This window comes from Lampris incognitus, chromosome 12 (assembly GCF_029633865.1).
Source record: "Lampris incognitus isolate fLamInc1 chromosome 12, fLamInc1.hap2, whole genome shotgun sequence".
Taxonomy (NCBI): domain Eukaryota; kingdom Metazoa; phylum Chordata; class Actinopteri; order Lampriformes; family Lampridae; genus Lampris; species Lampris incognitus.
The window spans coordinates 31,978,657-32,050,745 of NC_079222.1; the positions used below are offsets into that span (position 1 = coordinate 31,978,657).

General features: G+C 43.8%; 1 protein-coding gene across 1 annotated transcript; it reads right to left on the reverse strand.

Moving 5' to 3' along the window:
- Nucleotides 1-29,640: 29,640 nt before the first annotated feature.
- On the reverse strand, nt 29,641-52,646 carry LOC130121615 (bromodomain-containing protein 2-like). Its single transcript, XM_056290458.1, has 6 exons — nt 52,473-52,646; nt 44,783-45,280; nt 38,314-38,436; nt 31,787-32,008; nt 31,467-31,678; nt 29,641-29,956 (listed from the first exon to the last, which is right to left on the reverse strand). The coding sequence occupies exons 1-6, from the start codon at nt 52,644-52,646 to the stop codon at nt 29,641-29,643; spliced, it is 1,545 nt and encodes a 514-aa protein (XP_056146433.1).
- Between the last annotated feature and the right edge of the window lie 19,443 nt (nt 52,647-72,089).

Genomic DNA, 72,089 nt, shown 5'->3' on the forward strand with positions numbered 1-72,089 from the left:
AAATGCATTGGGAACACTGCACATTCTATTCCAAATCAAAACATGAACAAAACATTTATCAAATTTGTTATTCCTTTACAGAAAATTAAGAAAAAGGAATATTAGGTTGTTCAAAAAAAAAAATAGCAGTGTCTGCATTTTTCTTTATACACTCAAAACATTTACTGTATAAACTGAAAACTGCTTGAAGATTTAGCTTTCCTGTGAATCACTGAACTAATATTTAGTTGTATAACCACTGCTTTTGAGAACTGCTTCACATCTGTGTTGCATGGAGTCGACCAACTTCTGGCACCTGTGAACAGGTATTCCAGCCCAGGACGATTGGACTACATTCCACAATTCTTCTGCATTTCTTGGTTTTGCCTCAGAAACATTATTTTTGATGTCACCCCACAAGTTTTCTATTGGATTAAGGTCCGGGGATTGTGCTGGCCACTCCATAATGTTAATCTTGTTGGTCTGGAACCAAGATGCTGCTCGCTTACTGGTGTGTTTGGGGTCATTGTCTTGTCCTCTTCGGCATAAGGCAGCATGACTTCTTCAAGTATTTTGATGTATTTAAACTGATCCATGATCCCTGTTATGCGATAAATAGGCCCGACACCATAGTATGAGAAACATCCCCATATCACGATGCTTAAGCCACCATGCTTCACTGTCTTCACAGTGTACTGTGGCTTGAATTCAGTGTTTGGGGGTTGTCTGACAAACTGTCTGCGGCCTCTAGACCCACAAAGAACAATCTTGCTTTCATCAGTCCACAAAATGTTGCACCATTTCTCTTTAGGCCAGTCAATGTGTTCTTTGGCAAATTGTAACCTCTTCAGCACATGTTGTTTTTTCAACAATGGGACTTTACGGGGGCTTCTTGCCGAAAGCTTGGCTTCACATAGGCGTCTTCTAATTGTTACAGTACTCACAGGTAACTTTAGACTGTCTTTGATCTCCCTGGAGCTGATCATTGGCTGAGTCTTTGCCATTTTGGCTATTCTTCGATCCATTCGAATGGTAGTTTTCCGTTTTCTTCCACATCTTTCAGGTTTTGGTTGCCATTTTAAAGCATATAAGATCATTTTAGCTGAGCAGCCTATCATTTTCTGCACTTCTTTATATGTTTTCCCCTCTCCAATCAACTTTTTAATCAAAGTACGCTGTTCTTCTGAACAGTGTCTGGAACAACCCATTTTACTTAGATTTTCAGAGAGAAATGCACTAGAACCAGCATGTACAACATTTGCTGCCTTTGCCCTCAAATAAGGGCCACCCATTTGACATCTGTTTTTTCACAGCTGAATGAGCTCCCTGATTGAACTCCACACTGCTATTATTTTGAACACGCCCCTTTCAATTAATGATTCAATTACACTGAATCAGCAGCATGCATGTCATGACTGTTGGGTTTGTTGGTTTTCTATTACTCTACTACACCTACTAGTAAGTTATTTGCCATGTAGAAATATAATTTCTACCAAAAACAGTGATTGATCTGCTTAGTGATGCTGGACTGCTATTATTGTGAACACAGCTGTAAATGCCTGTAAATTTGGAATACAATGTTGGAAAATAGGTCAAACATACCCTACTAATGGACAGATCTCGGCAGTGTTTCCCTTCAGTAGATCGAGCTGACAGGGTTGCCCTTTGTCCCAGGACTCTGTCTTGACTTTTGAGCCCCTCTCTATAGCAATTAGACGGGATCCTGATATAAAGGGTTTCAAAGTAGAGCAAACAAATCATGAAATTTATCTCCTGGCAGATGATGTAATTTTATAGATAACAGATCCTGGTAACTCCCTCACCAAATTACAGACTCTATTAAACGCTAATGGTGTTATTTCAGGATATAAAGTGAACTAGGGAAAAAGTGAAATTATTCCACTAATGAATTTTGATTACACTGTGTATCAGCAAACATGTCCATTCAGTTGGCTTCCGAATGGTATAAATTGGTATCTTGGAATAACTGTAGATAATGACCTTAAACATTTGTAAAAACTCAATTACCTCCCATTGCTCATTAGAATTGATGATCTACATTGGTGGATGAGTTTGCCTCTTCCTGTAATTGGGAGAGTTAACTGTGTAAAAATGAATTTATTACTGAGGTTACAGTATCTTTTCCAGTCTTTGTCCCTTCCACTACCTAAAACTTTCTTCAAAACCCTCAACAAGCATGTTCGACAAATTATATGTAATTGTAAAGTGCTCAGGGTATCTATAGAAAAATTAAAATGGGATTATAGATTAGGGGGCCTTTGATTACGCAGTTTTAAAAAATATTATTTGGCAGCTCTAAAGCGATTCATTTCATCCTTTTTTGAGGGTGACAGTGTCCCCTCCTGGATACAAATTGGATTGCACTCCTTGAAAGAAAATGTATCCAGTGATTTTTATTTATAAGTGGAACTCCAAAATTATATCCAACAGGACAGACAATCCCATTTTAAAGCATTTTATTAAAATGTGGTGTGAGGCTCATGGAAGACTTGGACTGAAAATGGGACTGTTACCACAAACGCCTCTGAGATAAAATGAACTCATACTCTAAACAACAAGATTCTGAAGACTTGGCTTCATAAAGATTTCAAGGTTTAATTTATTGTCATTTTCGTTGTGTACCTGTGCACATGCCATTTCTCCCAGTCCACAACAAGAGTTGAAGGGGAGGTTTGGTTGTGAGACCAGCTATGTTATATGGTTTGGAGACAGTGGCACTGTTGAAAAGACAGGAGGTGGAGCTGGAAGTGGCAGAGTTGAAGATGCTAAGATTTTCAGTGGGAGTGATGAAGAATGATAGGATTAGGAATGATTATATTCGAGGGACTGCTCAAGTTGGATGGTTTGGAGACAAAGCAAGAGAGGCAAGATTGAGCTGGCTTGGACATGTGTGGAGGAGAGATGCTGGGTATATTGGGAGAAGGATGCTGAATATGGAGCTGCCAGGGAAGAGGAAAAGAGGAAGGCCAAAGAGGAGGTTTATGGATGTGGTGAGGGAAGACATGCAGGTGGCTGGTGTGGAAGATGCAGAAGACAAGAAGAAATGGAAATGGATGATCTGCTGTGGCGACCCCTAACGGGAGCAGCCAGAGGTAGTAGTAGTAGGTGATAAAGGACTTCCTTGCAAACAACCTCTAGGAAGAACATCACTAAATCAAAACTTCTGCAGTGAGCCCAGTACAAAGCAATCTAACCCATTTACAAAATGTATCCCCAAAGCTAAAGCAGCTAAGCACCTCAAACAGATAAAGCCATTCAACACGGTCAAAGGCTTTCTCTGCATCAAGTGAAAGTAAGACCGTGTCTGTCACCCCTCTCTGGCTGTGTAAAACAATGAGCACTCGTCTGACATTGTGAAAACCCTGTCTACCTTGAATAAATCCATTTTGGTCCCCTCCCACCACCCGAGGATGCAGGCCCTCCAATCTTCTTGCAAGAACTTTGCAATGTATTTTTGTATCTGAATTTAAGAGGCTAATTGGGCACATACTTTCACATTTTGTGTTTGGTTTTCCTGGTTTTGGAAGTAATATGACTAGGGCACCCCTCACTGAGTTGGGGAGAAGACCATTGCGGAAGGACTCCTGAAACATCTCTAAAAGGGGTGACATTTTTATTATAAATGACTATAGGGATGCCGTCTGGACTCGCTGCTTTTTCTGCCTGCATACAGCCGATTGCTTCTGCAATATCGAGTTGTGTTAATTCTCCATCTAATGCTGCACTTTCTTCTTCAGAAGTTCTAGTAATATTGAGAGGTTGTTTAGGAATTGTATCTGCATATCTGGGCGGGAAGAGCACTTGGAACTATACAATTTCCCATAGAAGACCCTGAAGGCCTCATTAATCTGTGTTGGGTCCACTATAGTTCTACCTTGTGAAGTTTCAATACAGTTAAAAGACCTTTCTATTTGTTGTTGTTTAATGTGCCGTGCTAAACGTTTCCCTGGCTTTTCTTCCTGGTCATGGTAGGACTATTTGAGTCTCATTAAATTGACAGCTGCTTTGTTAGCTGACAGTTCATTATACTGTGATCTGAGTAGGAGTAGTTATGCATGTGCATCTATAGAGATAGGCCTGTTTTGGTAGATAACTATTTCTAGTTTTTATTTTCTCATCTAATGTCTTCATTTCAAGTTGGGCACCTTTTTTTTTTACCTGGTAAAACAAGTTATCTGACCTCTAATAAATGCATTAAATGCCTTCCATCTCATACTGGCAGATGTTTTGAAAGTATTGCATTAAAAATACAAGTCAATTTGTTCATCTAAAAAAAAATCTTTGAATGTGGGGTCCACAAGCCAACCTGGTTGAAAGCGCCATTTTGGGGGATGACTCACAAGTTTAGTGTCTTTATAGCTGCATGGACGGATAGAACCAAATCGCTATAGTGACATTCATCAATTTTGGAAACAGTGATGAGACTAAAAGTAGTAAGTTTTATAAGTGCTAGAATAACAGGAATATTCTGCTGCATTTGATTTACCATGTCTCCAAATATCCAACAAATTCAATTCTTTCATAAAATGGTGTATTGTCTTCCTCGTTCTGGTTGTATCATCTAAACCAGATGATTTGTCTCTCAATAGGTCTAACATGTAGTTAGTTACCAGGTATTCTGTGTTACCCATTTATCAGATTTATATTTTCATAATTTAAGTTGTCCTGGACCATGATATATCTACCAGCAGGGTCCTTAATGATATTTTGGATCTGTAGTGGGACAGATTTATGAATTGGTATGATAACCCCTCTAGCATGAGTGGTATAGGGAGTAGTCGACACCTGGCCCTGCCATCTTCTTCTTGTTTTGGAGATATTGTGGAGGGTGAAAGAAAGGAGACGAGCACCACGTCTCCTTTTGACCACACAACCGCTGTGGGGTTGTTTATTCCCAAAACAAACTTCAAGTAAACGGACTTATCCTCTCAAACCACGCCCTCAAGTCTACCCACAATCCTCCACCTCTGCTAACCCCTGAACCCACTGTCTTAAAGGGACTGTCTCTTCCACATGTTGAATCTTTAATGTCAAAGTAGGTCACTATACATGCCACCCCCAGAATTCACCATGACGAAAGAGGAAAAAAAAAATAACTTGGTGGAGGACAAATAATGCGGCCAAAACAACTCCTCTTGAAGGGTGTAGGGGCAGGAGGGGGTGTCCACGCTGAGGAGGCTGGGCCAATTAAACCGGCCTGTCCAAGTCCAGGTGAGCTGACGCCAGCTTGAGGCGGTCCACCGAAACCCACTCCAGCTTACCGCCCACGTCCACCACAAAATCCTTAGTCCCCGCCGCCAGGATGCGGAAGGGGCCATCGCAGGGGGGTACAGTGGGCGTCATGCTGGATGAAGACGTACCCGGCTGACTGCAAGTCACTGGGGACGTAAGACTGGGGCAAAATTGGGGCTGGAGTGAAAACGCCGGCACCGTCCTGGAACACAGCCCGTTGGCGGGCAGCAGACCTGGGTGCAGCGCCATCCGGCAGAAATAACCCCTGGGACCCACAGTGGCTGGTCGTAAATCAGCTCAGCCGATGAGGATTGGAGGTCTTCCTTAGGGGCGGTCCACAGGCCAAGCATGACCCATGTGGAGCCATTCGACCCAGCTGCTGTCTGTGAGGCTGGCCCGAAGAGCGGCCTTCATCAAATGAGGAAACCGCTCACATAAACTGTTGCCCTGCGGGTTGTATGTCGTGGTGCGGTAGAGCTTCACCCCTAGGCTTTCTGCAGTCCAGAACTTGGATGTGGCATGCCAAACCTGGCCACCCAGGACCCGATGAACGCCCGAGCCACCTCAGCAGACGTGGTGGATGACAACGGAATAGCCTCCAGCCACCTAGTTGTCCTGTCCACCATAGTGAGGAGGTGAGTGAAACCACATTAAAATGCCTCCCACTCGCCAGGGGTACCTTTGTGTGGCAGTGAACCTTGGAGCGCTGACATGCCACGCAGGTGCCTGCCCAGTCCTTGACGTCCTTCCTGAGGCTATACCACACTAACTTGGCCCCCACCAACTTCATTGACGCCTTCATGGCTGGGTGTGAAAGACCATAGATGGTGTTGAAAACCCGCTGCGGCTAGCCAGTGGGCACCATGGGCCGGGGCTGACCCATGGGGATGTTGCAGAGAAACGTGGCCCCGGCGTTGTCGAACACACCATCCTTCAACTGCAGTGGGATGCACTTCCGTGTCAGCAGCCTGGTCTACAGCCACGGCAGTGTAGTCAGGTCCCAAGTGGACAGCCCCCACCACGGCCCAGGAGAGGCAGTCGGCGACGAAGTTGTTCTTGCCGGCAACGTGCTGGATATCTGGTGAATTCAGAGATGTAAGATAGTTGATTCTGCTGGTGCCCAGACCACGGCTCGGTGGCTTTGACCATGGCGAATGTCAGCTGCTTGTGGTCCACAAACACAGAACCAGTGGCCTTCTAGCAGGAGCCAGAAGTGGCGGATGGCCAGAAACAGGCAAATAATGTCCCAGGCGAAGGTGCTGTACTTGCTCTCACTGCTGCGCAATTGGTGGCTGAAAAAAGCCAGCGGCTGCTAGGCTCCGCCCACCTGCTGCTCATACACTGCCCCCACGGCATAATCTGAGGCATCTGTAGTGAGTGCTACTGGGGCAGTTGGTGATGGGTGCACCAACAAGGCAGCATCAGCCAGCGCATCCTTAGCGTCCTCAAACACCTGGTTTCTCTCTTCCGACCCGACCACTGGGCCATCGGGTTCCTTAACCTTTAGAGCTTTATACAAGGGGTGCATGAGATGAGCCACCCAGAGAATGAACTGGTTGTAGAAGTTCACCATGCACAGGAACTCCTGCAAGGACTTCACCGTGTTCGGGCGTGGGAATCTGGTGACAGCATCCACCTTGTCGGAGAGGGGGGTTACTCCGTCCTTTGTAACCCGGTGCCTGAGGAAGTCGATGGCTGGCAGGCCCAACTGGCACTTTGCCGAGTTGATGATGAGCCCGTGCTGGGTGAGCCGCTTGAACAGCTGCCGGAAGTGGACCAGATGCCCCACCGCGGACGTACTGGCCACGAGAATGTTGTCCAGGTAAACAAACAGGAATGGCACATCCCGCAGCACAGAGTCCATGAGCCACTGAAAGGTCTGCGCGGCCCTCTTGAGACCAAACGGCATCCTCAGGAACTTGAACAGGCCCAACAACATGATTACTACCGTCATTGGCACATCCTGCGGGCGGACCGGCACCTGGTGGTATTCGCACACGAGGTGCACCTTGGAGAAAATGACCGCCCCTGTCAAGTGCACGGAAAAATTCCTGGATGTGCTGGACGGGGTAGCAGTCTGGCGTTGTTGAGACGGTGGTAATCGCCACATGGACACCAGCCGCAATTAGCCTTCGTGACCATATATGCTGGGGGGGGAACACGGACTGTCGGAGTGACAAACAATGCCGAGGCGCTCTCTGTTGGCAAACTCCTCCCTAGCAATGGTGAGCTTGGCTGGGTCGGGGTGCTGTGCACGAGCATAGACTGGGGGGCCAGTGGCATTGATGCAGTGTTCCACTCCATGCTTGTTGACTGCTCATGAGAAGATGGACATTGTGAGGTCCGGAAACTGAGTGAACAGACGCTGAATCTCATCCCCTGTGGCAAGCATATTGGACAAACTAATGGGACCCGCCTCCCTCAGCGTACATGGGTAGGAGCAGAAAGAGACTGCATCAATCAAGCGGCGGTTTTTAACGCCCACCAACAGTCCATAAGCGTGCAGGAAATCTGCGTCAAGGAGGGGAATGGACACCTTCACCATCACAAAGTTGCAAGTTGCAGCCAAACCACCGAACTCCAAAAACCATCTCCACATACCTTATGCTATAGGTGCAGATGGGGGTGCCATTGGCAGCATCCATGGGGGGGGGGGGGCGAATCTGCTGGCCATCGCGTCCACTGTTGTTGCAAGCAGGATGCTGTGCTGTGCGCCTGAATCAACTAGAAACCGCCGACCGGAGATGGTGTCTTGAATAAACGGCAGCCTGCCTTCCTGGCCAACGCTTGGGGCTACTACTGAGCGCCGGCCCCAGCTTTTCCCGCCCCGCTGAAAGTGCATGGTGCACAGCATTGCTTGGCTTTGGCTCCAAACCTAGCATGGTAGAAGCACAGCTCCTCTCAGTCCTGCTGCCGATGAGAAACGTCTGCCGTGGCGACGCCCGCAGCCTCAACCGGCGGTGGTTGAAGAGCATGGACAGGCAGCAGAGTAGCCGCACACTGCTGTCAGCTGGCCAGAAAAATCCTGTCAGCCTCCGCAGCCAGCTCCCGGAAGCTGTTGGTGGTGGACAACTTGGAGCTAGCCAAGGCAGCACAGACGTGCGAGGGGATCTGATGGAGGAACGGCTGGATGAAAAGGAAGGCGGGGTCGCACGAACTCAGCAGAGCCAGCATTTTGTCCATTATCTCCGATGGCTTGCCGTCTCCCAAGCCTTGCAGCGAAAACAACCAGTCTGCCCACTCCACCTCTGCTAGCTCAAAAGCCTGCAGCAAGTGTCTTAATTGTAGCGTACTTATCCACGGGTGGCGGGGCACGCAGCAGGCCCAATATCCGTGATGCCGTAGATGTTCTGAGTGCCGCCACGACGTAGTAGTACTTGGTCTCATCCACGGTGATGTTCCTAATCTCGAACTGGGCTTCGATGTGAGCGAACCATACTGCTGCAGCCGTCTCCCAGAAGTCGGGCAGCTTGAGCGAGACGGCGTTAGCCACTGCTGCTGCACTGGTAGCTTTGTTCTCCATGGCTCACGTCGGGGTCACCAATGTGGAGGATGAAAGAAAGGAGACTTGACCACATAGCCGTGGGGTCGTTTATTCCCAAAACAAACTTAAAGTCAACAGACTTATCTTCTCAAACCACACCCTCGAGTCTACCCACAATCCCCCCTCAATCTTCAACGTCAAAGTAAGTCACTACAATATCCCCAGCAGGTGGGTTTCTTGCAAGAAAACCACTTTTGATTGCAACACTTTTACCCTGCTCATGAATTGTTTCACCTTTGTAATTTTTCTCAAACCCCTACAGTTCCATGAGGTAAATTTTAATTACCTAAAGGTCAACCCGAGAAGAAATCTACTTCAGCTAAGCCAACTAGTGTTTTCCAACGTCCCCATCTATACTGTAAAAAGAATCACTCACTGAACGTTGGCAACAAGATCATAGATCAGCCTTGGAAAGAGAATTTGGTTCTTGAAATCAACTTGTCTTTGTTTTGGGTTTCTTACAGCAGGTCACTGGTACAAAGACTGCAAGAAAGAGGTATCATGCCCATATTCCCTTAAGCACCCTGCTATCCTGTATGTGGTGAAGGAAGATGCGACTTCAGAAAAGAGCAGTGCAGGTGACCGCTCACAAGGCACAGGTGAAGTTACACAAGTGCTCTCGTGTCTGCAGGGTGTGGAAGAGGTGAGCACACTGGAGCTGGGAGCAGCGAATGTATACTCCCCATAGTACCTGTGCAGATAAAACACAAGCAAGGCACAAGGATTATCAAGACCTATGCATTCCTGGATCAAAGAAGCACAGCGACTTTATGCACTGAAGACTACTTAGCAAATAAGTTGAACATCCAAGGCAGAAAGAGAGAGTTCCTTCTTCGCGCTATGGCACAAGAGCGGAAAGTGAAGAGTTATGTTCTTTCAGATTTGGAGGTTTGCGGCTTAGACAAACAAAACTATATTAAGCTGCCAAATGTGTATACTCAACCAGACGTACCTGTAAAGAAAGTCAATAATACCACAGAGGAAAAATTTGGTGAAGTGGTCTTACCTGAATGGAGTCCATCTCCCACAACTAGAGTCAGACATTGGCCTGCTCATCGGTGCCAACACTTACAAAGCCATGGAGCTGTGGGAGATCATTAACAGCCAGGGAGACGGACCATATGCTATAAATACAGTTTTTGGTTGGGTTATTAATGGCCCAATTAGTAGAGGGGGAGAGAGGTGATCAGATGACACCGCAAGACAGAGCTTCTTGGTCAACCGCATCTCTGTGATGAAGATCGAAGAAATGTTGATTCAGCACTACAATGCTGATTTTCCACAGCACAGCTGTGATGATAGATGAGAACTATTTCAACAGGATAAGCAGTTCGTGCATGCTGTAACAACATCAGCACAGTTAATTGATTATCATTACTACCTTAAGCTGCCTCTGAAGGATGACAAGATGAAGATGCCATACAACCATGGTATAGATGAACAAAGGCTTAACACTTTGAAGAGAGGACGTTCATTAGGAATCCAGATTTCATTGAGTACAAAGGATTCATGAACAACTTATTGGAGAAAGGTTGTGCCATTAGAGTACCAGAAGAGCAACTGAGTCGCAGTGATGGTAGGGTATGGTTCATCCCACACCATGGAGTATACCACCAGAAAAAGAGAAAACTAAGAGTTGTTTTTGACTGTGCGGCGACTTACCAAGGAATTTCGTTGAATGAACAGTTGCTACAATGACCCGATCTTACGAAAACCCTTATTGGAGCATTGCTGAGATTTAGAGAACAGCCAATTGCGGTGAAGGCTGATACTGAGTCCATATTCTACCAGGTGCGGGTTCCAGACATGGATGCTGATCTGTTGTGCTTTCTTTGGTGGCCAGGTGGTCATCTGTTCGGAGCTACGTCATCCCCTAGTTATGCTTTGTATGCACTTAGAAGAGCAGCAGAAGATGCAGCAATAAAGACTACACAAGAATCCACTGAGACAGTCCTCCAAAACCTCGATGTAGACGACTGTTTGAAATCAGTAACTACAGAAGATTTAGCCGTTGATCTTGTGAGGGAACTGATGACTTTGTGTACCAGTGGGGGTTTCCATCTAACAAAATGGGTGAGCAGCAGTAGAGCCCTGCTGTACTCCACCCCCGAGAAGGAACCAGCAGCAGAAGCTAAAGATCTGGACTTGCAGTATAATGAATTACCTGTGGAGCGGACATTAGGCGTGCAGTGGTGCACAAGTTTTGACAGCTTCAGGTTCAAGATTCAACTGCCAGGTAAGCCATGTACAAGAAGAGGCATCCTGTATGTTGTCAGTTCTGTGTACAACCCGCTGGTTTTTTTTGGGTTTTTTGGCACCACTTCTTTTACCTGTTGAGCTCATTCTGAGAGATCTCTGCAAGGACAAAAAAGGGTCATATGAAGAAATTCCAGAGAAGCAAAGCCAGACATGGCAGAAGTGGTTAGCAGACCTTGTCAAGCTCTCAGAACTCAGTGTAAGCAGATGTATCAAATCCGCCTCATTTGGGCCTACAAAAGCAGCACAAAGTCATATTTTTTCAGACACCAGTCAAGATAGATATGGCATTGTGTCTTATCTATTTGTGATGAATGAGCAAGGTGAAAAACACGTTTCCCTTTTGATGGGAAAGTCAAGAGTGGCACCACTGAAACAAATTACTGTTCCCAGAATGGAGTTGACAGCGGCAGTGGCTGCAGTCAAGAAAGATCTTCAGGTTCCCCTGTTGGAATCGGTCTTCTGGACAGATGATATGATGGTGTTAAAGTACATTGAAAATGATGCCCTCCGTTTCAAAACGTTTGTGGCAAACCGAGTCTCATTTGTTAGAGAAGTTACCATACCTTCTCAATGGAAGTATGTCAACACCTCAGAGAACCCAGCTGATCAGGCCTCGAGAGGGTTAAAGATTGAGAACTTAATGAAGAGTAAGAGCTGTTACAAGGACCTAATTTCTTGTTGGAAGAGAGTGAGTGGCAAGAACGACCTCAACAGTCTAACCATTTCACAGAACGTGATGCTGAGGTTGAAGACATCAGCTGCAGTGTTATGCACAAATCCAGTAAGGAGCACAGACGTAAGTCAGCTTGAAGAGTATTACTCCAGTTGACATTGACTGAAGAAAGCAACTGCAGGGATTTTTATACCTGAGAGAGACCTTGCGGCACCTGAGTGAAAAGAAAAAAGGGTTTGAGCTGACCATAAAATAAACTGAAAATGATTCAGAAAAAAGTCAAATCAGTTGTCCTACAGCAAATGTTCATGTGCAAGAAGAAACTAAGAAAAATAATGCTCGCTGTTGAGGATTTATCAAAAGCTGGCTGCGTTTACATGCACAGTTGAGCTACGGTTATAGCTCGATTAGGCCATGTAATTGGACTACTGTCGTTGTCCCAGTATACAAGAACCGGGGGAGAATCGATTTATTGGCGGAAGTATGTCCAACCCCAGTACGGTAGGTGGTGATATGCCCCCTTTCAATTGGTTTCCATGGGACCTTCTTCCGGTTTACCTATTGCTTCACATACCAAATAAGCAACAAACTAGTTAGCAAGCGGGTTTCATGTTGAGCGGTGAAAACATGGACAACTTCACAGCGCTGTACATTTCATACATACTCGACGCTTTACTTTTGATACAAATGAGCTGCATGCTATCCCTGGTGCTTATGGTGATGTCCGAAGGCAAAAGACAACGCCGTATGCTCCTGGAGTGTTCCTACCACGCGACTTCTGCTATGCTCCACTTTGTGCCCGCTTTACTACCACAGGCTTCTCGTACATGTTAGATACGGATCAGAAGCAAAGACTGGTGGGAGAGGGTAGTTTTGAAAGAATTTTCCAATGGCGAGTGGAGGGAGACGTGTCGGATGACGCGCAGGTCTTCGATAAATTATACTTATTAATGGAGTGAGTTTTGAGCCCCTTAGGATGTGACTGCGAGCACCAATACCATTGCAGATGAGGGTAGCTATTGCTCTGTACAAACTTGTTGATACTGTTGATACTACGCTGTTCGACTTCCGGGTGAAAGACCGCCGCAGAAACTAGGGATCATGCGCAAAACGCCTAGGCCAGTTCAGCACCAATTGAGCGTATACATGCCAGAGTAAATCAATCCCCAACCGCATTATCTGGATGTGTTAGTTCGACTTCGAGAAATTCGATGTAGTACGATTTCAGACGGACTAACACGTTTACATATATTTTAAAAGTCCAGTTTTAGTCAGACTAACACAATAAATCGACTTTTTCTAACATCTTGTAAATGTAGTTGCTGAAAGGGAACTGATTAGACTGACAAGCATACGCAGAAGAAATTAAAACCTTGAAGCAAGGAAGCACTCGTGAGAAGGAACAGTTCTATTTGCAAACTGGATCCATACTTACAAGATGGTGTATTGAGGGTAGGGGGACGCATGAGTATCTACTGGTATAAGAGCCGTTACAGTTCAAAACTACCATCATCCCTGTTTTTGACAATAACTTCAGAGCTCAGTTTAACATGGCAGCCTATGGGAGTTTTGGTTAACACGCTCTGCTTGGAGGTGAGTTATTAAAAAACTGTTAGTCATGCCACAATACGAGTCACACTAAGTGGGAGAGGATAAGTGTCTCTACTGTTTGATATATAAATTGCCCTTGACGGTTGGAAATTGTGGGAATTAAGAGATTAAAAAAGTTTTTTTTTGGGAAAATGTTTAGGGATGGCAGAGAGGGTCGTGACACACTTAAGCACAGAAAATTACACCCAATACACACCCATTATAAACTCTGAAACGCTCTAAAAGAAGCATAAAAGTTAAACTGAGATTTCGCAAAAAACATACTAGATATCCAAATATCCATCCATTGTCCAAACCGCTTATCCTGCTTTCAGGGTCGTGGGGATGCTGGAGCCTATCCCAGCAGTCATTGGGCGGCAGGCGGGGAGACACCCTGGACAGGCCGCCAGGCCATCACAGATATCTAAATATCGATCTAGCTAAAGAAAAATGTCTGCGGTCTTGTGACCCATTTGAAGTTTCAACAATGTGTCTATGTTAAACTATGACAAAGTAATGTACCTCCAAAGAGAGATGGGTAACTTCCTATTTTTTTTATGGGCAAGTTTTCAGAGTTTTTATTTTGCTATTTTCATTGCCATGATTACTCGAATCGCGAAGAAAAGTCATAGCACACCATTTCCGATCGATCCACACATTTTGATGTATAATTTACAGGGATTTCCTTAAAGCTGTGGGACTAGTTCCACTCCAAAAGTACTGAAGAATAAATTTTGTCTGTTTTTCACAGCAGGCAAATAATAATAATAGTGGGGGGAAAAAGAATTCTGCTGTTCTCAATTTTTTCTTCAAGTGCTTAATCTTTAATATTTTGGTTTGGGTATTAAATTTGTCGGTTTTCTGTCTTTCACTCAAAATCTTCTTGTGTTCCCACTTGAGGTCTTGGTCTGCAGGTACTTTGTTTCTTCAACAAGCATAACGGAGCAGCCATAACAACAGATTAACAGCAGAGGCTGGATGGATGATTTTGGAGGAATTCAGCATTAGGTTTGCATTCCAGTCAAATCTGCAGCCAAAATATACTGGGGGAAGACTCTCAGAGCACATTTTTGAAGGCCATAGAGGGTGAAGGGGCCTAAAATAAGAGGTGGTGTGTGTCTGTGTGTCTCTCACTTTGTGTATCTCAAAAAGTCTGTGTGCACATGAGTGTTTTCAAGTGAGCATTTCCATGAGCTCCAGTCTCTCTTACACTCACCCTGTGTGGGCTCCACCATACCTGTCCTCCACTACCCCCCAGCCCAAACTCCCTCCCTCCCTCCTTCCTTCCCAGGGCAAGTTTTCCTGTTCTCCTCTGCCTCCCTCCCTGCAAAGGCCTCTTTCTGTTTTGTCTCGGATTTCCCCAGGAAAGGGCAATGCAGTGGTCACAGTGTAAAAAATACGGCCTTCCTGATGCACAGCCTGGGAAAGCAGACCAAAAGGCTTTTCTCTTTTCCTTCCCTCTGCTTCACTCAACGATCAAGTATAATGTTTTTAATTCAGCCTGACAAGTTTTATTGTGGAATATTAATGTTAGGACTGTCATTTTTCAGTTTCAGATGAATAATTTGATTTGCTGCAACTGTTTAAGCGCAGCCTCTCTGAACAGAGCGAGTTCCCAAAAGTTAAGGGGGGATGTGGCCCAGAGTTCACGGGGCTCTTTGCGGATGCCTAGCTAGCATGCTCACTTGCACAATGTTGCTAGACAACTGTTTGAAAACAGACCAACTGGCAGAATGATGACAATTCATTGAGCGTCCAATAAAACCGGGGTTATGATGATGCTATTCGTTACAGGAAGCAGATTGGTTCTCTGAAATTGTTTAATTATGTTGATAAACAGGGCAGGGTTGCACGAGTCATTAATAAATCTGTCACTAAGTTTGTGTGAAAAGTCCATACTATGGTATTAGTATTAAATAGTAATTTGTAAACTAATGATTTACTTATTGTAAGGAATTGTCATAGCTAGTAAAGTCTTAGTAATGTTTACATTTGTTACTAGGCAGATAACCCAGCAGCCAGCCAGTCAAAAACTATTGACACAAATGATATGGAACTGCACACCTGCTTCACAAGCCGATGTCAGACAAACATGTTCACGTTATCAAAATCAAGGAGATGAAGCCTTGTGATGTGTAAAAGGTGCAGATGAGCATCTTCCCAATTCTCAAATAACAACTGCAGACGGTCTGAGCTGGCCGTTGTTATCCGTGCTGTAGTTTAAGTTTGGTCTATTGGTGTTATTGCTGTTATATGTTTAAAGTGTTACAGTTCTCTGGTAGCCAACTGTGATGACTCCTAGTTGGTATATATAAGAAGTTAGTAACAACTAAGTTGCTAACACTTGCAGTAACGTCAAATTAAAAAACCTGTTAAGAAAAAATACAATGACTGGACAACATGATTTTGATTGGACTGGATGTTTAATATTTTATTTCAACTTTCCAGGTGCCTGGCTTGCTATCCATCTCAGCCATTTGCTCTCCTTCAGACTGTCTACCTCTTAATTTTGCTGTCCAGGATTTTTTTTTTCAATATCTCTGCCAAATTCAACTTTCTACTCAGGCTTTGTATTCCTCTCTCAGTATCCTCCACTTTTCTCCCTACATTTGATTTGCATTTCTTCTATTTATCTAGCACTGCTCCCTCTTAGAGTCATTACTCATTTATTTGGCCTTGGCCCTCTTTTTCATGGTTTTATCTAATCTTTCTTACATTTTCCCCACTCAGTCTCACTCCCTCTTCTGTTTCTGACAGACAGCATTAGTGACAATGATGGTACAACCCTGCTGCCTCTGATATAGAGGCATTCGTTCTTCACTTCCCTGAGGGAGGAGAGCAGGGGGATGCATGGGGGGACAAGGTTGAGAATGGAAAAGAGAGGATGAAAATAAGGAGAGAAAATTAGAGATGTGTTTTCAATATAGGGTTACCAAATAGAAAAGTCCAAAGAAAACCCCGTCAGTAATGCATGCAGCGCAAATCTAACTGCTCAACTCTTTCGTATATTTTCTTTTTGCTTGAGCACTTTTTTAAAACACATTTAAAGCCGTTAGTGGTGTGCGTTTACCCAGGCTTTGTCAACGTTAGAGGATTAATTGTGCCTATAAAGCCTCCTGAGATGACAATCTCGAAACAGAAATAAATACACAATGCTGCAGACAGTCTCTAACCAAAAGGCTCCAGAAAACAATCTCAACAGCTTTTGGTACAGCTGCTGAGCAACTGATGATTGATATTGAATATCAGTACTGTGGGCAAATGCATGCGTGCATGCATGCATGCATGCACGCATGCATTTGCCCACACATTTCAGAGAAACCTGTGGGAACAGCAGCCTGAGAAGGGGCAAAATGCCAGCTGGCCCCGAGACTTGATTTTGAGGCTAAGGATGTTTTTTTAGCTGTCAAGTCTCTAGACTGTTTCTCTCTCTGCAAGCCCCGGAGGAGGCGGGTTTTGGCACTTAGCGGTGCTCTTGGCAACAGCGCTTTTTCAGGTGGGGATATTCGATTGCTGTTGGTCGAGGGGATGTGAGTGGGGGTTGGGCCCTAAGAAACTAGGCAACAAAGTGAACTGCAGTGAATTTTCTACTGTCTTCTAGCCCCACCTAACGGTACAAAAATGCACTACACATTCTTTGCTTGATTTTCATTCATTTACTCCAGATCCAGCGGATCTTTAAGTGTCGCTCACCTCCGACAGCTCGCTATCAACCACATGGGTTTCACTTAGGGACCGTCAATAAATTACTGTTTGACACAAAACATTGTTATTTTCATTACCTTGCCCGTATTAGTGAAAAATATAAGTAAATTTACCAAATCTTTCTCGTGTGCGCACATTTTTTATTGCTAATGTGTAACTAATTTATTTAACATTAAATATGTGAATCAAAAAAATATTTTTGTTTTTTTCATTAGCGTCCATGTCGTTGACCCAGGGTCTCCAAATCAATGCTGAAATGTATTACTACACTGGAAAAATAAGACACATCTCTTTTTATTTGATTTTGGTGCTTCTGTTATAAATTATTTTTGTGGAAATTTTTTTTCCAATAGCTTCCATATCATGTGACCCAGGGACTCCCAATCAATACCAGATATTATCACTACATTGGACAAATAAGACACACCTCTTGTTATTGGATGTTGGTGTTATTGTGTAACAAACATAGCAAGGAACAGGTGAGAAGAAGCAAACATAGCAAAGTGACTGTAGCAAACTGAACAAAATGTTTTTTACTTTTTTTTTTTTCCTCCCGCTTTCTCCCCAGATGTATCTGGCCAATCACCCGACTCTTCCGAGCCGTCCTGGTCGCTGCTCCACCTCCTCTGCCACATGCCTCCGATACATGTGGAGTTGCTAGCTGCTTCTTTTCACCTGATAGTAAGGAGTTTCATAAGGGGGACGTAGCGTGTGGGTGGATCACACTGTCCCCCCCCCCCCAACAAGCGCCCCGACTGACCAGAGCAGGCCCTAGTGCAGTGACCAGGACACACCCACATCCGGCTTCCCAACCGCAGACACGGCCAACTGTATCTGTAGGAACACCTGACCAAGCCGGAGGTAACACGGGGACTCGAACCGGGGATCCCCGTGTTGGTAGGCAGTGGAATAGACCGCCACGTTACCCGGATGCCCTATTTTTAGATTTTTGAGAAGCACAATATAGTTATGTTTGCTTATTGTCAGGGAAAATTACGAAGAAGAAACAAAACTAAATTACAACAACGTGAGGTAGGACTGTAGAACGACTCAGGTTGACTGAAATCCTGAGGAGGAGAAGTAGGTGGCAGTAATGTACCTGACCTTGAATGTCAATGACATAGAATTTACAAAGAAAAGGGAGGTAGAAGACATTTGAGGAAAAAAAAAACAGGTCATGGAAAAGGAGTTTGTTGTTTAATCTCAAAATGGGGCACTTCAATAAAGGCCAGAGACAGAAAAGTACAGACCTCTGACAAAAAGCTGGAGGTAGAGATTTAATCAGGTCTTTCATTGTTCATGGTTTTGGTGAGGTGAATATTACACCTGAACAGCGGACCTCAGGTACACTTGCTGTGTTTAACAGCAACAGCAAAACCTATCTAAAACCTTTGAGAGTCACCTGGTGTGTGAAGACAGACGAGGAGTCGGGACAAGATGTGCTTCATGCACATGCTGTCTTTGTAGGGCGTCCAGGTAGCGCGGCGGTCTGTTGCGTTGCCTACCAACATGGGGATCTCCGGTTCAAATCCCTGTGTTACCTCCAGCTTGGTCGGGCGGCTCTATGGACACAATTGGCTGTTTCTGCGGCTGGGAAGCCGGATGTGAGTATGTGTCCTGGCCGCTGCACTAGCGCCTCCTCTGGTCGGTTGGGATGCCTGTTCGGGGGGAAGAGGGAATTGGGGGGGTATAGTATGATCCTTCCACGCGCTACGTCCCCCCTGGCGAAACGCCTCACTGTCAGGTGAAAAGAAGCGGTTGGCGGAGGAGGAGACGTGGTAGTCTGCAGCCCTCCCGAGGTGACGGAGGGGGTGGAGCAGCAACCGGGCGGCTCAGAAGAGTGGGGTAATTGGCCGGCTACAACTGGGGAGAAAAGAAAACCAAAAAAAAAAAAAAAACAATGTCTGGAGGGGAACTTTAATGTCTTTCATCCGTTCACTCGCACGGGCCAGGGTGCTGTGATGCTGGAGCCGTTTACTCGCTCTCCTTTCAGAGCGCCTGGCTCCCCTTTCCCCTGGCTCCCTTCAGCCTTGTGCAGCGGCGGATATGAGCAACATGTGCAGCCACCCGGGGCGGCATCTTTTTTCCTTTTTTTTTTATAAGATTATTTATTTGTCATTTTCCTCTGTTAGATAGCGATCGTTGAGAGAAACAGGAAAGAACGGCAGGGGAGAGAGAGGGGATGACATGCGGCAAAGGGCCCAGGCCGGATTCGAAACCAGGCTGCTGCGGTAAGGACTCAGCCTTTTTATTTATTTCTTTTTTACTTTTCCCCCCATTATATAAAGACGCACCAAAGAAAACAAAATAATAACAAAAACAAAGATCTGGATTGCACTGTTTCCACGAAGCTTCTATATTTCTGTGATGTATTCAGGGCATCATTTATCTAGTTGTTGACCTGTCAGCATCGTCCATTTCTCCCGTTTCTCTTGACGTTGTTCCTCTTGAGTTCTTATCCTGTAAGTTAACAGCTCCTTGTCATATATTGCCTTCACTGTTTTCAGCCGTTCATCCTGTATCGGTGGTTCTGCTTTGTACCGTCTTTTCGTAATGGCCTTTTAACAAGCTGCCAAAAAGATTTTCAGCAAACATGTCTCCTCTTAACACAGTATCTCCTGTCATATTACCAAAGTACAGTAGCATCCATGACATACTAGGTATATGATATGAATATTTTCCCAGAACTGTACAATTTCAGGACAAAGCCAAAATACATGGGAATGGTCTACATTTATTGCCCCACATAGTCTCTGACATGGTTGTGCTATAGACAAGTATTTACTCTTAATTTTAGATGTGATAAAGAATCTAATAACATTCTTCCAACAATGTTCTCTCCAGGTACGAAAGGATGTTGTAGACTGTTGTGTTCTCCAAATATGCAACCGTTCATCTTCTGTGATATTCACATCTAGTTGTATTTCTCATTTCAGCTTTACACATGATGTTGTTCCTCCTTTTCTAGATGGATGTGGTGAGGGAGGACATGCAGGTGGCTGGTGTGACAGAGGAAGATGAGTAAGACAGGAAGAGATGGGAACGGATGATCCGCTGTGGTGGCCCCTAACGGGAGCAGCCAAAAGTAGTAGTAGTAATAGTTGTTGTTGTTGTGTTTCCTCTTCTCTCCATTAGGTGCTGATACAACATAGATATTTTTCTAAATATCATTGAATTGTACACACTAATTATGGTTGTAATTATTCCATTGTAATAGTAAGGACTCAGCCTTATGTGGTACACGCCACAATAGCAGTAACTGCGGGCTCCCTGGGCTATGTGTTCTGTACACACAATGAATTGCTAAGGAATGTCAGTCACGCCGCACCTGCAGCCGCCTCCCTCACCCACCTCCTGCCCCCCGCTCTCACGAGCAAGTGATGGCCTGATTTAATGACACCAATTTCAATTCTTTGAGACAATATGTCTCCCGTGTACACTTCTCAAAGGTACGTTTTATTTGCTCTTTAGTCATTTTAAGTTGCTGATGATTATGTTCTAGCACACATTTCATGTGGGTGTGTTTGACGCTTATAAGAGATTTGCACTGGGAGCTGAAATTAGATTATTTGGAAAATGGCTATATGTGCTGTCATGACTGCTGTAAAGAATTTGGAGCCATGTTATTGGAGGTATTATGCAGAACTGTTTGGTGTGGTATTTGTATATGGAGCTGCAAAATGCCCTCATATTCATTATACATGTTATTGGCACTGAGCACACTTGCACTAGACTATTTGCGCTGTGTGTATGGCATATTGGCGTTTGTGTATTGTTGCTGGTTTTTGCGCTCCGTGTATGGCATATTGGCCTTTGTGTGTTGTTGTTGTTGGTATGGTACATTGCAATAGAGGGGCAGCATAATTGTTTTTTGCCTAGAGCAGCAGAAGTGCATGCGCTGGTCCCTATGCCAGATCTACCATATGGGCAACCTGGGCACATGCCCAGGGGCCCCCAAGTGTAAAAGGTCCCTCCGCGATGGGAGGAAAAAAAATGTGTGTTTTTTATTTTTTATGTCGGGCTCCACAAAGACCCATTCTAGTCAAGTCAATTGTCAATTTATTTGTATAGCCCAATATCACAAATTACAAATTTGCCTCAGTGGGTTTTAGAGCAACACAACATCCTGTTCTTAGACCCTCATCGGATAAGAGAGGGTCCCTAAAAAACCCCTTTAACAGGGAGAGCAACAGAGGAGGGATCTCTCTCCCAAGACAGACAACGTGCAATGCATGTTGTGTTTACACAATTTACACAATACAACATACATCAAGATAAGACTCCTGCAAACCTATTGCAAGTTGTGCTGAGGAATGGACTCCAGACAACCTTCCCCAACGTTTTTGTTGCGCTCATGCTTTTTTCTCACACTGCCTGTATCCAGCTGCGAGGGAGAGAGGACATTTCACAACTGAAACGGATAAAAAATGAACTCAGAACAACCATGGGTGAGAAAAGGCTTTCAGTACTCTTTGATGGCCATCGAACCTGAGCTTGTGAGGGGCAGGATTTTGTGGACTTGATCACAGAGTTTGCAAAGAAAAAGTCAAGAAAGAAGAACTTCTAAAGGTAAGAACCTTTTGATTATGTCTTCTGTGCATTGAGCAGCATTATGTTGTGATTGTGTGTTGTATATTTTGTGGGTGAGTTTATTTGATATGCTGTTTGCATAGCGTGTATTGCATCGCTGTGGTGTGATGCTGCTATATTGTGCTGGAGTCAGTTTGTCAAGTTCATTATATGTTGGTTTTTGCAGTTCTGTGTGAAGTTGCCTAGCTCACTTAATGAGCCGTATTATGAAACCCGCATTCAGCTGAGCTGTGTGATTACCTCAGCATGGCATTGTTGTAAGCCTGTTCCTAGTCAGTCACATTATTATGTATATCAGTAATAACTGGTGTGCTGTCTGCTTGGCTGGTTTTCCATGAACACAAGTATTGCCACGGTCTAGAGTCCTGCACTGCCTCGGGATGATTTAATCCATTCTTTCCTTGTCTTGTGATTTATGAGTGAAGTGGCAGTACTTGGTCTATTGAACTGTGTAGGCGTACCTGCTCAGCTGGACTGGTTAGTCGCCTTTTGACCAACAGGTGTGTGATTATGGTCTTGTGGATTTCGCAAAGGCGAAATTAATATCTTACCATGCTGCAGCATGTGGGCAGTGCAGGATGTGACACACACGGAAATCAGCTTGCTGGTTTGTAGACCATTTTGAGTGGTTGTGGGTTTTGCGATGGGTAATTGTACACTGAAGTCCAGAACAAGATAAATAAATGTTTTCACTTAATTCAATTCAATTTATTGTCATTAAAAACAATGTGCAGGCACATGTTAAAAATGAAATGAAATAATTGTCTCACTTGTACGTGTTATTATGGTTTCATGCACAAATACAGAGGAAGAACATTGGTGTAGAAGTTATATTTGTATACCGCAAAATTTGAATTGATGTTATTAATAGATTTTCCATTAATTTATCTTCAATACCTAACTCCCGGCTCACTGCCAGCCAGGCAGCATCTCTCTAGCGCTTTTCTTGACAACCAAAGCGCTTCACATGGAAGGGGGTAACTCACTTCAACCACCACCAATGTGTAGCACCACCTGGGGGGGGACAGAGAGAGAGAGAGAGAGATGCATGGCATCCATTTTGTGCCAGAAAGCTCACCACACATCAGCTTGAGGTGGAGAGGGAGGAATCATTGAGCCAGTTACATGGGGGGATGATTAGGTGGCCAGATGGAGACAGCGAGGTTGGGGATTTTGCCAGGGCACCTGGTAACCCCCTGCTCTTTGTGATAAGTGCCATGGGATCTTTAATGACCACAGTGAGTCAGCACCTCGGTTTAACATCTCATCCGAAGGATGGCACCTCCTACAGCACAGTGTCCCCGTCACTGCACCTGGGGCATTGGGATTTGATATTTGTTGGGGTTTTTTTTTTTAGGACCAGAGGCAAATTTCTAATTTGTGATATTGGGCTATACAAATAAAATTGACTTGACTTGACCAGAGGGAAGACTGCCCCCTATTGGCCCACCAACACCACTACCAGCTGCAGGAAGGTCTCCGTCCAAGTACTAGCCAATCCCTTACCTGCTTAGCTTCTGTCATTTGGCAGAGCCAGGGTACATGTTGGATGGCTGCCGGCATGTTGTGTGTACACAATTTACAGAATACAACATCGAAAGAGGATAACAGAAGTATAATGGAATTATAAATTATATGAAGAATATGAGGGGGAGGATGCCAAGCAGTGTTCAGATTTCACCCTAACAGTCTATGACTTAAGCCACGCGACCACCATCAAGATGTAGACCTGGCGGGAGGACAAAGTACACATGCACACAGGGGAGACTCACGTCACTCCGGTCACATACACAGAAGAGACGAGAGAAAAAAATCAGCAAGAGAAGAAAGGATATAACATTGAAACAGGATAACAAAATTATACGGATTTATAAACTGTATAAAAAGTGACTAGGGAGGATGCCATACAGTGTCCAGGTGGCAACTGCCATCACCATGGAGACCTGAGAGGATGACAGATTGTACGTGCACACAAAGGAGACTTGCATCATACCAACCACATACACAGGAGCAGAGAAAGGGGAAGACATGCCTATATGAACCATCTCCATACGAGCCATCTCGTTCGCGAAATATTGCCAAGTCAAGATGTGCCAAGCTGATAGTCTTACCCAAAAAGACTGAGTGCTGTAATAAAATCTAAAGGTGATTCAACAAAGTATTAGATTAGGAGTATCCATACTTATGCACCCAGGTTATTGCTCATTTTCTTATTTTCCCCTAAAGTGTTTCAGTTTGTTTTTCAAGTCCCCCCCCCTCTCTTTTTCTCCCCAATTGTACTTGGCCAATTACCCCACTCTTCTGAGCCGTTCCGGTCGCTGCTCCACCCTCTCTGCTGATCCAGGGAGGGCTGCAGACTACCACGTCTCCTCCGATACAGTCGCCAGCCACTTCTTTTCACCTGACAGTGAGGAGTTTCACCAGGGGGACGTAGCGCGTGGGAAGATCATGCAATTCCCCCCAGTCCCCCGCCCCCCCCCCCCAAACAGGCCGCCCGACTGACCAGAGGAGGTGCTAGTGCAGCAACCAGGACACATACGCACATCCGGCTTCCCACGCGCACACAGCCAATTGTGTCTGTAGGGACGCCTGACCAAGCCAGAGGTAACACGGGGATTCGAACTGGCTATCCCTGTGTTGGTAGGCAACGGAGTAGATCGCTACCTGGATGCCCATTATAAAGGGTTTTTACCCAATTAATAAACAACTGGCCAGGGGCAGACCATGCCCCCCCCCACACACACACACACATACCTTTCACGTTATTTTTGTAAGTTGCAATTTCACATTAATGGTGGAAAAAGTTTAATAAATCTGACATGAATTATTATCTTCGTTTCCATTTTTTTACAATACAAAAACCTGCCATTTTAACAGGTGTGTCAAGATGTTTTATATTCACTGTAATTCAGTAAAATATAGAAATCATATCTAACTCTCAAACTATAAAACTAACACATTGAGGGAAAAACCTTAAAAAAAAAAAATCTAATAAAATACTCCACAGAGAAAATAATGGCCAATAGGAGGGGGGGGAAATCAAAACAAGGTTTCCAGGAAAGAAAATGGTTCTAAAGTTTGTGTAGCATCAGCAGACAGGATTAATTTACTGGGAAAAAGCAAATATGTGTTCAGGGTTCGGGAGGTTTCCTGGTGGAGTTGAACTGACCGCTCAGGTACTGCAGCCTCCTTTCCAGCTCTTCTTTGGAGTTGCCGCTGGTCACTTGTCTGTTAAACACAAGGGAGATGGTCCATGAGCCAGGGCCCCAAATTCGGGCCACCAGTACCATCTGGGGGGGGGGGGGATTCTCATGCTGATTTCTGGTAAGGTGTACACCCCTAGTACTAGAAAATATGTGATAATCTTGCAGCGGTGGTAGCTTTGTGTTATCACTTGATTTGTAACCCCATGCAAAAACACTTTTCAAAACAATAATAAACCATTCTACTTCAAACTGATGGTTCGGTTCTCTTATTATTGACCCTATCGCTATGAAAATTGGTAGGAATATAGCTCAGACTATATATTCTTCAGAAAAGTTGTTCAAATTGGCATCTCTACATGTTATCTAGTGGCTGTACATTACATGAAATGTACTTCTGTTTTCATGAAATATGGAACAAAGGTTTCGTCTGTACATAATCTAAAGATTGATTACGATGTTTGCTACATAGATTTGAAGGGAATGTATTATGCAATTCAATAAACTAAATATAGTATAAGAATGGGGCATAGGATAACTTATATCACCATTTATACATAAATTAATATCAAGTTTGCAGCAGGTGCTTTTTTCAGGAGCAGGGTTTATGTGATTTTTTTTAAACCCTATGGCTGGCAATGTCATCAACTCATTCATTCATTCATTCATTCATTCAGTCACTGATACAGTCACTCACACTCTGCCCCCTAGTGGCATCCCACAAGCATTAGTTCAATGTCAATCACACTTCCACACAATGTTTTCACATGGCCAAGCAAGCCATCTCGGGACCACAGTATGAACAGGTAGGAAAACACTGCATTAGGTTGAACACCATTTTTTTTTGACATTGTGGACAATGTTTATAGGGTGGCATGTTTTTTTTCCATTTGTACGATAATCACAATTGCTAAGAAGTTCCAAAGTGTAGCATAGCAATGCTAATTCTATGTGGAAGACCAATTTATTTTATGCAAAAATGCTTCACATCTATGACACTGTGTGTTCGTTTTTCTGTTTAATGTATTGTGGTGTTGGGCTAGTCCTACACGATAGAGGACGCAGGCCAATGTCTGTGGACCAAATCTGCCAAGAGCTGGGCTTCCACACATTGAGAAACTAAAGCAGAGATCAGTCACCATTGAAGACCAAGAACTGGAAGTATATCTCGCAGGTGCACGTGTGGGCCCACAGCCTCTCCCAACCAGGGAACACTGTATCATGGAAATCAAAGAAGCTGCTCTTCTTGCCTGCAAGAACCTGGTGTGGAAACTTGCAAGGCAGACGGATTCAGAGAATCAGACAGTCCCAAGCTAGACTGGTTTTAATATCAGCACCAGGGACCAAGAACAAATCTCACAAGATATTATTGGGTATCTGCCAACCGTCAATTCACCAGCCACAGAGTTGACCACAGTATTTGAAATCCTGAACCAATCAGAGCTAATCAGGAAGGAACTGGTTCTAGAAACAATTGTGGTAGTCATGGATCAAGCACTATGCAAAAGCCACTGAAATTGCCTAAAGCACGAAGAATGCTTCTCCAACATTCTTCTGAAGATGGGAACATTTCATACTATACGCAATGCCTTAGCCATTCTAGGAAAGCAATTTCGGGATGCTAGTCTAAAGGACATATGCATAGAGGCTGGGGTTATCGCAGAGGGGTCCATCAATGGAGTTCTTGATGGTAAACTCTATAATCATACTGTCAGGGTCCACAAGTACATCTATGAATCACTGATGAGACTCGCATGGGCAGAGTTCACACCGTGGGTTGAGGACAATGTTCCAGAGAGGAGTGGGATGATCAAATGCTTGGACAATGTGAAAGACATGGCCAGTGTCTTGAACCAAGAGAAGCTGAACAATCTGCTGCAAAGTCCACACTTAGCTGAGCTGATAACCCTGTGGACCGACTTTCTGGAATACCTCCATCACAACAATGGAGAGCTTTACGCATTCTAGATGTCATAGATTGACATGGTAGAGGACGTAGTACTTGGCCTTCTGCACGCTTCTCATGAGAGGGGCTGGGAGTTGCACCTCCATGCTATAAGAACCATGATCCCATGGTGCTTCCCCTATGATAAGCTGAATTATGCCAGGTACCTGTCCCCTTACTTTGCTCAGATGACAAACCGCCCAGAGAAGAATCGTTCACTGTACGAGGCCTTCAAAACAGGCAGATATTCAGTGCAGCTGTCAAGTAACAACCCATTTGGGCAAATCCCTGTGGACCAGGCTACAGAAGTCACAGTTAACAAAGACACACAGACTCCTGGAGGCACACCACAGTTCAGCCTGAATGTTGGCGCTATTAAGCGTTACTACATAACAGCTGAGCATCACAGCGCATTCCTGGGACAGTTAAGGGAGATGGTGCAAGGCACCAAATCAAAGCTTTGTTTTGCAGAGCTATAGCAGCCAAGAATCCAAAAAGATGAGGAGGCAGTTTCAGCAGTGGTTAGCCTCATACATGGATGGGTCAACCCATTTGCAGAGAAGCAGGACCTCATTAGCATCTCTACAGCAAAGGCAGCACCCAAGGACATTGCCTCTGACCTCATGAAGGCATATGAGATTGGTCAGCAATGCTATAGAACCTTCAAGAATGACAGACTAAAGGAAGACCCACCAGCAAAGAAATTCCACGACCCAATCAAAACCAACAAGCTGAAAACCTGCAGTGATATGAGTAGGAAGAGAGAAGTGAAATCAAATGGGAGGGCAATCATCTTGAAAGCAGACAGGTCTTTGTTTGGATGCATCATAGTGATGGCACAAGGGTGCAGACTACATATGGAGGATATCCTTCCTTGTCCCCTTGGACCATTACCCTGGGCCCTCACCACACCAGATGTATTGCTGAGAAAGACAAATAAAGCTACTTGGCCACAACCTTGCAGAAAAATGTAGCAGTAGAAGAGAAACTCCCAGAAAACTCTGCTCCTGTAATTGGTGGAATTAACTTGGTCCAAAGAGTGAAGGGTGATCAAGTTACTTTCAGAGATGTTGCCACAACAATTCTGGGTATGGCTCTGGGGGAAGGCAGACAGAGTAGCAGACTAGATGTTGTGTTCGACACATACAAGGAGAACTCTATCAAGAATAGTGAACGATTTCTATGGGGAGAAGAGACTGGTCGTAAGTTGCAAGGTATCACAAGCACACAGATGGTGAGGCAGTGGAGGAGCTTCCTGACCAAAGTAGTCTCATTAGCTTCTTATTCCATGAATGGAGGAAGGCGTTGTACAGAGCAAATGAGGATGTTATCGACTTTGGATTGCACCACACCTATAACGTTAGCTTTGTGAAGATGAATGCAGAGTAAAGAAAACTTGAATGATTCTCCAGTAGGGAAGTTTTTGATGCTGTAGCACAGGAACTGAAAACGTGAAGAGAAATAAAGATAAAAATAAACAGAAGGTAGTACACGAAAGGTAATTTATATGCGTGGTAACAGGTACAACTTGCTGACCCCCAGAAAAGAAAAAAAATGTCCGTGATTACGGGTTGATGGGGGGGCTCGGATGCCAGAAATTATTGATTAGGGCATCCGGGTGGCGTGGCGGTCCATTCTGTTGCCTACCAACACAGGAGGTCGCCGGTTCGAATCCCTGTGTTACCTCTGGCTTGGTCGGGCATCCCTACAGACACAATTGGCCATGTCTGCAAGTGGGAAGCCGGATGTGGGAATGTGTCCTAGTCACTGCACTAGCGTCTCCTCTGGTCGATCGGGGCACCTGTTCGGGGGGGGGGGGGCTGGGGGGAATAGCGTGATCCTCCCATTCGCTACATCCCCCTGGTGAAACACCTCAATGTCAGGTGAAAAGAAGCGGCTGGCGACTCCACATGTATCAGAGGAGGCATGTGGTACTCTGCAGCCCTCCCCGGATCAGCAGAGGGGGTAGAGCAGTGATTGGAATGGCTCGGAAGAGTGGGGTAATTGATCAAGCACAATTGGAAGAAAAGGAGGGGGGGGGGATCCGAAAAAAAAAGAAATTATCGATTAGTCCACCTGATGTTGTTCACTGAACTTAACCAGAGTGCTCTGAAAATCCCAGACATGCACTTTATAACTTTGCTCCTTTTACTCCGTTACAGCTATATTAAACATCTGTATAGGTAGCTCACCTAAACACAGAACTAGCAACATACAAATCCCTTTGAAATGGCTGTTATCTTTCGCCATTGTTCCATCAACAGAAGCTTTTTAAGTCATCTGGGTTTTTGGTACATTCTGCAGACTCATGTATGTGTAGAATGCACCAACAACATACACAAAGCAAACAGTATACACCAAGTATGCGATACTGCAAGCTTTGGGGGCATACTATTAAGTACGTAGAATACAGCGTGCATTGCATACTCTACATGAGGCCTACATCAACAATGTGATTACAGGTGGTGGACTCGCACCGTAGAACACACAGTAGTAGTGATCCTTCGTAACACCAGAAACACTTTATCACTTTCAGATCAGAACATTGTCGCTTTCGCTGCATCCAATTTAATTTAGCCTGAGGTCTTTATGCTAAAAACATTTATCATGAAAAAAAAATTACATTTGCCAACGCTGGCTGCCACTCCTCTCACTTCTTTGCCCACTATACTTTGGTAAATTTTCCACAGCAACGATAAAGACGCAGAATTATGACGGTTTGGATCATTTAGTGACCATAAGCTCCATACTTAATATTTCAGTGTAAATAGCATGCATACATGTATCTTTAATGTGCTAAATTTTTATACTTACATCATACATACTAAAATTTGCATACCCCATTAGTATGTAGAATAAACGATTCAGGAACGGCTTTTGTTAATCTGTCCACCATACATCAGCCTCCTTGCTCACCATAATGTTTGTAGGTCTTCTTCCCCAGACAGGTCATGACGTAGTACTTGAGCTCCTTCAGTGTAGACGGTTTGAGTGTCCTCAAGTCGATCTCGATGTCTCTGGGTTCAGTGTCCCTTGGGAACAGCTCTCTTGACTCGATGATGAGGACTATGCGTAACAGCTTCCCTACCGGCAGCTTACTGATGTCCAGGCCCAGCTGGCGCGTCTCGTCGTACGACATCTCTTTCTCTTGCTCGGAGTTGTAGTGGGGCAGAATGGAGGCAGCCGGTGGGGCAAAGATTACTTTATTTGCAGTCCTTTGGAAGCAGAGGTATGGTCAGGATGGGAGAGAAAATTAGAGGACTTAGTCTACACACAAAAAAACAAAACAAAACAAACAGTGGTACTGACGAAAAGACAGGAGGTGGAACTGGAGGTGGCAGAGTTGAAGATGCTAAGATTTTCACTGGGAGTGACGAAGAAGGACAGGATTAGGAATGATTATATTAGAGGGACCGATCAAGTTGGACGGTTTGGAGACAAAGCAAGCGAGGCAAGATTGAGATGGCTTGGACATGTCTGGAGGAGAGATGCTGGGTATATTGGGAGAAGGATGCTGAATATGGAGCTGCCAGGGAAGAGGAAAAGAGGAAGGTCAAAGAGGAGGTGTATGGATGTGGTGAGGGAGGACATGCAGGTGGCTGGTGTGACAGAGGAAGATGCAGAAGACAAGAAGAAGTGGAAACGGATGATTCGCTGTGGCGACCCCTAAGGGGAGCAGCCGAAAGTAGTAGTAGCAGTCTATATACAAATAGTTGGTCCAGTTTGGCTTCATAGAAAATATGTCAATGAACAATATTGCTGTTATGTGTTATCAAGCTACAAAGTACTTCAAGTATGAAGTAACTTTAATTCGTGAGGAGTACGTGCTTCACAAGTTGAACTTGGAAGTAAACTCTCAAAAGTTCACAACATGTACAAAAAACAAGTTTACAGTTTGAGTTGTGAAGGTCGTGTTGGTATTACACAATACCCAGCTAGCAGTTTCCTATAGCTCTGAAAAAGAGGGAGCAAATTTTGAAATTGACGTTACTTCTTCACAAAGCACCAATATTTGATTTCTTGCCACTAATATTCTAAGAAGCAAATGTGAAATTATAGTCATGGGCTTTTGATTTGCTCTGTCATTACTATTAAAAGGACCATATTGGTCCTTTTTATGTCACCAACAGACACAATTTTTGTTTCTTCAATTATTTTTCAGAGAGACACAGAAGACTGCTTAGTTTTGATTTGTTTTTGTTTTTTTTGTGATTTTTTTTTCCGCCTTTTTCTCCCCAGTTGTATCGGGCCAATTACCCCCCTCTTCTGAGCCGTCCCGGTCACTGCTCCACCCCCTCTGCTGATCCGCGGAGGGCTACAGACTACCACATGCCTCCTCCAATACATTTGGAGTGAGCAGTGAGGAGTTTTCACAAGAGGCCGTAGTGCATGAGAGGATCACGCTATTCCCCCCAGCCTCCCCCCCCCCAAACAGGCGCCCTGACCAACCAGAGGAGGCGCTAGTGCGACCAGGACACATACCCACATCCAGCTTCCCACCCGCAGACGTCGCCAATTGTGTCTGTAGGGACGCCCGACCAAGCCGGAGGTAACACGGGGATTGGAACCGGAGATCCCCGTGTTGGCAGGCAACAGAGGAGACCGCCACGCCACCCGGAATGCCCTAAGACTGCTTATTATAATGGCTGCTAATGGACAGTAATCCCAACAACATATCAGTAGAGATAATGTTGAAAGTTGTGGTCCCTTTAAGCAATTACTCACTTGCTAGTCTTGTTACTCTCCTTCCCTGGGCCCCTCTTGCTCTGGGGGCCACCTCTGGCAGACTTGCTCTTCAGCAACTTGCCTGAAATCTTCCATTCCTCCAGTTCGGCTCGTCCTTTGACCCCTCGATTATGCTTTTCGAGCTTCTTCTTTTTTGGCTTGACAATGACATCCTGTGAGAGGGAGGCCAGCTGTTCTTGTATGGCTCGCAGCTGCAAGAATGGAAAACAGAAAGAAGTGCAGATATATTGTTTTCTGTACACAGAAGGGGAGTAGTGAGCGAGGAGGAGGAACAGTGTGGAAACGGGTGTGCAAATAACTCCAAACTCTGTGCACACCTGGTCTTGTAACTCAGACAAACGGTGCACTTGCTCCTCTTCACTGTCTGAACTGGGGCTGCTCTCACTCTCTTCACTCTCACTGCTGGATTCACTCTCCGAGGAGGAGGAAGAGGAGGCCGAAGGATAGCCACGCATAGACATACCTGGGTGCTCCATGTGGGGCTCATCCGGCATATTAGCAAAACGGTACTCAAACACACCCTTTAAGATAGAATGTGGGGGAGATTGTCTTAACAGCAGCATGCTTCAGGAACAGATTAAGGCTATGTCATGAGAGGTACAGTGCCTTGCAAAAGTATTCAACTCCCTTGACAGTCATCACTGATTTCTGGATTAGAAAAGATACTCACACATCTGTTCCTGAACTATTATTTTTGTGAACCCATATGCTCCAACAGCGTGTTCCCAAAGCCAAAATAAGTGAGGTTTTGCTGACTTTTTATCAATAAATTAAAAACTAAAATATAGTGCTTGTATAAGTATTCAACACCTTGTGCTCTGAAAGCTCCAAGTTTACAAAAATGACAAATTATTCCTAAAACAAACTCAGGTAAACACAATTGCACATAATTGATGTGCACCTGTAAGATGTTAAAGTAACGGTCTCGTTTATGGGTATAAAAGCATTCTGTGAAAATGAAGACAAAGGAGCAGAATACTGAAGTAAGAGACAAAGTGATTACAATGCAGAAGGCGGGAAAGGAATACAAAATAATATCCAAGTGTTTGGATGTCCCATGGAACACTGTTGGATCCATTATCAAAAAGTGGAAGCTGCATCACACCACCCAGATGCTTTGTAGGACAGGCCGTCCCTAAAAGCTAAGTGTCCGAGCAAGATAAAAGCTGACGAGAAAAGCCACAGATGATCCTGCAATCACTATGAAGGAGCTCCAGATGTCAGTGGCTGAAACTGGAGTAAATGTGCATGACTCAACCATATCACAGGCTCTCCATAGATCTGGCCTGTATGGGAGGGTGGCAAGAAAGAAACGGTTGCTAAAAAAAAAACCCCAAAAAAAACCTATGCATATAAAAGCATGTTGGAGAGACCCAGTTAGGATGTGGGTAAAGGTTGTATGGTCAGATGAGAAGAAAGTTGAGCATTTTGGCCAAAACTCAAAGCGTTATGTTGTGTGGCGCAAACCTAACACGACTCATGCCCTAAAAAACACCCTCCCTTCGGTGAAGCATGGCGGCAGCAGCATAATGCTATGGGTTTGCTTTTTATCTGCAGACACTGGGAACCTTGTTCATTTCCAATATATATTATGCATGCTGAGAGTAAGGTGCACATTCCTCTCGCTCATCTGCTCAGTATTCATGTATTTGGTAATGTTTGTGACATGCTTGCTCACTTGCTCTTAGTCTTCACTCATCCAGATTTCTTCTATAGGAGAACTTTAATTCTCTGGCCTGCCTGACCTTTAAGAAGTGCACTGCCCCTCTGAAATGGCCTAAGTACAAATGAGCACCAATTGAAGGACGATTGATGCCACCTGTGTCAAACTGGTATTCGTTACAGAGGCCCTCCCTGATTGGCCACAGATAGCAGGTGACAGGATATAAAAGATGTGTTAAGACGGCAAACTATTGGTCTGTTTTTCACTCTCCAGGGCAATGGAGAGGTTCAGTGTTTTGTAGATCGAGAAGAATTTTCCACGATTTTTTTCTGCAGAAGATAAAAGTGTTTGAAATGTTTTTCTTTGTGGCCGATCTGAATATATATATATATATATATTTTTTTTTTTAAATTCTGAACATAAACTCCTGCCTGCTGGTCCATCCTTCCCATTCACAGTAACGACCATCCTCAAAGTATAACATTTGGTGACAGTGGTTGGATGGTACGGCTTAGTGAAGTGGAAACCAGTGAAAGAGACCAGATGAAGAGCGTGGGGCACGCACGAGGCCGGGTTACCAGGCAAAACCTGGTTCCACAGGAGAGCCAAGAAAGTGACAGGGCTAAGGGGAGCCCAGAGTTTGAGCCTCCACTTAAAGCGGCCATGGGCTCCTATCAAGACTCACCTAACAGTTGTTCCCCAGGCGCCACTGAACCAATCCACGAAGAACCAGTGGTTCGACCAAAAATGGTTACAGTGAGTACCCCAAGGGCACAATCTGCTAACATTAGTTTCATGGAAGAGATGAGGGCCTTCATGCGCCACTCTAAACGTAATGAAGAAAAGTTGTTTGAACAAATCAGGCTGCTGAAAAACCAGATTGTATCAGAACCTTCACAAGACTGGATATCAGAAGTTCGGCCTAGTCTACACTATCCTCTTTCAACACCTGGCCGCTCCCAAGTCTGAGCACCTGAATCCAGAACAACGCATGCAGTTGACTGAGGTAAAACATTATTTTTCTGCAGCATTTCAAGACACACCTGGTGGAACTGATTTTATAAGCCACACGATTGTTCTCAAAGAGAATAAACTGGTACGTTTGACACCCTAGAAGATTCCAGAGAGGCTGGTGGAACCACTGAAGCAGAAGGTGCAAGAAATGCTAGACATGGGAGTCATTGAACCATCTACCAGTGAGTGATCTAACCCTATTGTCTTGGTACCCAAGAAGGACTCTGCTCAGCTACGGATCTGTTAAGACATGCGAAAACTCAACAGTGTTTCATGTTTTGATTAATATCCAATGCCTGGTATTGATGAGTTGCTGGAGAGGTTAGGCAAGGCCAAGTACATCACCACATTAGACCTATGTAAAGGCTACTGGCAAGTACCTCTGGACCCTGCTTGTAAGGAATACACTGCCTTCCAGATTCCAGGGTTAGGTCTGTTCCAGTACACTGTTTTACCTTTTGGATTGCATGGAGCACCTGCAACTTTCCAAAGCTTAATAGACATTGTTCTGCAGGTCTGTTCCAGATTTGCACCCGCCTATCTGGATGATGTCGTTATCTACAGTGAGGATTGGGAGGACTACCTGGAGCACCTCAAAACTGTCCTGGGGAAAATCCAAAATGCTGGCCTGACCATCAATGAAAGGAAGTGTACTTGGGCTCAAGAGGAGGTGAGATACCTGGGCTATCTGATCGGGAGGGGGCAGATCAAACTACAGGTGGAGAAGGTGAAGGCTGTGGAGATGATCCCAAAACCTGAAACCAAGGAGCAACTGAGGTCATTCCTGGTACTAATTGGGCGGTATAGAAGGTTCATTCCCCATTGCGCTACATTGGCAGCCCCATTAACTGATCTCACAAAAAAATCTTGTACATCCAGACTGCAAAGGCTAGACAAGTGTGAGCAGGCTTTTAAATCCTTGAATTGTTCATCTGTCAACTTCCTGTGTTACAAAGTCAAGACTTCACAAAGTTTGTGGTGCAAGTGCATGCATCAAATGTTGGACTGGGGGCTGTGTTGGCACAGGGAGAACCAGATTAGGAGAGGCCCATCTTGTTCCTGCATAGAAAACTTTTTGATCGAGAGAAGAAATATTCTACTGTTGAGAAAGGGTCTGGGCATTAAGTGGGCAGTTGACTCTCTGCGCTACCATCTCCTGGGAAGGGAATTCCACCTGCAGACTGACCATCGAGCCCTAAAATGGATGCACTCAATGCAACATCAAAATGCCTGGATCCTGCGGTGGTGTCTCGCCCTCCAGCCATACCAGTTCACCAATGAGCACTGTTCGGGTAACAAAAACCTTACTGCAGACTATTTATCCAGGTTACATGAGATGTGTGAGCCAAATGGGGAGGGGGTGAGAAATGTCATGGATCCTCCTCCCTCCATTTCCAAAATATGTTATGTATGCTGAGAGGAAGGTGCACATTCCTTTCTCTCATCTGCTCAACATTCATGTATCGGGTAATGTTTGTGACATGCTTACTCACTTGCTCTTAGTCTTCACTCATCCATATTTCTTCTATAGGGGAACTTTAATTCTCTGGCCTGCCTGACCTTTAAGAAGTGCACTGCTCCTCTGAAATGGCTTTAGTACAAAGGAGCACCAGTTGAGGGACGATTGATGCCACCTGTGTCAAATTCGTATTCATTACAGAGGCCCTTCCTGATTGGCCACAGATAGCAGGTGACAGGGTATAAAAGGTGTGTGAAGACGTCAAATTGTTGGTCCGTGTTTTTCCCTCTCCAGGACAATGGAGATGTTGTGTTTTGTAGATTGAGAGGAATTTTCCACGATTTTTTTTCTTCTGCAGAACATAAAGTGTTTGAAATGTTTTTTTGTGGCCGATCTGAATAACTTCTTTTTTTTTTAAATTCTGAACATCAACTCCTGCCTGCTGGTCCATTCTTCCCATTCACACTTCCGACCATCCTCAAAGTATAACAATGGCAGTAAATACAAATGCAGGGAAATATTGGAAGAAAGCCTGTTGCAATCTGCCATAAAACCGAAGCTTGGGAGAAGCTTCACCTACCAGCAGGACAACGATCCTAAGCACAAGGCTCAGCAACAAAAACGTGAACGTTTTGGAATGGCCATGTCAAAGTCTGGACCTCAGCTCCATTGAAAATCTGTGGCACAGACTGTTAATCGCAGTCCAGCGGCACCAACCTGCAAGACCTGTACAGATCCTGCCACAAAGAATGGGCAAAAATTATTCATTCATTTTTTCATTAATCATCAGCCGCTTCTCCAGGGTTGAGTCTCAGTGGCAGCAAGCTAAGTAGGCACTCCAGACATCCCTCTCCCCAGCAACGCTGTCCAGCTCCTCCTGGGGGATTCAAAGGCATTCCCAGGCCAGATTGGACATGTAGTCCCTCCAGGGAGTTCTGGGTCTACCCCAGGGTCTCCTCCCAGTTGGCGGTGCCCGGTAAACCCTCCAAAGGAAGGCGCCCAGGAGGCATCCTAATCAGTTGCCCGAATCACCTCAACTGGCTCCTTTCGAAGCAAAGGAGCAGCGGCTCTACTCCAAGCTCACTCCGGATGTCTGAGCTCCTAAGGCTGAGCCCAGCCACCTTATGGAGGAAACTAATTTCAGCTGCTTGTATCCGCGATCTCACCCTTTCGGTCACTACCCAAAGCTCATGACCACAGGTGAGGGTTGGAACGATGATTGACTGATAAATTGAGAGCTTTGCCTTCCGGCTCAGCTCCTTCTTCACCACAATGGTCCAGTACAATGTCCGCATTACTGCTGATGCAGCACCAATCCGCCTGTCAGTCTCCTGCTCCATCCTACCCTCACTCGTGAACAAGACCCCGAGATACCTGAACTCCTTCACTTGAGGCAACAACTCATCAACAACCCGGAGGGAGCAATCCACCATTTTCCGGTAGAGTACCATGGCCTCAGACTTGGAGGTGCTGACTCTATTCCCAGCCATTTCACACTCAGCTGCAAACTGCCCCATTGTGCGCTGATGGTTACATTCTGATGAAGCCAACAAAACCACATCATCTGCGAAGAGCAGAGATGTAATTCTGAGGTTCCCAAAACAGACACACTTCTCACCTAGGCTGCGCCTTGAGATCCTGTCCATGAATATCACAAACGGAATCGGAGATAAGGGACAACCTTGGCGGAGTCCGACACCCACTGAAAACGGGTTTAACTTTTTGCCGAGAATGCCGACACAGCTCTCACTTTGGTTATACAAGGACCGGATGGCTTGCAGCAAGTGCCCCAGGGTACACGGTGCTCCTTTTGAGCACCCTAGAGTAGACTTTCCCAGGGAGGCTGAGCAATGTGATGCCTCGATAACTGGAGCACACCCTCCGGTCCCCCTTTTTGAATATGGGAACCACCACCCCAGTCTGCCAGTCCACAGGTACTGTCCCCAACCTCCACGCAACACTGAAGAGGCGTGTCAACCAACACAGCCCAACATTGTCCAGTACCTTCAGCATCTCAGGGCAAATCTCGTCCACACCCGGCGCCTTGCCACCGAGGAGCTTAACTACCTCAGAGACCTCCGCCAGGGATATGGGTGGGACCTCCCCTGAGTCTGCAGACTCTACCCCCTCCACTGAGGACGTGTTAGCCGGGTTCAGGAGCTCCTCAAAATTTTCTTTCCACCGCTCAACAACATCTCCAGTCTGGGTCAACAGTTCCCCTCCCTGGCTGAACACAGCCTGAGTCAAGCCCTGCTTCCCCTTCATGAGTCGCCGGTTGGTTTGCCAGAACTTCCTTGAGGCCAACCGAAAGTTCTCTTCCATAGCCTCACCGAACTCCTCCCAAAAATTACCCCGGAAGAATGTGCAAAGCTTGTACATACTTACCCCAAGAGAATCATGGCTGTTAATGGTACTCTACAGTTGATATGTGGAGGTTGAATACTTATGCAAGCACTATATTTTAGTTTTTAATTTATTGAGAAAAAAAAAGTCAGCAAAACATAACTTATTTTGGCTTTAGGAACTTGCTGTTAGAGTTTATGGGTTCACAACAGTAATATTGTTCAGGAACAGATGTGTGAGTATCTATTTATAATCCAGAAATTAGTGATTATTGTCAAGGGGGTTTAATACTTTTGCAAGGCACTGTATGACCCAAACTTAAAAAACAAACCAATTTCTGGGCTAACCTGCAGCTTATTGGCCATGGAAACATAATCAGGCAGGTTGTACTTGTAGCAGTTGGAGAACATCAGTCTAATGTCAGCAGCAAACTGCTGGGCTTCCCGGTACTCGCGACGGTCCATCTTCCTCTGAGTAAAGGAGCAACCATGAGGCCTTTTATAAGAAAAAAATGACTTTGAATAGCTGCATTTTCCAGAATAGTTTTAACATTTAATGCTCTTTTTTTTTCTTTAATAACAATCTTTAAAGATGCTAGTTTTAGAATTTTGTTATCTTTGCGTCCCCCTGTGGACAATAGCAGTACTGTTGCATGGAAGACCAACTTCATTGTCTCAAAGATCTTTTTCCTCTCTGGGTGCATTTGAAGAACAGAGTGAGAAATGTAGTGGTGTTTTGGAAATACAGCTGTTTATAAGATATAGAGCCATGAGGTAATGTATCTCTAATTGAGGCTATGTATCCTGTTTGTGTACTGTAAATCAATTTTCGAAAATTTCACAGGGAATCTGACCCAGAGACAAACTTTGAAATCATTATATTGAAACATCTAATCTTCTGACAGACATTTGATTATGTTGGTCATATAGAGGTATCAAAATTAATTCACCAGACAACGAAGATTTTGCTTCCTGAACACTTTTGGGTGTATATTAAGGATTTTGGTCTGCTGATCACGAAAATCGCCTTAAAAATTTCCTATCACGTGCCGTTTTGTAGATATCACCTATTTTTGTGATTTCCTGTCATATTTTAAGGGTACTAGTATACTGCCAAAAAAGCAAGCTGTTTTGGTCCAAGCATGCCTGGGCATGCACTCTGTGTAGGTGCTATGCAAATGGTGTCTTAGGCATGCCTGGGCATACTTAGTCAAGTAAGATGCTGGCAGACAGGCTATAAAAGCTGCTCACATTTACAGATGCTGTTTGGACGCATGTTGATGCACATTTTATTCAGACAATAGCATCGTGAGTATACTTAACAATAGGATTTATTGTCTTGAGGAAGATTTAATACAGCCCTGTGATGGCCTGGCGGCCTATCCAGAGTGTCTCTCCGCCTGCCGTCCAGTGACTGCTGGAATAGGCTCCAGCATCCCCGCGACCCTGAGAGCAGGATAAGCGGTTAAGACAATGGATGGATGGATGGATGGATTTAATACAGCAGAAATGTCTCGTCAATGTTGCAACAGCTGCGATACATTCTGTTACATCTGTGGCGAGTATACACTTAAGGGTCAAAGACGCACCATGACTGCACTTATTAAGAAAGCCTATCAGCTCTACTTCGAATGTAACACTGGTGACCAAGAGAAACCGTGGACTCCTCACATTTGTTGTGCAACGTGTAGTCAACCTGGGAGCTTGGGTCAGAGGTACTTGGTAGTCAATGCCATTTGCAGTCCAAATGATATGGCGTGAACAGAAGGATCACGTGGCGGACTGTTACTTCTGTCTGACTGATGTATCTGGCTTCTCTACAAAAAAATAGGCGATCTACCCCAGTCTGACTTCAGCCATGACACCAGTGCCACATGATGACTGTTTGGCAGTACCGAAGCCACCACATACATGGAGCCTAGATGAGACAGATGAAGATGCCACAATGCATGAACCAGATGTGGAGAACGACACTGATCCAGATGTTTAACCCTTTATTCCTGGTTATCCCAGTACACTCCAGCTGCAGCAGCTCCGTATGGAGAGCTCCGTCCCCAGACAGCTCTGTGCTCAGACAAGCCAATGATGTGCTGAGAACTCGTTGCTATGTAACACGTCACACCAACACGGCACACAGCCGAAGCGATGATCATATTGTTTGACATCACCACCAACACTCAAATTCAACTATGAAACCATGGCAAAATAAAATATTGTAGTAAGCGCTACGATATTTTATTGCCTCTCGGGTTGACTCGAAATGTATGATGACCTGTTGCTAATCGATTCAGCGTTAAATAATAACTAGAACTAGAAGAACTGAATAAAACACCATACATGTATTTATTGAGTAATTAATACGTTTTCATAATATAAGTCAATAACGGTATCAATAACACTATGATGGCTAACTATGGCAGCTGTCATAAGGTGTCCCCAGATGGAGCTCCCGCTGCGTGCTCCACTCTGTGTCGTCGCCCTGGACAGAGCATCAGTGAGCACAATGTGCTTACCCGGTGTGTAGATCAGTTCAAAATTATAGCGTTGTAGCTTCATCATCAGTCTTTGAATTCGCAGTGACATCACGCTGAGGTTTTTCTTAATGACGGCTATTAACAGCTTGTGGTCTGTCTCTGCCACGAATGTTGGTAAGCCATAGACATAACTGGAATATTTCAAAGCCATATACATGCATTCAGCCATGGACATTGTTCTTGTCGCGTAGGCAACTGGCCTCCATTGTTCTCCATCGGCCTGTAGTAACACTGCTCCAATCCCATTTTTCGATGCAGCAGTGGATATCTTTATCTTTTTGGATGGGTCGAAGAACGTCAGCACTGGTTCTGTTGTGAGAGTGGTTTTCAGTCATGTCCATTCCTTTTCATGATCTTCAGTCCACTTGAACTCAGTTCTGTCGTGCAACAGCTCTCTCAGGTGCACAGTTTTTGAGGACAGGTTTGGTATGAATTTGCCAATTAAATTGAACATTCCCAGCACTCTCAACACACCTTTATTATCCTCGAGCCAGAACATCTCCAGTATTGCTGTCACCTTGCGCTTGTCTGGCTCCACTCCTGTTTCTGACAGCTTGTCCCCCAGAAAGGTGATTTCGTTCACACCAAATATTTTGCTCTGTTCAGCTTTAGTCCATACTTCTGGATTCTTTGGAGCACTTTGATGAGCCTCTCATTGTGCTGCTCCAGTGTGGATCCCTATAGCACGATGTCACCCACATACACACGTACCCCGTCAATACCTTCTATGATGTGCTGCATGGTCCTGTGGAACACTAAGGGAGCAAAGGAGATTCCAAAAGGCAGCCTTTGGAAAGAGTAGTAGCCAAACGGTGTATTGAATGTACAGTACTTTGTGCTATCCTCATGTAGCTTTATCTGCCAAAAGCCCTGGGATGCATCTAGCTTGCTGAAGAACTTTGCACCAGCCATCTCACTTATTTCCTCTCTGGTTGGAATTTGGTAATGTTCCCTCTTTATGTTGGCCGTTCTGTTTCTTGACACACACCATCAAATTCACCCACTCTGTAGGCTCGTCCACCTTTTTTATGACTCCCAGTGATGTCATTCGGTCGAGTTCTTGTTTCAGCTTGTCTCGTAGAGGCATTGGAACCCGCCTGGGAGCATGGACGACTGGCTGTGCATCATCTTTTAGCTGTATCTTATAGGTGAATGGTAAGACACCAAATCCTTTGAAGCTGTCTGGATACTGATCCACTATTGACTCTACACTGTTCTGTGCATTGACATTGATGCAGTACACCCTCTTGACTAAGCCTAGATTTCCACATGCCTTGTCACCTAGCAGTGAGTCGTGTCCCTCTGGAACTACAACAAACATGAGGTTGTGTGTGTGTGTGTGTGTGTGTGTGTGTGTGTGTGTGTTTTTAACTCTCACCTTGAGTCTGCATGTGCCTTTGGTGTTGATGAGCTGTCCATTGTAAGCTTTGAGTGGAATAGAATTTGGACGAATGCGTGGCTTTACCTTCATGGCTTTGATGTTGAGCTCATTCATCAAGTTAGCCTTTGCTCCTGTGTCCAGCTTGAGAGAAATTACAGCTCCGTTTATATGCAATGGAACAGTCCATTTGTCCTGCTCAATTCTGTTCACACTTGACTGTTCAGTCCCTTTAGGCGTGATATCTTCCTGCGCTATCATTCCCATGAAGAATTAATCACAGAGATCAGTTTCTTCCACTGTATGCACATGTTCACCTCGGCTTTGTTTCCCCTTGGAAAAGCAGTTTCATGTAGTGATTCCGTCCTTTACGTTTGTTACAGATTTTGCATAAGCTGGGCATTGTTTTGGTGCATGTCGAGTGCCACATCTTTTACAATTAAACGTCTCTAAGCCCTTTTGCTGTTTTGACTGCCATAATGTTCTGTTTCTGTGCCCGTGCAGGCACAGTGGCCATCGCTGCGATGTCTTTTTCACGTTCCTTCACGCCAAGGCGAACGTTCTAGCATGTTGCAGGGCTACCTCATTAGCATGGCATATCCTCACAGCTCCAGCTAAGGTAAGGTCCGTTTCTCGTAGTAATCTCTCTCTCACTTTCTTGTCATTAATGCCAAACTGGATCCCGGATCATTGAATCATGCAGCTCTCCAAAATTGCACGTCTTAGCTTTCAATTTCAAGTCCGTCAAAAAAATGTTAATGCTCTCAACATTTTGCTGCGTGTGCATTCGAAACACGTACCGTTCGAATGTCTTGTTTTTCTTAGGCGAGCATTGTTCATCAAACTTCTTAACAACTTCGACGAACGTGTCCTTATCAGCTGCGTCGGTGTAAACAAATGTGTTGTGTACCTCCAATGCTTGCGGTCCCGCGACGGTAAGTAGCAGTGCAATCTTCCGTGCGTCCGGTTTGTCATCTACTCCGAGGGCTTGCAGGTACAGCATGAATCGCTGTTTGAACGTCCGCCACTCGTAGTCCACATTTCCAGTCCAATTCACAGCATCAGGCAGCTTCAAACTTTCCATGAGGGCTGTCTCTGGACCACTCCTGACACCAAGTAATGTTTCTTATTATAAATGAAGAAACTTGGGTTCAACAATTACAACTATTTATTAAAGTACTGTGACAACTTAGCTAACATGTGCATCAAGAATCGTGTGGTCTTCTTCTGCCGGAATCATACAGACTACTTAAGACAATACTGTTATAGCTTACAGGTAGGTACGTTTGTGGCTACTGCCCTCAGGTGGTAAGTATTGGTATAAATATTAGTATTAACTCCTATCGCCACAATAGTCAGAGTTAAATGAACTGGTCGGGGACGTAGCTTTATCAAAAGTTAAAGCAGAACTACTTGGTTCTCAATTGCAAGGATGGGGTTCGCTGTCACCAGGTACAAAAATATCTGTCTTTCGGAGCCGTCAAGAACATTTGACAAACTTCTTTACGCAGGTTGACAACTTCTGTTTCTGCACTGACATTGATGTATCGGTCATGGCTTTGGGTTGTGTGCATGACTCACAATTATGGTGTCTTTCTATAGATTCGTCAAAGTTAAGCCTGAAAGCTGTCCTGTTACACAATGGCAATGTCCACCCTTCAATGGACATTGGCTACACATGAAAGAAACCTACAATAACACAGAACTGTTGTTAAAACACGAACATGACTGGAACATCTATGAAGATCTAAAAGTATTGGCACTGCTACTAGGAATGCAGCTCGGATATACAAAGTACTGTTATTTCCTTTGTGAATGGGATAGCCGTGCTAAATAGTCACATTACATTAAAAAAGAACTGGCCGCTCCGTAAGCGTTGTGTTCCAGGGCAGAAAAGTGTGGCGTATAAACCACTTGTTACCCCAACAAAAATATTTCTGCACCCTCTTCATATAAAACTCGGATTGATGAAAACATTTTGTGAAAGCAATGAACAAAGAAGGCGATGGATTTCGGTATTTGAGACCGATATTTCCAAGAATAACTGATGTCAAGATTAAGGAAGACATTTTTGTTGGTCCACAAATCAGACAGGTCATCAATGACGGAGTTAGAAGATCTGCTAGTGGGGCCAGAGAAAATGGCATGGAAGGCATTTAAGGATGTGGTTGAGAATTTTGTTGGCAACTACAGAGCACCAAACTACATTGAGCTGCTTGACAACATGCTTAAAGCATACAAAACCATGGAGTGCAATATGTCATTGAACATTAATTTTCTGCATTCACACTTTGACTTTATCCCTGCTGATCTTCGTGCAGTCAGTGATGAACATGGTGAAATGTTTCACCAGAACATTGCGACAATGGAAAAGACGTATCAGGGCAACTGGAGTCCATCAATGCTGGATGACTATTGGTGGACACTACTGACACGAAAGGCACCAGATGCTGAGTACAAACGAAAACCGGCTGCAAAACATTTTAAGCTCAGTTGAACAAAATGTGTCAGCATCATTGTGCAATTAAACATGTTAAATTCAATAAAAACTATTTTAATGTTTCTCCAAATTCCTACCCGATAGAGCAAATCTCAAATTATTTTTGTGTTCAGCTTGACATATATCATAATCACTATTTTTTTCCAGGAAGCAAAACGTTTGAAAAATGTTGTCCAGTGCATGGAAAAACTCCTTGTAGCAGCTTAAGTCATGAAAAATATAAAATATCTCTAATGGAAGACAATTTTCATCCAGTCTTTAATGCTTTTTTGTCTTCAAGTAGGATATTAGCTTAACAGACTTATCTGAACTAAATAAAGATGAAAGAAAAATATAATACAAGAAATATTTCGAAAATTGTTTCCCAAAAGTAATTTCAACTCTCGGTAGTATACCAAAACGTACCTTGATGGTGCTAAGGTCCATGGGGTGCTTGATGATATCATGATAATCTTGGAGGCCAAGTGCCATTGCATCCACAGGCTTATAGAAAGGCCAGGCGTATGCCGCATATTTCTTGGAGAACATTTTTGTAAGCAGTCCACTACAATACCTAAGCTGTGGGCTCAGTTGGCCTTTGTGTGATGGTTGGAGCTGGACAGAATCCGGTAAGTCCTTCTTTGGGAATTTAATGGATTGGCCGCTGCCTACTCTGCATTGGGTGCCAGACATTATGGACTGAAGCTGCACTGGTTCCGCGGGGCCCATGACTTGACACATGCCTGGGGGAGTTTCCATACTCATGGCCCCTGGTGAGGAGAGGGTGAGTGGTGAGGAATCGTGGACTTGGCCCCCGTGGCCTCCCTTCCGCAGGCCTACCATGCAAGGCCCCCTTGACATGCCCACTGGCAAGCCCATGATGGAGCGTTTGGTGGTGTTTGCCTCTCGCTTCACTCCTTTCTTCTACAGAAAAAAGAGACATTTGATATAGTTTTAACACATATTTTGACAGACTAGTGACACAATCGAAAAGTGCTATATAAATGCAGGCCATCTATCCAGCTATATGACTGGGTTGTTTATGGTCAATGTTCGAAATTGTGGCCAATTTTGTACAGGGACAGTCAGCGGCAGTGTCTATAAATGTGAATTGCTGGATATTAAATGTTGTTCTGCAATTTTCTGGAGTGATCCCAGTAATATTTGTTGCTAAAGTGTACTGAAGTAGCATATCACGACATGGTTAAGCGATGTTCGAGCAAAAAAAAAAAAGTTATAAATGCAGTTGCAAGAACAATACTTTCCACTCCTATCTTGGGATGTTTGATTTGAAAGAGAACTTAATTTAATTGTAATATTCTAATTATCTGTTAACTCCCCCAATTTCATCTGTTTCTATCTGCAGATGTTTTATTTTTCTAAGACTCTATTGAATGTTTTGTTACAATGAATTAACTTTGCGCTTTCCCTCATGCCTGTTGGCGCACGGAGAGCTGTTGTCGCTCCTATTCTGCCCTACGCTGGACTGTTAAGGCGCTCACAAATGATCAGCGATAAAACCGCTCTGTGCTGGCTGTGCCATTGTTTTCCTACCCTTGGCGTGGCGGACTGCTCGAAATTGCCACCGAGCGCTGCGCTCAAAGTACAAATTATTTCAACTTTGACCTTGGTTGCTGCAGACCTTTCAAAGTGCAACTAATGAGATAATAGCTGTATGTGACGTAGCAAGAAGCGACGCATGCAAACAGGGGAGCTAGAGTGATCGAAGAACAAGTTCCCCGAACTCTATAACACAACCATAAAAACATACCACAGTCTCGCCATTTTACGAACTTAGCTGAATCCAGTGCTTAAGTTAGCTTAGCTTTGATGACGTACACCAGCGCTGCTATTTTGCCAGACCTAATAGAAGACGGGAACTCCGGCTCTTTTGAGTGAGCCAGATCATTTGGCTCAGCTCAGCAATAGGAGCCAAATGACGTATGTTAAATGTAAAAATATAAATAAACACTATTACACGTGTATTGAACGTTTTATTTATGTTGTTGAACTATGTTTCGTATTTTAGTGTGTTCAGATTCACCAGGGGGGATATAAGTGTTCGTTGTATATAGTAGGGGGAGAGGTTTTCCAGTTCTGGGGAATAGTACACTGTTGTCAGGTCAAGTGGGTCGGGACTAGAGAGGACCTGTGAGTCGAGCTTAATAACGGTGTGTACGGCGTGGCTGTGGTCGACAACAATAAAATAAAGCAACACTTAAATATAAGTTTGTATTGTAACGAATTCGGGGGGGGGGTATGTTGGCGACCGGCACAACCTAAAAGTCTCACCATGCTTGGCTCTTAATGTTATTACCGAAGTGAGACATTTCTGGATCATATTTAACAAATACATAGGATTATCCTATTATGCTGTCTTGTATTAATTTAGAGGCGTGAGGGAGTTGATATGCTGAAGCGCGGGGACGCGCTTCCCGGAGGAGAGGGCTAGTGTAACGTGGATAAGTCGGACCCTTTAGTCGACTGGTTAACGTTGTCGCCCGCGGTGCAGGAGATACGAGTTCGCGGCCCGGCTATGGCGGTTTCCTGGCTGCCTCTCCTTAATTCGCGACAGTATATAACATATTTAATTCAGTTATTTCCATAGGGGAACATTATATATTACGGTGTTCTGGTTATCATCGGGTCTGTGATGGCAGTTTGCTGTACTGCTACCATATATCGTCACACGAATAAAATTAATCTACTATATTTGGCTAACTTGTTATTAATTTGTTAGCTCACTAGCGTAGTTTTAACTTGCCTTGAAATGGAACTCGTGAGCTCGTGATCAGGACATGCCCAGTCGTGTACAGAACTCGTGAACTCTGCTCTCTCAGTAAATTTCTACTTCGAGGTTTTTAATATCGGTAGGGTTTTCAACTGGTCAACAAGGTAAACACACCATATGACAACAGCAGGAGAAGGTAGGAGGTAAACCGAGAATGTGTTCTTTCTGGAATACATTTCACTACCATATTTTTTCTAATTAATTTGTGGTGAACATTGCATACGTTGAGAGAGGTTGCCATGGTCATTGTGTATTATTCAGGTGAACATTTTTTGTGAGTGTGTCGGGTTATTTACTCTGATATTTATTGTATGGATAACTAAAAAGGACAGATTGCCCATGTTATGACCGAGTTGTAAATGTCACTGCTCACTTCACACTCTTCAATATACGAAAAAACCTCTAATGCTTTGGGGGAGTGAGTTCCAGAACCTGGAAGCTGCCCTGGAGAAGGCTCGGTCACCAAAGCCGCGGAGGTTGGACCTGGGGGTAGAGAGAAGGGAGGCTGAGGTGGATCTGAGGGACCGAGAGGGTTGAGAGAGAGGAGAGGAGATCGGTGAGGTATGGGGGAGCCAGTTTGTGAAGGGCTTTATAAGTAAGAACCAGGATTTTGTAATTGATCCGGTGGGAGATGGGTAGCCAGTGGACGTCTTTTAGGACTGGGGTGATGTGATGCCAGGGTTTGGTGAAAGTTAAAAATCGGGTGGATGCGTTCTGGACCAATTGGAGTCTCTTGATAGAGCTAGCACTGATGCCATAGAGGAGTGAGTTGCAGTAATCAAGGTGGGAGGAGATGAAGGCATTGATCAGTATCTCAGCAGCAGGGTGTGAGTGAGGATCTTATTTTCGCAATGTTGCGAAGGTGGTAGAAGGAGGATTTGACCATTTGGCGGATATGTGGCTTAAGGGAGAGGGTGGGATCAAGGCTCACACCAAGGTTGTGTGCCTGGGAGGAAGGGGAGACAGTAGTGCCATAGATGGTGAGTGCAAGGTTGTTGAATTGGCTGAGAGTGGACTTGGAGCCAATGAAGAGGAGTTCCGTTTTGTCACTGTTGAGTTTGAGAAGGTTTTGCTGCATCCAGACTTTAATTGCAGACAGACAGGAATCGATGTGAGAGAGGGGTGGCTTGTGAAGGGATGTGGCTTCTAGTCTTGAAGGTTATTGGCTTTAACCAGGCAAAATGGTCGCTTGAGTTGACAACGCTCGCAGTTTCGCGGCAATTAACTCCGCCCTTTCACTACCTACCATTGACTTGATGTATTTGCGTCGCTCGTACATTTCGCTTTGCAATAGGTAAAAACGAACCTTAACGCTACAGTCACACATGCGTGAATACAGGCGAACGACCATCGCCAGTCGAGGCAAAATTCGTATGTTCTTGTACTGAATGTGGGCAGTGCAGAATGTGACGCACACAGAAATCTGTTTGCTGGTTGGTAGTGTTTCAGTGTCTGTCGTTCACACATGAGTCGTTTTTGCGATGAGAAAATGTACACTGAAGTCCAGATAAAGATAAGTATTGTCTCACTTGTACATGTTATCATAGTCTCACGGACAAATACAGAGGAAGCACATTAGTGTACAAGTTATATTTGTATACTGCAAAATATGAATTGATGTTAATAGACAGCAACAATCACAGTTTCCTCCATCCTGGCTCACTCAGAAAACTACAGCCACAATTACAGCTAGGTGGGGGTCAACCACTCTCACATCTTTGTTGGGCTGCAGACTCGCCGGTAAATGTTCACCAAAGTTTAACTCCACACGAAACGAAGATGTGACTTTCCTTCGCCAGACACCAACGTTTTATGTTTTATTCACACTGCACACGGAAGTGCCATGAAACACTGCTTGCTTCCTTTCAGCGCCCATGTTAACTAATTGGGCTGTTCAGACAGGAAGTGCCAGGACCGCCTCACGATCTAGAGCGATAGTTTCGATGTCTGGTCAATTTTGTTTTCCGTGCGCCACAAGCGAATCTGGCAAGAAAATACACTGATAATCTATCATAAACGATGTAAATGATATATATGATATAAATGATCTGATTTTGATAAATGGTAAAGTATGCACAAGTAGCCAGAGATTTACTTTGTGCATTTAAAGCAGGGGTTGGCATCTTACCCAGAAAGGGCCAGTGTGGGTAGTTTTTGTTCCAACCAAGCAGTTACACAACTGATCCTACTAATCAACTGGTAGAGTATTTGCTGAGGAACTTGATTAGGAGACACAGGTGTGTAATTGCTTGGTTGGAACAAAACCCTTCACCCACACTGGCCCTTTCTGGACAAGATTGCCTTCTCCTGGTAATGGTGGACCCTGGCGATGAGTGTGCGAGGCCTGGCTTCCTCGGCAGGCTTTGGCTGTTGGATGTGCACGGTCGATAATGAGTGGTTTTTGAAAGTATGTCTCAACCAGCAGTTTGAGGATAAGTGCACTTATAAACTCTGTCTGTTTTCCCTTCTCTTCTCCTTCTGGAATACCCACAATTTTAATATTATTGCGGCGAGAGCAGCCCTCTGTCGGTAGTTTTGGCTCGCAGGCAAGTTTTTTCTGCCTGTAGCTTGCGGATGGCTTCCTCCATAGCCATCAGACGGGACTCATGATCTGAAGCCGCCTCGTCCATGGAATCCATTCAGGCCACTAGAATCTTGTGTGAGGACTGAAAAGATATGACTTTTGCTTCGAACTGGTCAAACCAGTCGTTAATGGTTTTCAGAATGGCATCCACCATCTGTTTAAGCATTGCACCTGTTGGTGGGGAGCAGCTGCCATTATCAGCTCCACTCGCGTCAGCCATGCTGTCTGATGATTATTTGTTTTTAGCTTTTTTTTCGGCATTTTTCAAGCTTTTTATGTAAGTCCAGGTCACACAAAGATGAGCAAACAAGTTGTGATGGATTTCGAGAGCAAACTTGACAGAAAGACGGCAGGTTTAAGCAAATAAAAGACAAATGGAGAGGAGCTCCCAAAAGCACATCTCACTCCACCTGCTGCGCACTTGCGCCCCCAGATACACTAGCGCCCCCAGATCGACCGGCTGGCTTTATGGACCAAACTCACCAAATCCCTGAGGAGCTTAGGAGGATGGTTGGGAGATCTTTTCGGGGACGACGGGGTAAAGGAAATAAATCAAGAAAGCGGAAGGCAGATGCACGGAGAGAGAGAAGGAGTTTTAAGCTGTATGTCCCCTCTTGTTATGGGCAACGTGAGATCGCTAGCTACTAAGATGGACGAGCTAATGGCACTAGTGAGGAATCAGAGACAGTTTGGTGAGTGTAGCCTCATGTGTTTCACTGAAACATGACTGCACCAGGACATCGCCGACCACAATGTTTCCATCGACAGCTTTCAAACTGTCGGGCCAACAGGGATTGCTCAGGAAGTGGTAAGAGTAAAAGGGTGGAGGAGTTGCTATTCTTAACAACAGATGGCGTAATCCTGGTCACATTACCATCAAGGAACATATTTGTTACATTGAACTGTTAGCCGTGGGACTCAGGCCACCCCCCCCCCCCGCCAACCTGACATCAGCATGTGATCATTCACACCACCATAGCTCATCTACAGACATAACACCCAATTGCCCTCATCATAATCTCGGGTGACTTCAACCACATCTCCGTGGCGAAAAGCCTGCCCGACCTTCACCCAGTATGTGAACTGTACAACCAGAGAAGAAAGGACACTGGACTTGATGTATGCTAATGTGAAAGAGGCTTACATCTCTTCTTCCCCCCCTCCCCTGGGTAGGTCAGATCACAACCTAGTATATCTGAACCCCTTCTATGTGCCTTTTCTGAAATGGCAACTTGTGACCACAAAAAGAGTGGGAGATGGTCAGGGGAGGTCTGTGTGAAACTTCAGGTCTGTTTTGAGGTAACAGACTGGCAGGCTCTCTCTCTGGGAATGACCTGAATGGGGTTACAGGATGTGTCACATATTACATAAACTTCTGTGTGGACTGCATTGTCCCTGAAAAGACTGTCCATTGTTATTCAAATAACAAGCCATGGGTAACGAAGGACATCAAAGCCATCCTGAATTCAAAGAAGAGGGCCTTTAAAACTGGCAATAAGGAGGAGGTGAGAAAAATCCAAGGGGACCTTGAAGTGAGAATCAGCGAGGCTATAGATAATTACAGGAGGAAGTTGGGGCAGAAACTCCACCAGAACAACATGAGAGAGGACTGGAGTGGTATGAAGACCATCACGGGTTTCAGCCCGACTGGCAGCAGAGGAGCTGAGGGCAGCTTGGATAGGGCCAACAAACTTAATGAATGTGCTCTTTAATAGATTTGACACAATGACCCCCTCCCCTTCCCCCCCGGTCTCATCTGTTGCTTGCCTTCATCAACCGTCAACTTCACTGCCCCACACCACCTCCTTACAGCTGCCCATCCTCCAGTGGGGGCCCTACTCCCCCTCTCCCCATGGGTTCCCGGACTAATGGCCCTCTCCAACCTGACGACCCCCCCCCAAACACACTTCCCCACTACCTGTAACACCTAAAGTGTGCCTCACAGTTGACCATGTCAGAAGACAGTTGACGAGACTTCACACAAGCAAGGAGGCAGGCCCAGATAGTGTTAGCCCCAGGGTGCTCAAAGCCTGTGTACCCTGTTATGTGGAGTGCTTCACCATGTCTTCAGCATGAGCCTTAGAATTCAAAGGGTCCCCATGCTGTGGAAGATGTCCTGCCTCATTTCTGTGCCTAAAACACTGTGTCCCAGTGACTCCAAGTACTACAGACCGGTAGCATTGACCTCCCACATTATGAAGACCCTGGAAAGACTTATCCTGGAGCAGCTTCGGCCCACAGTCAAACCACACTTAGGCCCCCTCCAGTTCGTCTACCAGCCCCGACTGGGAGTTGAGGATGCCATCATTTACCTGCTTAATCGCACCTAAGCCCACCTGGATAGGCCAGCGAGCACTGTGAAGGGTCATGTTCTTTGACTTCCCTAGTACCTTCAACACCATCCGGCCAGCTCTACTGGGTGAGAAGCTGACAGCAATGCACCACAGTCCAAAGACATGTAGGTCAGGTGAATCAGCCACACTAAATTGCCCCTAGGTATGAATGTGTGTGTGTGTGTGTGTGTGTGTGTGTGTGTGTGTGTGTGTGTGTGTGTGTGTGTTGGCCCTGTGTGATGGCCTGGCGGCCTGTACAGGGTGTCTCCCCACCTGCTGCCCAATGACAGCTGGCATAGGCTCCAGCATCCCCACGACCCTGAGTGCAGGATAAGCGGTTCGGATAATGGATGGATATATATATATATATATATATATATATTAGAGTGAGACCTTGGTGGTATATACCTTGGTGGTTGGTTGCATCGGGGGACGGTCCAAAAGGTTGGTGGGAGGAAGACTTTTGGTGAGAACCGCCTGGGGAGAATTCGCCAGCATGGAGTCTGTCATGTCAGGCGAGGAAAGAGAGTAAGGTGACTGGGACATGGCCAGGACTGGGGGGCTCTTGATGCTGTGAGACATAATAATGAACAACAGACGTCAAAAGTTATGTCATAAACCCCATTCACACAGCCTTTAAACCTTCCCTCAGTTTTACGTGTCAGGCACATGTGTGAATGTAAAACAGAGTTGACATTCCATAAAAGCTGTTTCGGCAACTTGCAGACTCCTGACATAGTAACATGTATGGTTACACTGAAAAAAAGTTGTCAGACTGCCATTTAATAGGCATGAGCGAACCAATCACTAGGAATGTATCTGCAACTTGCTGAAGGCACCCTTTTGTCTGAAGCTATAGATTTACTTGCAAACCACTAAAAGTAAGAGCATATTTAAAAATGCCTGGAAAATGGACCAAGGTAGAAATAAGAGCGCTACGTTCAATCCGCTAAGAAGATGAAATCAATGGACAGCTGTGTAGAACAGCTATATGAGAACCTGAGAATGCCAAAATGAATGAATAAATACAAAAATAAGAGTTAAAAGATGCTGACATCTGAAACAAGCAAGGGAGAAGACAGGAGATTCTGTCATGCCGTGAAAACAAACGCTATCTGTAAATCGTACAGTAAGAGATGCAGGGATGCACCGATAACTATCTGGTACTGGTCCAATAATGTTCTTGTGTACTTATACTTGTAAAACTATTCCAATGCAACCGCACCAGATATCCGACTAGACAATTATTTCTGAAATTGTGGAAAGTGTGCGGTGCCTTTTTTTCACCATTTGTAATGGAAAGAGGAGATGGGGAGCCAGATCAATGACGTGCGGTCAGGGTAGGCACCCTGAGAAGGTCTCACCATTTGTCACCTAATATGCTGACGTCACTTTGTGTCTTGTAAGTTTGGGTCTAAATCTTTTTGGGTAAAAACATGCCCTAAGTGGCGAACTGCTGTTTCCATATGTACTGGCCAAAAATGTGTGTTTTAATTGATTTATAGGTAACCTCAATACATATGATCTCAACGTACCTCAGCACCTAGTTTCTTTGCATGAATTCACTCTCAGTTCTACTATCAGTCCTTTTGTTATACATCATAATACTGGAAATGAAATAATGAAATGTTACATAATTTAAATATATGTATTTGTATATTTTACTTGAATTACTTTTTTTTTTACTGCAAATGTTTCTTTGTGTTGTGTATGTGTTCTTCTTTTCAGGTAATGCTTCAACAATATTTACAAATACTAGTATCACATAACTACTGTTTGTAGTGACCGCAACGAAATCCACGATGGTTTGGGAGCTTTAAGTAAAGGCAACGGTGTTATGTAGTCATTTCAGAGCTATCAAAAACCATATAAAACAAAAAGTATACTTTGACAATATTTTTGTTTTAAGTTTTCATTTGGAATGTATTTCAGCCAGGGGGGCACAATATTCTAGAATTCTGTGGCAGCTGGAAGAATGAAGTAGGATCAGGAATCAGGAACAATTTATTGTAATTTCTGTCATGTACTTGCATACACAAAAGAAACAAAATTTTGTTTCACCCAGCCCACAGCAGTGCGACACAAAAGATAAAAACATACATCCAAAACTTTCAAAAATGACACCACCAAAAACATACAAAACTTTCAAACCCCAAAACACGCTGCGCCAGAAGTTGGTCCACTCCAAGATTCCGGTCCCCCAGCACAAACAGAACAATATAGTGTACGCTGTTAAGTGCCAGGAAGACTGCAGTGACTTGTACATTGGTGAAACTAAACAGACCCTGGCCAAAAGAATGGCACAACACAGAAGAGCTAACACATCAGGCCAGGACTCCGCAGTCTACATCCATCTACAGGTCAGTGGCCACTCTTTCAAGGAAGAGGATGTGCACATCCTTGATAGGAAGGAATGATGGTTTGAAAGGGGAGTTAAAGAGGCCATCTATATTAAGAGGGAATGACCATCTCTGAATGGGGGGGGGGGGTTAAGAGTACATCTGTTGCCATCTTACCCAAACCCTCTGTGAATAGTACACATGGCCACTGAAACTCTAGTTAATGGGCACACCCATATTTGATCATGAAACTGGTCATTGGTTTTGGTCATTATACATCTGTCACCATTTTACAATGCTGTGATTGCAACAATCCCTAATGCTCTGTGAATAGTACACATAATCAATGGTCACACTCTTATTTGCATATGAAACTGGTTGTTGGTTTCAGTCGTTAGGTACTGTATTGTACTGTGTTGTTTAGAAGGGTGGGACACCTGCAGTCAGTTTAGACTGAAGATGTCACTTAGTTGAGCGATGAAACGTTTCTGTCAAACGTATGCAGATGAACTGATTCAACCTTCTTTGATCATATAGGATAGAATGGTTCTGCTATTTGGGGCTTGTCTTTGTCTTTATATTGATTCTATTTCTAATGCAGACTTTGAAGCCTTATATGTAAATATATTTTTTCTAATCAACAGAGGGTTCACCCCAACAAGCTGAAAGCCTGTACAGACTGTATATAGTCCAGCAGAAAGCAGAATTCCTCCCCTACTGATGAGCCTCCTATGAAGAATGCAATGATCAGTGCATTTCCCCTCTCTGTCCTACAGGTGACGCAGGCAACATGTGGCAAGGTTTTGCTCAATTTCATATGTGAAGCCGACCAACTGTTTTCTCTGGTTGAGGTGCCAGCATTCAAGACTATAACAGGAACTTTGCAACCTCAGTGCACAGTAATGACAAGGAAGACTGTGCTTGAAAATTCAGGGAGCTGCAAAGACCAAGAAAGACTTCATAATTAAAAAAGTTGAGGTCTGTGAACCACATGCTACCACCACAGATTGCTGGACTGCCAGACAACATAGTTACTTAGGTTTCACTTGTCATTGAATAGACCAGATCTCTTCAGCAAGGTGCTCTGCCGTGCTGGCTTGCAGACATATGAAAGAATCCCAAACATTTAATGTCCTTGCTGCAGCGTTAGAAAAAATACAGTCAGAGTATCAAATCAGGGAAAAGGTGACCGGGACAACAACTGATAGTGGATCAAATTTCCTGTAGGCCTTTAGATTTTATGGGGAGAGCACAGAAGAAACCAGTGAGGAAATGGAGGAAAATGCTCCAAAAGATGAAAGTCATTTAGAAGACTTAAAGTATCAAGATGTCTGTGCTATTTTAAATGACAACAATGGCTTGGAGTATCAACTTCCAAGGCATAAGTGTGCACGCCATCTCCTGAATCTTGTGTCAACCACTGATGCCAATGCTGCGGAAGCTGGCTGCGAAACATACAAGAGGCTCTCTCGGTCTGCTTTTGCTAAATGTCATGCTTTGTGGAACAAAACCAGCAGGTCCACCATGGCATTTGAAACTGTGGAGCATGAATGCAGACTACAGTTCCGTCAACTCAATGACACCCATTAGAGCTCCATCTACCTCTCTGTGGAAAGACTGGTGCATATCCAGAGGGAAAAAGGAGAAAATGCAATCCGGAATGTATGCACAGCATTAAAGATTAAGATGTAAATTGTCAGAAATGCACGTTATTTGGTAAATATACAGTATGTTAACGTACTTGCTCAAATGTGCTAATAACCATTAACACAGCAACATGGATTCACAAGTGTAGTTTCCCAGTAAGTTGATTGTTACTTTGAAGGCTACTGACATTTCCAGCTTTCAAAATGGCCACAATGGTCTGTCGTTGTCGTGTTTTATTTCCTGTGATAATACAATTAGGAGCGGCAAGTTTACCTAATTTGTAAACCTAACCTGTGGTGGTGGTGTGAAACACAATACATGTAAAGATACATCTATTGACCTTACAACTGATATTAAGAACGGACCAGTAGAGGGTGGTAGAATTAAATTAAAAAATACATAAATTTACATGCTGTGCTTTTAAAGAGTAATTAATAACACAATTTTAGCCTGTCCGAATCCACAACAAAATTATTTAATATGGTTGTGTGAAGGTTATGTCTCTGATATTGCCTATTAATTTCATTTATAGGTTCAATCCAGCTGAAATGGGCTTTTTGAATGAATATGCTGCTGTGATGAGCCAGTTGCCATGGCCCCTGAACATTTATCAATGGGACTCATCTGTACATATAGGTTTCCTGCTGCAAACGCCGCACCCAACTGCAAGAGAAGCTGAAGAGGCTGGAGCCAACTTGCAAAGTCTGCAGACCACTCCTTGAAGCTCTACAACAGGGGATCCAGAAGCATTTTGGAGATAGCATGAAGGACCCTGAGCCGATTGCTGCAGCTATTCTTCTACCAAAATTTAGGACATGCTGACCACAGAGGAGAGCATCTTAAAAGATGGTAATGTATCTATTAATTCAAAAGGGAGTCATTTGGCTTTGATTTAGAGATGACTAATTTATGTACAGGTTAGACTTCATGGCTTATATTATCAGTTGTAAATTACAGAAGAATGTCCAGATCAAAATACCCCATTTATTTATTTATTTTTGCCACAGGGCTTGACTACGTCAAAGGTCACCTCACCTTCGACTGAGATGAAGATACCTACTCAAACTACAGCCACTCTAATGAAGATGACTTCTTCGCATACATAATGTCAGGAAACTCAGACTGGAGAGCTGGATAAGTACCTTTCATGTCCAAAACCTCAGGAGGTATGGATCTTTTGCATGCTTTTCCTCAAATCAAGAAGTTGTCAACCAAGATCAACACAAGTCTCCCTGCATCTGCAGCATGTGAGAGACTTTTTAGTCACGCAGGCCTTCTATTCACTGTGAAAAGACCCTGACTTGAATGCAAAAATCTTGAGAGTAGGCTACTTTTGAAGCTCAACAGTCACCTTAAGACAGGATCAATATTCACCCTCACTTACTCTCTCACACACACACACACACACGCACACACACACACACAGACCATTCATAGATGATACAAGAATAATCATTCTCATTGTAAAACCAAGTAAGATAAACAAGCTTGTTAAACAAGACAATTGGGCATCTGGGTAGTGTAGCGGTCTATTCCATTGCCTACCAACACGGGGGTCGCCGGTGTTACCTCCAGCTTAGTCAGGCATCCCTATAGACACAATTGGCCGTGTCTGCGGGTGGGAAGCCGGATGTGGGTATGTGTCCTGATCGCTGCACTAGCGCCGCCTCTAGGGTGCCTGTTCGGGGGGAGGGGGAACTGGGGGGAAAAAGTTTGATCCTCCTGGTGAAACTCCTCACTGTCAGGTGAAAAGAAGGGGCTGGTGACTTCATATGTATCGGAGGAGACATGTGGTAGTCTGCAGCCCTCCCTGGATCAGCGGAGGCAGTGAAGCAGCGACCGGGACAGCTCGGAATAGTGGGGTAATTGGCCAGATACAATTGGGGAGAAAAAGGGAGGGGGAAAAAATTGGCAAAGTCGTACTGTAAAACCTATTCTTACAAAAGGTGTACTCATTAAAACCACACAGTGAATAGCCTGCTGGTGGGATGTGTTTATGTCTCCTTTACATGTCCATGTAGCCAATTACTAAAAAGAATAAGAAGATGCTATAAAAACTAGTTACCTTCAAAACCATACCTTCAAAACCCCTAAAGTATACTGTGGCTTAAAGACAAAAACTTTGTAGTCAACAGCAGTTAACTGCAAGTCAGCAGAGATGTTAATATTTACTTTTTCCATTTATCCTATAGGGTACTATGAGGGAAATCATAAATACAGCACAAAAGCTCATTACAGTAATTAACAGCACACTGCAGTCTCCTGGTCTCCAGATTAAAAAAGAGACAGGGACAGCATGTCAGCCCACAGCCCACACGCCAACCCTCTGTACATCAGGAAATGATAAGGTTCTACTTTGTGTTCTGATGGATGAAATATTGTAGATTTTGTTAAATTACAAGAATGTCATTCTATAGTATGCATATCTTTATATGTATGCATTGTTGTATGTATCATTTTAGATCATTTCCAGGCTTCTTTCAGAAGGGGTTAAAGTATCTGTGGATGCTGCAGAAGAAAGTATACATGACCAAGGCAGAATGGCAGTAAGTGACTGTGATTTAACAATTTTCTTGAATTTGCAAAACCACAACGTTGAGTGGTTGCTCATGTAATGCCATGTATTCTTTTAAATTAGTTGAATATGCAAGACTATGACCCTGATGTGGAATTTGTCCTACCTGTTCTGAATGCCAAACCATCCAATAAGTTCATTGTCGTTATGGAATTTTTTTCTTCTAATTGATAGAATTTTACCGTATAGTAATGTTTCCTAATGCCTTAATACTTAAAGAAATGGAAACGGATGATCCGCTGCAGCGACCCCTAACGAGAGCAGCCGAAAGTAGTAATAGTAGACCCTACTAATGTTTCCTCATATATAACCTCATATTTCCAGACTGAGTATGCTCCTTGCCCAATATGCAAGGCACCATTTCCCCTTGATGTTCTAGAGCACATGTGGTGAGAGGTAGGAGTGGTTAAACTGTTAACAAATACTGAAATGGCCCACATTTGATTTGGCATATTTGGGCCATATTTGCTATTATACTTGTGGGCCAGAAGTAGGCCATCAGTGCCACATCATTGCCTGAAGTGGCCCACATCCGGATGCTTTCTGGGTACGTCGTAGGATTTCCTAAAAGGCCAAGAAACATGGTGAGTGCTAGCTAGCTCTTCTCCAGATACTAGAGAGACTTAGCAATGCTTTGAAATGGGTAATCTAAATGAATTGCACTATACTGTAATTTCACGTGATCATTTGTGTAATTTATGAAGTAAAAAAAGTTTTATTAACCTGTTCTTGTGATGCGGATGAATCTGGTGGATTTGAGTCTGCCATATCAACTGTTGATCAAAGACAGACGATATTTTTTTTTTTTTTTTTAGACGGACGATCGTCTAGTCAAGCCATGACGTTTCATGGTTGGAAAAATACATCGACAGCGAGGAGGCTTTCGAAGAGACAGATGAAAACTCCAGCGAGCGCTCAAAATTAGTTAAGGACTCTGTAATGCAACAGTAGGTGGCGATAATGCGCCATCTGGTTGCAATTCGCCATTAATCCAAAAGAAGAAGAAGAAGATTAAAGCGCGAGCTAGCTAACCGGATCGTCGGTACGACCCTCATTTCTGCGCAATCAAAATCAGAATACTTTATCCCAACTTGTATGCGCTTATGATAATAGTTTAATACGCCACAACATTGTTTTTAGCCCTCGATTCCTGTCCCTGCGCTCGTTTATATTCCGTGTGTACGCTCATAATATAGCAAAATGACGCCATACAACAGTAGATCGACACCTTTGCTGTGCTGTTAACCGTTTTAGCTGTTAGCTGTTGCCGACTTGACCCGACCAACGCATATGTGCACATTTTAATCGATGATCGGGTAAAAATCCATAAAACAGGCGAACTATAAAAATACGCGTCACATTATCACATTACACCAACATGGTTTAACATATTAAGAAAATCTTGCCTGGATTTGAGATAACGGTTTCTCCCCTCCGCCGTCGTGATATAAACGATGCGCCTTGCAGTGAAGCACAATGGGTCGTTGCTGTCTGGCTCTGCTGGCCGGACTGTCGTTGGAACCGTTGTTGAGACGGCGCGCGTGTTGTTTTGTTTTGATTTTAAGTAACGCTGCACTATTAATCTAATGGCAATCGCGACGTCAGCCTGCGCAAAATGCTACGATTTAATGACGTAATAAAACGTGCGCGTGTCCTCTGTGTGCAATCTGCATATCTACGCCCGTAATTAAGAGATGACCAATTAGTCTCTGTTCAGGCAGTGAAGCTTGCGCAGTCTACGGTCACATGACTATCCGATATGCCGTTGTCGTGGCCACGTCGCGATCTTTTTAAACCGGCCGAACATTAGCTACCTAAAAATGCGACAAGGGGGGCCGGCCCCCTTGTCGCATTTTTAGTGCGTTTTTACGTATTAACGTTCTACCCGTTTAAAAGGATCATGAACTTTATGGCAAAACAACGTTAATATTATATTTTATTTTTTTATAGATATTGAAAATATTTTTCAAGCTTGATGCAGTCAAGTTTGTTAGTCAGTTTATGTCCTGGCTAAATTACTGCAAGGTATATATATGTGAAATATTATAACATAATCTTCTATTTCTCGTGTGTTCGCTGCCAGTATGAGAAAGCAATAACTTAACCAATCAATCTCTTGTTGCTGTGTGAAGTCACGAATCATTATGTTCAGACTGGGTATAGATACAGTAACCCACAGTAGACAGACAACACAGCTGTTCGATTTGCTTGACTGACTTACCTCATTTGACTAATTATACAGGAGCCGTCCATGCAACTCTTTCAAAGTGTAAGTGGATGTTTATGTCCATAGGATGCTAGACTAATCATTATCTTGCAATCAATTCATACACATTCCCACCGTGGACCATTACACTGTGAATGTTCTCATTCATCCAGGTCATGGTTATCCAAAGGAATTGAATCAAGTGCAACTGGACTTGAAGACACTATCTACCAAATACCATTAATTAATCTGTCTACTAAAATACCCGCAATATATTATTTTCACTAGTGATAAGGTTTGATGTAGGTTGACGTCTCCTCTTGCACAACTCTATGATGTGGTCTTGATGCAGGTTAGCTGGCTCCTTTTATGCCATTCTGTAGTCTTTGCAGATTAAGTGTACATTTCCAAATGCAAGTACAGTATGTCAATGAATATTGTAGCAATCATCAAGTTTACCCAATTAACTAATAATAAAAAAGGTAAACAACAGAATCATTGAGAAGATTTTTTTATTGCATATTCAGGGTGAGAGAGAGCGGGAGCGAGACACACACACACACACACATTTTCTTATCAAATAAAAAAAATCTATAAAATCTTCATCCTTTCCCCTCATGGGTTTCAGACAGAAAACAAAAAACTAAAATAATGAAGGCAAATAAATTGTAAGAGGCTTAACTAACTATATATGTCACATATCGTGTCTCTCTTTGGGTTTGTGTTACCGGCTCCAGACCTAGGGGATATCCGGAACGGCAGCAAATGACACACAGGCTAAATAGCACTGTGGATCTGTGAATCAAAAAGAGAGGCACGATGAAAATGCGTTGTCACTCAAGCTCAGGCCAGTTTATTTCCGGTATCAACATTTAAATAAATTCTCCACATTGTACCATATTCATCAAAAGTAAAATAAATACAAAATAAAAAGTATAACAATTTGTAAAATCAATTTGGCTTTTCTCATCACTCAAACATCAACATAGGCTACTGTCAAGATAGCAATTTCACAACAACAGAAATAATCAGCCTATTACCGCATCTGAACCATTTATCTATATCCACCTGCACAACTCTCTTATCCCATACACAGGCTTTAATACACTATGCGTGGTCTCACGCATGCGCACACTTCCTAAGACGCAGCACCAGCAAGACATGAAATGGCACCAACTGACCAATTATCTGAACAAGTTACCACAGAATAGCTCCTAGTAAAATAGTAACATTAACACTTTTCTTACAACATAAACCCACATCTCCATGTATCACCAAAACATTACTATGAGATGTGTACAATCTACTATGACAGGATACCACTTTATCGGGCTAGCCTAGACTACTAGCTAGCATGGCGTTTGTTACCCTCAGCAAGTCGAGACAATTAAGTATCAACCCAAAACACAACATTCTTATCACATTTGCACTAAAACACTATGGAATACTATCTTAACTATATCTTTTGTCTAAGACTATTAGGGAGTTTATAATATATTCTTGCAGTACCTGTGAATCAAAAAAAGAGGCAAATACGTTGTCACTCAAGCTCGCGCCAGTTTACTTCTGGTCTGGCTTAAGGAAGCTTTGCTCAGAAGCGCTGTAACGCCACCTACTGACTTAGTGGTGTAAACCCACATTTTATCTAATATAAAAAAATAGGGGAGGGATTATTCTAAACTTTTAATGAAGGCTTTTTCTCAATCCCTTACACTCCCCCCTGTTTCCAGAGATGTCTCCGGACATCTAGAACTAAACAAGTCAACTGTCTAGCTGTAATGTCAGAGTCTCTCATGTCCTTTGTTCATTCAAGTCTTCCGTTATGTGTCTAGTATGTCCACACTGCTTGTGTAGGGTAGTAACAGGCCTCGGATGTATTGGGTAGGTAGGAATGGGGTAAGGCATACAGGTCAACATTACATTTTCTCCTGGTCTCCATGGGTGGTAGGTGGGCTGCTTTAACTGTTCATATGTAAACATACATCTGGGTCTTACTTCTCGGGCAGACTTTCTCAAGGGCGGCTCTTCCTAATCCCCTGACTGAGACAGGTTCAACCACCATTCCAGGTTCCCCTTGAGTTCCATGATCCATAGTATTGTAGCGGGGGGCAGTCTGGGAGATCGTCACCACAGTCGGGACGCGAACCCGTATCTCCCACTCCGCAAGCGACAACGTTAACCAGTCGACTAAAGGGTCAGACCCGCTAGTCAAGGACCAACATGTCTACTTATCCATGCACGTTACACTACCCCCCTCCTTCGGGAAGCTTCAGCATATCAGCTCCCTCACGCCTCTGGGCGCACGCGCTTCCGATGACCTCACGGTCCCACCATCCCACTTCTGACACCAATGTAGCGAATTTGGGGGGCAGTCAATATTTGAGAATGTTGTCTCCTGAGCTTCAGGTTTGGATAAAGAAGCACAGTCCAAAATCAGCTGCTGAAACTGCCACTCTGGCTGACGTGTTTGTGGCCACCCGTAAAAAGAGCCAGCCATGGAGTAGCACCACCTGGAAGCCACTTCAGTACCTCCAGAGGTCAACGCCAGGTGTGGGTAAGCCTCCTACAAGGGAGAGTCAGCATGCACCATCAAAACCTCCTAGCAAAGCACCCATTTGTTACTTGTGTGTACGGGAAGGCCATATCAAACCAATGTGCCCAAAGAATCCAGCTAAGCACACTCAAATGTGTTTTGTTCCATGCCAAAGTGTTGCCATTCAACCTAAGAGTAACCACTCCATGAAAATTACCAGCGTCAAGTCAAGTCAATTTTATTTGTATAGCCCAATATCACAAATTACAAATTTGCCTCAGTGGGCTTAACAGCAACACAACATCCTGTCCTTAGACCCTCTCATCAGATAAGTCAGTGTCAAGATTAATGGGAAAAACCTCAGAGCCCTCTGTTGATACTGGCAGTAATCAGACCCTCGTGCAGTCCCTTAGACCTCAGACTCTGACCCTTGTCCTGTAATAACATTTGCAATTATAATAATAATAATAATAAAAACCTCATCACACAGTAATTTTAATGCTCATAATCAAAATCCACCAATTTGAAAAGACTGGATAAACCAACTATCACTGCACGCTCCCCCTCACTTTCCATCAGCCACCCCCAATCCACCTGCAAAACCAAATGCATCACCCGTCACATGAATAACATTAGCCACGCTAACATCTAACTAACACTTACTTTTTGGATTTTTTTTTTTAATCATAGTTTTAATGTCTTGAAGAGTCGGTTTTTAGCTCCAAGCCAGTTATACTTCTGGTTTCCTCTATTTAACAATACAGCAGGAGGCTTTCTAGTGTCACTAGGCTATCCAATAATAAAAAATAAAAGAGTAGAAATAAAAAGTAAAGAGTTAAAATACAAAGTGTGTCTCAAATATCCATATCGACAAAAATCAACTTTTTTCCCTGCTTAAACAGAGACAATAATTAGCATCTCATCATTAATGACTGCAGCTTTGGCTTGTGCATAAGATGACAGCTAGAGAACCTATCTGAAACATGGATTAGCCCTGAGAAAGGTGTTGACTTTGAGTTAGCTGGATATGAATTGTCTTATAAGAACAGGAGGAACAAAAATGGAGAGGTGGTTGCTTTGTATGTGAGCAATAGCCTCAATTAGAAGGTGGTAGAAGTTATATCAACAGCTGTTGATGATGTGCTGGAATGTATCACAATATAAATCTGTATTGGAAAAAAAAATAAGACTTTAATTGTAGGTTGTATATACAAATAACCAGGATCAAATATTGATATATTTAAGGACTGGATAGAAGAAACGTATTCAAAATCAACACAAAAGGATATGTTCATATGTGGGGATTTTAATAATAGACCTGTTAAATCCAAATAAGCACAATAAGACAGAAGAGTTCATTAATACAATGGATAGTTTGTGTTTATATCCTAAAATCACTAGACCTAGCAGAATCACACCACACTGTGCCATATATAGACAATATATTCACAAACATTATAGAAGGCAACACTTAGAGCAGGCTTTTAATAAGTGACATCAGTGACCATCTACCAGTTTTACAGTCTATCACTGTAATTTTAGGAAGAACAAAGTTGCCAACAACATTAAATATGTAAGAGTAAGAACAGAGGAATCCATGAATGCTTTCAAAAATGTATTACTAACACATAACGGGAATATAGTAAACAAAGAAAAACACACTGACAAAGCTTACGATTCATTCCTAAACATATTTCAATCCTTATATGACAAAACTTGCCCAATAGCACAATTCAAATGTAAACAGAAATATAAAGATAGCCCATGGCTCACAACAGGACTACGTAAAATAAGCGCTCTAAAGAATTCATAAAGCACAGAACCATTGAAGCAGAAATGAAATACATAAAATATAAAAACAAGCTAACTGACTTTATGAGGATACGCAAAAAGGAATACTATCATAGATAGATAATAAAGAGTTAGAGGCCAATAAAAACAACACCAAAGGTATATGCAATGTGTTAAATAGTATTATTAGAAACTGATCTAGAAGCCCAAGCTGCCCTCAATACTTTACACATAATGATTAGACTATAAATAACATGGACGATGTGGTCTACGGCTTCAACATATTCTTTTTAAATGTGGGCCCAAAACTGGCAGAAAAAAACAATGACACACAAACAATCACAGAGGGGAGTGATGGTGATTGTGGGGACAGAAATCCAAGTTCCATTTTTCTTGGAGCGGTAGAAGAGAAGGAAATCTTGAGCATTGTAAACACATGTGAGAACAAAAAAAATCTACTGACTGGAATATTGATATGACAATAGTTGAGAAAGTAATCAAAGGTATTGAAAACCACTAACCCACATCTATAACATGTCCTTTCAATCTGGTAAAGTTCCAAGCAAAATGAAAATCACAAAAGTCATACCCTTATATAAACTATAGACCGATTTCATTATTGTCACAATTCTCCAAAATATTGGAAAAACTATTTGCTGCTAGACTAAACAAGTTCATTAAGCACAATCTGCTGACTGATAGCCAGTACGGGTTTCAACCAAAGAGATCGACATCTCTGGCCCTAATTTAATTGAAGAAATAATTAATTGCATAGACTAAAATACGTTTGCTGTGGGAATATTTATAGATCTAAAAAAAAAAGCTTTTGACACTATTGATCACAATAGATTAATAGACGGATTGGAAAGGAATAGTATCAGAGGGGTGGTGCGGAATTGGCTAAGAAGCTATTTAAGTAACAGGCAGCAGTTTTAAAGACAGGCAAACATAAATTGTCATGCATGGATATTATTTGTGGTGTACCTCAGGGGTGGGTTTTGGGGGCAAAACTGTTCATTCTGTATCTAAATGATTCGTGCAAGACATCAAAAATATTGAAATGTGTTTTATTTTCGGATGACTCTCTTATTGTTCACAGTGTTTGAGTTTGTATTGTGCAGCACAACTTGCCATGAATGTGAACTATACAGTACAGTGGGAACTGAGTTTGAAATGTATAGTAGCTGAATTAACTTAAGAGAAGGCGAGAAGGGGTATGAAAAAATAAGTATATACTTCCTCCTGCTCCTTTTCGAACATGTAACAAATAACTTGATGCATATGGAGATTTATTCGCTGAGTTTGATGTGTGGATTTATTGACCACTTCAGATTATTGGCAATGGCTTATCTGTATGTTATATCCTGCTAATTTACATCTTCGAAATAAATCATCATTATCATCATCATCATCAATCTACAGTAATAGGGCTTGTAGACTGGCTCTTAGATAGAAACTATTTGGTGCCCAGCATCAACAGGGACTATTTTGGGCCCCTGCAAAAACTAACAATTATAGGTTCAGAAATGGTGACAATGAACTGCTGCAATCTGGCTGTATAAGGATTTATTTGTTGGAATGCTACTACAATCTTTTTAGGGGCCCCGGTGGCCTGGGGCTGCTCTAGAATTTGTTGCACTTTCTCAGCCATGCGAAGTTGTAGAATGAATTCAGTATCAAGCTAATCACAAACAACTTTCACTTGTGGCCTCCATACCCGTCTGCTGTCGGAAAGCGAAGCATAGACACCATGGGCCGGGGGCAGAGGCCCATATTGAGGCTGCCCTGGGTGAGGATGGTAAGAAGGAGGCCCCAAACAGTCTCTTGGTGAAGATGTTGGGTACGCAGAGGAAGAGGAGCATGAAGGAAATGTGGACTGGGGGTCGACTGAGTAGGAAGATGTTAAAAGGCCAATGGAGGGGGGCAGAGTGCATTCTGGGACGTTGGAGGATCGGAGAACCTGAGTTATGTATGGCTTTTGAGGAGGATGGAGAGTGGATGGGTAGTAGAAACCTGGTAAACAGATGGAGAATAAGAGTAGCAGCACAAGCGGAGAAAAGGAGTAGAGTACAAAAGGGAAGGATCTTTATTTGCTTCACTTATTTGAAAATGTTCAAATATTTGCATTACAATGCATAAAACCAATATGTGCTACCAAAGCAAACTCACTGGCTGTCTTATAAGGGGATGTGTTGAATGCAGAGTGTGGCTCCTGGGACTACATTTCTGAACCCTGAGAAGGTCATGGTGCTTGCAGGAGTCTCTCGCCACAGTCTCTTTGCCCAACTGTTGCCAGGGGAAATGAGGAAGAGGAATGGCTGACTGGAGAGACAGATTTCCTGATGGATGACAGGGACAAAGACAGTGAATAAGAGTAAACAAGTGAGTGACTGAATGAAGTGAGAGACAAATAACAATATAGATATAGATGGACAATATAGATGGATTACAGAAATATTTAAAGTAATACAAAGTAATAGAGTTTAAAGTAATGTCCAGTCTACAGAAAAAATGAACAAAGGCTAGCAAAATGAAATCTTACTGTTCTATTGACCCTGTCGTAGTTCTATTTTAGCAGCAGTAAGCTCATTTGATCCATTACTCCCACTCGATCTATTGGGTATCCCTCTCATCATCTCCTCCATCATGTCCTACCCTCCGGAGACGAGTTGAGGGTGTGACCCGACAGATACTCCCTCTGTTAAGTTGTTCACTGTCTTCTCAGCTTGTCCCCTGTAGACCATGTCCCACTCCAAGTGACGAATCTGATGAGTCGAGGCTGCCCTCCTCAGCCAAGGCACACACAACCCCCTGGGTCAAGTGAAAGGGATAACTTCCACTTATTTCTCAGTCTGAATCAGGAGAGCAAAGAATCAGTAGTAAGAAAAAATAATGATTTTCAGATTCAATTTCTTAAGAGTACTTGCAGAGTTGCGGGCGGAAACTGGCTTGCCTGCGTATGGTGAAGGTGTTATGTGTGCAAGTGGGTGCCACCTCAGCATTTGAATGATACTGTAGCAGGAGCATGCAGATTTTTTCTCCTCTTATAGCTCAGACTACAACAAAAATGTTATTTTTTAACTCTACTTTATTCAGCTGTCCATATCACATATGAAGCTATTTCTACTCAAGATCTAAGACTGTTTTTTACCACTGGACAAAAAAATCAATTGGTTATAACGATGTGCTGAATGCAAGATGGTAAAAAGTATTTTTTTTGCATTTCATGTATTCATTTGTGTGTGTGTGTGTGTGTGTGTGTGTGTGTGTGTGTGTGTGTGTGTGTGTGTGTGTGTGTGTGTGTGTGTGTGTGTGTGTGTGTGTGTGTGTGAGTAAGTGAGCGAGTGAGTGAGAGAGAGAGAGAGAGAGAGAGAGAGAGAGAGAGAGAGAGAGAGAGAGAGAGAGAGAGAGAGAGAGAGAGAGAAAGAGAGAACACTAACTTACTTTTCAAGCTGATCCTGTGTGTGCAAATCTACAACTGGATCCCCTAGGAGAGCCTCGTATCTGTAGGTCTCGACACATACTGGTCTTACACTTGTTGTTGGCTTGATTCTGAGCAAGGCAGAGAGACAACTCATATTAAAGTCGGTTTTTCAACAAAAAATAGAAATACAACAAAACAGCTAAATGTTAGTATGCATGCTTTCTGGTCGGGCGTCCCTACAGACACAATTGGCCGTGTCTGCGGGTGGGAAGCCGGATGTGAGTATGTGTCCTGGTCGCTGCACTAGCGCCTCTTCTGGTCTGTCGGGGCGCCTGTTCGGGGGGGAGGGGAAACTGGGGGGAATAGCGTGACACCCCCCCCCCCACGCGCTACGTCCCGCTGGTGAAACTCCTCACTGTCAGGTGAAAAGAAGCGGCTGGTGACTCCACATGTATCAGGGAAGGATGTGGTAGTCTGCAGCCTTCCCCCGATGGGCAGAGGGGGTGGAGCAGCAACTGGGATGGCTCAGAAAATAGGGTAATCGGCCAAGTACAATCGGGGAGAAAAAGGGGGGGGGGGAACCACAAAAAAAGACAATTAAATAATCAATCGTGATTACTTTATGACAATTAATAGTCAACTAAAATTTAATGATCATGACAGCCCTAGGTATGTGTCCTGGTCGCTGCACTAGCGCCTCCTCTGGTCGGTCGGGACGCCTGTTTGTGGAGGAGGGGAACTGGGGGAAGAGCATGATCCTGCCACATGCTACGTCCACTGGTGAAACTCCTCACTGTCAGGTGAAAAGAAGCGGCTGGTGACTCCACATGTATCGGAGGAGGCATGTGGTAGTCTGCAGTCCTCCCCGACTCGGCAGAGGGGGGTGGAGCAGTGACTGGGACTCGTCCATTATTTTTAGCCCTGTGATGGCCTGGCAGCCTGCCCAGGATGTCTCCCTGCCTGCCGCCCAGAGACTGCTGGGGTAGGCCCCAGCATCCCCGCGACCCTGAGAGCAGGATAAGCAGTTTGGATAACGGATGGATGGATGGACTTTTATTAATAAACTAAAACCTCAAATATAGTGCTTGCATTAGTATTCAACCCCCACACATCAATACTTTGTAGAGTACCCTTTTGCTGCAATAACACCCATGATGCTCTTGGGGTAAGTATGTACAAGCTTTGTACATTCTTCTGCAGTGATTTTTGCCCATTCTTTTTGGCAGAATCTCTACAGGTCTTGCAGGTTGGTGGGATGGTGCATCGACTGTAATTTTCAGTCTGTGCCACAAATTTTCAATGGGGTTGAGGTCCGGACTTTGTCTTGGCCACTCCAAAATGTTCACCTTTTAGTTGCTGAGCCATGCCGTTGTTGCTTTAGCCCTGTGCTTAGGATCATTGTCTTGCTGGAAGGTGAACCTTCTCCCAAGCTTCAGTTTTATGGCAGACTGCAACAGGTTTTCTTCCAATATTTCCCTGTATTTCGCTCCATCCATTCTTCGCTCAATTTGAACAAGGTTCCCAGTACCTGCAGATGAAAAGCAACCCCACAGCATTATGCTGCCGCCACCCTGCTTGACTGTAGGGGGGGAGGTTTTTTAGGGCATGAGCAGTGTTAGGTTTGCGCCACACATAATGCTTTGAGTTTTGGTCAAAAAGCTCAACGTTCATCTCATATGACCACAAAACCTTTACCCACATCCTGACTAGGTCTCTCTCATGCTTGGTAGCAAAGTCCAAGCGTGCTTTTTTATATGCATAGTTTTGAGCAACGGCTTCTTTCTTGTCACTGTGAATCATGGGAAAAAGACAAGAGATGCAATGACATCTGGGGTTATAGTTTGTTTAAAAAAAGATGTCTAGGTGTCCTCAGTCTCAAATGTACTCATTCTCTTATCACGCTGAGAAATAGTTCCCCAGTCAAAATCTGCCCTATGAGTAATCATCATAGGACACCATTAAGACATTACAAAATCACTAGTAGCAAGCTGATGCAATTAAGTTAGTAATTTCAATCAACATCCAAGTCCCCCGTGTTAATGATCAATCTCTTACTGGTGTTGCACAAAACTCTGTGAGCCATCCACTCTACCGAACTTTCTTTGCAGGCGGGCCAAACTAGCTGCTATGCATGCATTATGAAAATGTGTTACATAGTGAAGACAAGTAATGGGAGAAAACGCAGGACTACAATCGAGACGTTTCACATAGTGTTTTCTGTCGGAGAGAACAACGCCCTTTGGCGTGGACTTTGAACTCTGCAAACTTTTTACATGCACCTCCCAGCTATATAACACAATAAAGGAGAGGGGAAAACCCAAAACGCATGATAAGACCTCTTTAATTTCAGTAGCTGGTACAAGCAGTAGTCAAGAGAGGCTTACTTGCATTTCGTTTTATGTCGAAATGCGCACATTGACATGAATGCATGGTACGAGTGCATATCCATGTGTGTATATGTGCACATATATGCAAGCTTACACACAGATAAACCACATGTTGCTCTCAAGCTCAAGGTTATCTTCAAAATTAAGTAATTTTTACTAATGGCCGATCTATTCTTGGTTTGACTATTGTAATGCACTTTAATCGGGTGTCAGCAAGGGCTCCCTCCACCATCTGCAGCTGATACAAAACGCCACTGCTTGGCTCATTACAGGGACAAAGAGGCATGACCATATCACCCCCATTCTTGCCTCCCTACACTGGCTCCCTGTGATATTTTGAATTGATTGTAAAAATGGTACTGCTCACTTCTAAGGCCTTAAACAGTCTTGCTCCTACATGCATTTGTGATTTATTGACCTGGTATATGTCCTCTCCACCATTAAGATCTGCAGATGGAGCCCTGCTGGTTATTCCCAGGTCTTGGTTTGTCACAAAGGGTGACCGAGCTTTTGCTGTAAGAGCCCCCCACTAAGGACCTCTCTTCCTGTTGAACTAAGACAAACCAAGTATCTAGCTTCTTTTAAATTTCGTCTTAAAAGTTTTCTTTTTGTGAAAGCTTTTACAAATGTTTGATATTTGTCTTTATTTGTCTTTATTCATACTGTTTTTATTTTTACTCTTACTTATTTGGTCTTGCTCTTATTTTTGCCTTGTGTGGTTTTATTTCTTTGTAAAGCCACTTACGGTGTTACAAGGTAACACTGTTTATAGAAAAGTGCTATATAAATGAAAGTTATTATTATTATTATAAATGTGAGTCCCCTCCATACCCCTGTACCTTGAAGCAGGATGCGCTGTACAGCAGTTGCACCATATGGCCGATGCTGGTCTAGGAGATCCGGGGGAACTGGCCACGTAGCATCTGGACTACAGAAAAAAAACGAGGACCTTCCTGGACAGAGCTGAGCAGTCCTCAAGAGCCGACAGAACTAGCTTTAAAGCATCTTCCTGCATAGCTGGAAAGGAAGAATAGGAGAATGGAATGTGGGGGGGGGTGGAGAAGAAAGACAGGGGCAGCAGGAGAGAGAGGATGGGGAAAGAGAGAGATTTGAGCAAGATAGA

Bases quoted from the DNA above. Each gene is read 5' to 3' on its own strand.
- LOC130121615 (XM_056290458.1), bottom strand. From the start codon at position 52,646: ATGTCTCACAGCATCAAGAGCCCCCCAGTCCTGGCCATGTCCCAGTCA. The intron at 45,281-52,472 runs GTATATACCACC...TTTTTTCTGTAG, and splicing joins CGATGCAACCAACCACCAAG to AAGAAAGGAGTGAAGCGAGA. The intron at 32,009-38,313 runs GTTAGCCCAGAA...TCTATCTTAAAG, and splicing joins CCATGGCCAATAAGCTGCAG to GGTGTGTTTGAGTACCGTTT.